The sequence below is a fragment of the Salminus brasiliensis genome, chromosome 3 (assembly GCF_030463535.1).
Source record: "Salminus brasiliensis chromosome 3, fSalBra1.hap2, whole genome shotgun sequence".
NCBI lineage: Eukaryota > Metazoa > Chordata > Actinopteri > Characiformes > Bryconidae > Salminus > Salminus brasiliensis.
In genome coordinates this window covers 47,731,300-47,803,388 of record NC_132880.1, presented here as the reverse complement: position 1 = coordinate 47,803,388, position 72,089 = coordinate 47,731,300, and the positions used below count along the sequence as shown (strand labels likewise).

General features: G+C 41.7%; 2 protein-coding genes across 3 annotated transcripts in view; both read left to right on the top strand.

Moving 5' to 3' along the window:
• kctd5a (potassium channel tetramerization domain containing 5a) overlaps positions 1-10,480 on the top strand; it is an 18,767-nt gene extending 8,287 nt beyond the window's left edge. Inside the window, exons 5-6 of the mRNA XM_072676421.1 lie at positions 3,168-3,293; positions 6,332-10,480. Of these exons, the coding sequence (XP_072532522.1) occupies positions 3,168-3,293; positions 6,332-6,361 (156 nt within the window). The 3' untranslated portion in view covers positions 6,362-10,480. The remainder of the gene's footprint in view (positions 1-3,167; positions 3,294-6,331) is intronic.
• Positions 10,481-20,459: 9,979 nt separating this feature from the next.
• Positions 20,460-51,281, top strand: usp31 (ubiquitin specific peptidase 31). 2 transcript variants are annotated; one of them, XM_072676419.1, is made up of 16 exons: positions 20,460-22,389; positions 23,360-23,491; positions 26,473-26,567; positions 26,667-26,759; positions 30,711-30,846; positions 37,312-37,459; positions 38,589-38,763; positions 40,170-40,281; positions 40,399-40,493; positions 40,739-40,816; positions 41,467-41,596; positions 42,008-42,127; positions 43,431-43,656; positions 44,436-44,594; positions 44,912-45,064; positions 45,562-51,281. In XM_072676419.1, the coding sequence occupies exons 1-16, from the start codon at positions 21,856-21,858 to the stop codon at positions 47,055-47,057; spliced, it is 3,882 nt and encodes a 1,293-aa protein (XP_072532520.1). In that variant the 5' UTR covers positions 20,460-21,855; the 3' UTR covers positions 47,058-51,281. The 2 variants fall into 2 exon arrangements, with proteins under 2 accessions (XP_072532520.1, XP_072532519.1); XM_072676418.1 differs by having other exon boundaries at positions 45,559-51,281.
• Positions 51,282-72,089: the final 20,808 nt, after the last annotated feature.

Here is a 72,089-nt window from a genome sequence, read left to right as displayed (position 1 = left end):
TTAATTTTCAAAATTCCGGGAGAAAAGTACCATGGTGTAAAAATAATATTTAGATATTAGATATAGATACTTTTCCTTGATTTAACAATTGAGCGTCACTATATATATATATATATATATATATATATATATATATATATATATATATATATATATATATATATAGACGCTTTGGTTAACTCAACGGATCGATTTATTTATAAAAAAAAAATAATAATAATAAAAACAAATATATAATTTTTTACAAATAAACAAATTTCTTTTATAAATTATTTATTTATAAACAAGAAAAATACAAATAATAACTATATATAATCTTATATTATTATTTTTCTTTTTTTTTATATAAATAAATTGCTCCCTCAGTAAATTGTACCCTCAATTTAATTAAAACGTCTCAATTGTCAATTGTTTTTATGGAGGGGACTGATTGTTATGACAAGTTAGATCAAATTAATGTTTATTTTATATATATATATATATGTGTGTGTGTGTGTGTATATGTTTTTGTTTTGTTGTTTTGTTTGTTTTGTTTATTATTATTATTATTATTTTATTAGTTGTATTGCTACTTTTAAGGCATATTTAAACTTTTTTTTTGGTAATTGTCTAAAAATAAATAAATAAATAAAAAAGGCATTGTGAAGTCGCTGGCAGGCCAGCTCTTCTCTAAAATCATCTGCGCTGTAAAGTAGCAGTGTATGGTGTTTCAGATCAGTTAAGCCTGACGTGGTAAATTGTAGGCTGCGGTTCTAGTTAGCTACGAAGACGCTGGCTTTGTTTTTAAAGTATAGGAGTCCGTTTTCCCCACGCAGGGAGGCTAGCTTATATATTGCCTTTTTTTCTTTGGGTGTGGTATTTCTCCTGGAAGCATGAAATGCATGTGAGGGAGACGGTAGCACTAGAGAGGAAGCGGCTGTTTGGAGTGGAAAGGTTGGGCGGGCATGTCTGAGCTGTTTTGTACATTAGGCTCTTCCTCTGGGATCACCACTGAGATGCGTGTGCACTTTCACCTGCCTGTGGGTAGACCGAAAATAAGGCCTTTATCTGCTGAGGTTCTCGCTTACTTTTCCATTCAGAGCCCTGTTACACACTTTTGCTTTATGTGACGTTTATTTTTGTATTTATATTTTTTTATATGCTAAAAAAAATGGCTTTTTAGAAAAAATATTGCTAAATAAGCCCAAGCTGAAGAGATTTACAGCAAATTTGGTGTTGCTTAATGGGAACCAACGCCACTTTTCCTGGGGTAGGCTAGGGTTTGATTCCTCAGCCAGGCAAACACACCACACTGCTCCAGTAAAAGTCCTTGGGTAAGACTCCTAACTCTGCAGTCTCCTCCACGTGGAAGAGCTCTGGATTAGACCATCAGACAAATGTCCTAAATGTGAGATGCAGGTCATGGTAGGATTTGGGTGACCTAAATAATTCGGTTAATGGTACGTATAGGGCTGGGCGATATGGTAAAAATACTGTAATCACAATATTTAAGGACATTATCACAATACATGTAATCACAGACTGAACACATCAGTATCAGATCCTCTTCTGTACAGAATACAGTAATTTATACTCAACATCTGCTGCTCTTCATCTAATGAACCCAGTCTAATTACACTGTTAGTAATGTTAGAAACCTGCAGCTGATCAGTGTTTATTAAGCATATTTAATATAGAACAGGATCCACAATATGCTTAGAAAAGCATTTAGTCCATAACGATAAGTAAATTTATCACAATACGAAAAAATATCGTCATATTGCCCAGCAGTTTTCTTGGCCGATTCCTATTTAATTATTTATTTATTTATTTATTTATTAGTTTTACATTTTTACGACTGGCCGATTCCCATTTTGGCCATTTTATATTTCTTTCTTTCTAAGAATTATAAATGACAGCATACAGAAACATATGTTCCACTTTACTCTAATATTAAGTATATATAAAATAAAAAAACAGCATGGTGAGCAGGATTAAGCTCAGCCATATGAAGCCTGAGTAAGACTGTCCATATATTTTATCTAAGGCATGCATCAGACTTTTAAAGCTGAAGCCTAAACAGTAGCGTTAACGGCTTCCGGTTGTGTTGTAATCAGCGGCTGAGGCTACTGCCCTTTCCTAAACACACCCAAAATTCACCCTCAACACACTCACCAGAGTTTCCACTCCATCCAGTTTAAACTTGTTCAGCTCCACCTGAAAAAAAAACCTCCGCCCATCATGTGTCAACCAATACAACGAGAGTTAAACTGAAGCGCCGCCGCTCGTACCAGCAGCGCAACACACACTATAACACACTCCCCAGCCCTAATTCTAGCCAGAAAGACATGGAAGAGGAAGTCCGAATGGGCTTGGTTTTAAAGCTCCACAGTTCTTAGGAGAGCCCATTATAGTGAATGTGCTGGTATAAAAAAAATATTTTATAAAAAAAATATTTATCATTTTCATTTCTTCTTCTATTTTTTTCTTTTTTTAATTAATTTTTTTATGATTATTTTTTATATATATAATGTATCCAATTTTCACCCATTTTCTCCCCAATTTGAACCGCCAATTACCCAACCCATACAAAACACCCCCTGACATCAGTAAGGGGTGACTAGCACACGCCCCCTCTCATTTTTCGAACTGCTGCCGATGCAACATTGCCGGGAAACCAACGCACCTTGTGGGAAGCACTGCAGATCCGGCTCCAACGCACCCATCTGCACCGCAGCGCAGCGATGTGGGGGGAGAGCACCATCTACCCACCCTGGAGAGAGCAAGGCCAGTCGTACTCTCTCAGGGCCCCGGCTGCCGATGGCTAACAGCATGACCGGGATTCGAACCCTGCGATCCTCTGATCATAATGACGGCGCCTTAGTCCGCTGGACCACCTGGGACCCTTTTTAGTCATATTTTTAATTATGTAGGATATGTAAACATGTTTATTGCTCTTTAAGAGGGTGTAATTGCATTAGAGTTGTTCGTCCAAAGCAAACAGATGTCATGGTGTTTTGTTTGTTCATATTTACATAGTCTCTCTCCCACTTTCTCTCTCTCTCTCTGTCCTTTTGTGTACTTTAACTGCTGCGTATCACCAGTATCATTAAGTCATCGTGTGGCCAGCACTCTCTAACCCTCTCCAGAAGTCTAACGCTCCTTTGTCTTTGTGCTCCTCCTTCCAGCTGGTCAGTATCGGCTCATCATATAACTATGGAAATGAAGACCAGGCAGAGTTCCTGTGTGTTGTCTCCAAGGAGCTGCATAATCAGTCATACGGCACGAGCAGTGAACCGAGTGAAAAGGCCAAGGTGAGCAACACCTGTGCTGCAGACACCTTCTGTGTGTAGTAGGAAGTGCAGGCATGAGCCGGGATTAAATTTTCATGGGGGTCCTGGGGTAATTCTCTCTTTCACGGGGGGCTCCTCTGCTTAACCCCGTCTGGGTCGACCATGTTGGTGTTTTTCTCGACCTCTGAGAAATTAACAGGTTGAATTACCTGCAGATTTTTGCTGAACTAGGATCGTTTTAGTCCCGTCTGGATCAGAGGTGCAACGACTAATCGATCAGATTAATTGGTAATTAATTTAATACCCATAGTGTCATAGTTGCCCGATTGTTTATCGTGCCAGGGAGCATGCCCACATATCTGCAGGTTCTGGTTCTGTCAGTGTGAGGAGTAGGAGTCTCAGACGGACTCAGGCTGAGTAGAGAGGTAATCATTCCACTCATCCTCTACATCACACATCATGACCATTTCAAAATAAAAGTCACTAATACAACCAAACAAACAGACCCTGCCAAAATAAAAGCCATTAATAAAAACGATCAAACAGACCCTGCCAAAATAAAAGCCATTAATAAAAACAATCAAACAGACCCTGTCACAATAAAAGTAAATAATAAAAGCAAACAGGCCCTGCCAAAATAAGTTACTAATAAAAAAGATCAAACAGACCCTGTCACAATAAAAATAAATAATAAAAGCAAACAGACCAGGCCAAAATAAAAGTCACTAATAAAAAACATCAAACAGACCCTGTCACAATAAAAATAAATAATAAAAGCAAACAGGCCCTGCCAAAATAAGTCACTTATAATAAAAAAAATAAGTCAAAATAAGTCACTAATACATACAAACAAATAGACCATGTCTAAATGAAAGTTCCTAATACAAACGAACACACAAACCTTGTCAAAACAAAGACAAATTGTGTTAAAATAAGTCACTAATATCAACGAACAAACGGACCGTGCTTAAAAGTCCCTAATTTTAAAAGGTTAAAACATAAGATTCAAAATAAGTCACTAATACAAACGGACCATGTCTAAATAGTAACTCTAATACTAACAAACAGACAGGTTCAGAATAAGTCACTAATACAAATGAACAAATGGACCGTGTCTAAATAAAAGCCCCTAATTTCAAAAGATTCAAACATAAGATTCAAAATAAGTCACTAATATAAACAAACAGACCGGTTCAAAAACTAACTAATACTAATACCAATGATTGAACAGGCTGCATCAAAATAAGTCAATAATACAAACAAACCAACGAATCATGCCAGACTAACATTCACTAATACCAACCAGCAAATGGACCGTGTCAAAATAAAAGTCAGTAAAACAAATTAACGACCAAAAACACATCTAAAGCAGACTCGGATTAAAGCAATAACACAAACTCCTTTTAAACAGAAAGCTGAAGTTGCTCCACAGCTCAGTGCTGGGGGGCTTTATACTCCTCTAGCCCACGCCTGACATTGGGCAGCATGGTGCCAATAGGTGCATGTTTATTTATCTGCTCCAGAGAGTCCTATTCTAGTGGCAGTACCTGTCTACAGGGACATGTGTGCATTTGCACATGTGTCAGCAATGAGTGCAACTTAAAGTAGCTTAATACATTCATCAGAAGGGGTGTCCACAAACATTTGGACATAGAGCGTGTGAATAAAACGCTAGCTTTATGGTTATCGGGCTCCTGGTGGGACGCATTCTGTTGATCCGCTGGACGAGGCGACGACTGCGGTGCTGCTGTAAGTGAGGAGACACCATTGCAGGTCGACTGTGAGGCTCCGAACACTCAGGAATTCAGACCTACTGTTGGAATAGTGTGCTCACTCTGCAGTGCATTTGTATTCCTGCATGCTTCGTCCGGAAGACGAGGACGGGATTGATGGTGGTGTACGTTAACCCTTTTAAAGCACCTCAGTAAAACGGTGAGGTCTCATCGGAGCTGTTAAGGTTCCTATAGATTCTGTAGCTCTCCCCGTTTGTCTCACGCTTGCTTTTCTGCTCTTTGCTCAAGCCCATTAGTCCCAGTCAGACTAGAATCACCCTCCGCTCGTCCAATCTTCTCCCCATCGTTATCTGACACAGGGCTGAGTTAATGATGGAAAGCCTCCTCAATATTTAACGACCTCCCCATCAGCAGCTTGTGCCTCGCAAGAACCTCTCTCTCCTGAAAACGTCCCTGCGCCGCTCCTCTCTCGAATTCAGTCCAGCGTTCCGGCTCATTTAGTGCATTATTAATGTGTAATATTGTTTAATGCTATGGGCAGAGGCGTTGTAGAGTTTATGCTCTTGGGTAGTTCCTCAGTGCACCAGGGCGAGCGCATAGCACAGAAAAATCAATATCAGCACAATATCAGTCATGCATTAACCTCATATCTCCAAAATGGCAACTTTATACCAATCAGCCAGAACATTAGTACCAGGTGAAGTTCAAAACGCTGGATTATATCCAGTGGCTGTAGTCAGATAGACCCGTCAGATCGGTCAGTGACCCAGCAAGCATTAGATTTTGAGACACTCTGACAAGAACATCTCTAAAATATCATGTCCTTTTCACCTACCAGGGGTCATGGACCCCTAAGGCCCCTCATTAGTGCGATCCATGGAGGTCTCACCTCCCAACCTGCAGGACTTTATTTATTTATTTATTCATTTATTTTAAAGTATCTGCTGCTAACGTTGGTCTCAACGCCAGAGACCACAGGACACCTTCAGAGGTCTTGTGGAGTCTCCATGCTTCGAACGGTCAGACCTGTTGTGGCGGCACAAGGGGGACGTGCTCATGTTGGGCAGGTGGTGCTAATGTTATGGCTGATGGGTGCATAGGTGAAGGAAGTCTATGTAAAAAGATTTATCTCCAAGTCTAACTCCAAATTTTGGAGCATCCAAAGAACATATGCCAGATTAACGTCGTATCAAAAAGTAAAAAAATAGCAGAAATGGAGATACAAGGTTTTCAAGCTGATTGATTGAGCTGGTATTTATATTTTTTCGTTTTTACTCAATTAATTTAATCATGATTAATTGAATTAAATGAATTTTGTTTCCACAGATCCTCCAAGAACAAGGCTCTCGGATGTGAAGCGGCTCTGCTTTCCATGGCTTGGTCCTGCCGGTGCTGAGCGTGATGACATGCAGGAGGTCTCAGTGGGAGATCTCCTCCTTTTTTGATTTGGGGTAAACGACACATGTTTGCGCCTGCGTGGCAAAGCTGGACTGTTTTTATTTCTTACGTTATGGAAGAAAACGGATGGGTTTGTTTTGGCAATACGAAAGGCAGGAATATCTAGGCTACGCGCTGAGCTGAGAGGGCCTCCTTCATATCTGGTCCGCAGTTTACTCAGGGTCTCATTGACTTACCGAAATTACGTTAATCATGAATCCTACAGTCCAATTTCTGTTCCCACAAATATATCAAGATACGTAAAGTAACGTCAACGTAGAACCGTAATGGAGAAGGGAGTAGAACTGTGTTTTTTGCTATGATTTTGTTTGTTTGTTTGTTTGTTTTTTGTTTGGGTTTTTTTCTAAGGGGAATTGTTACCAGATGCTACCATGGGATCTCATGAATGGTGTTGACCAGTGAAGGCTTTTTTTTTTAGTTTGTGTTTCTTGCATCTAAACAAACAAGGATCTTGTATTTCAGCATGTACCTAGAACCAGAGGTGATCAAATATAAAGTCCTCTTCCACCTGCATAGTGTTAGTCAGTTTTCCTACCAGAGACGAGAGAAGGTCCATATCAAGGTCACAGTACCAAACTTTATTTTTTATTATTATTATTATTATTTTTGTTTTATAAATCTTTTTAAGAAGCGTATTTATTTTTGAAAGTGGTCGTCTTGCTGCGGTGAGAAAGAAAGAACAAGACGGAAACGTCTAAAGGCTGCGCTGAACTTTGTCTTCCATCCTTGGGTTCATTCCAAATGGTTTGCAGTTAAACTGGAACTGTTTTATATAGAAGTGTGTGTGTGTGTGTGTGTGTGTGTGTGTATCGCGCTGTCACTCAAAACTCTTGTATCATCATCATCTTTTTGTTTTATACAGTTTTTCATGTTTTGACATATTGTGAATCTGGCAGTTGATCTTTATATCGTGTCAAAAGGTCCTGATAAACGGACCAATAGAAACTCTCCAAAATTACTTGGGATGAATTCTTTTCCATTGACTTCCATTGAAAGTTGAGAAGGTTTTTTCCTTCTCCTGTAAAGCTGCAGTTTTTTGTGACAGCGACGATATATATATATATATATATATATTATAGATAGATATACTTGGTAGTTTCAGAGAGGGGTTTTTACTGATGGACTAAGACTGGCGAGGGAGGACCTTAAGTTGTTGAGTCTTTTTTTTTTTTATTATTATTATTATTATTTTATATGTATAAATACTTTTGGCAGATATTGTGTTTTTCAGATGACTGGTCAATCAGATCAGGTCAATTTTTTTTTTTTGCTTCTGCCAGAAAACTAGAAAACTGCTTCATTAGTTAAATGACAGTGACTGTTATTAGGTGTTCTTGACTTTAATTTTTATAGTTTAGCAAAAGGAGAAGGACACTTGTTTTTGTTGCCATCGCGCGAAACAAGACAACACACTTACTCTAGGGAAGCATCGATGCCACCAGCTGGAGTTAGTTCTGACCCAGCGTGACCTTAATCATTGTAAATCATTCTCATTTCAACAGCTGAGAGTTCATTTGGACCCCGGCAGCTTGGTTCACTTAGAGCAGGGCTCCTGGAGGACCGCCCGCCCTGCACGCTTTAGTGTGTGCTCTGATCCCAATGGACCCAATCCAGCTAATCGGGTCATTAACTAGCCCTTCCTGCCTGAGGTGAAGGTGGTGTGTTGGAGCAGGAAACCACTACAATGTGCAGGACAGAGGGTCCTCCAGGACCAGGGTTGGGCTACGTTCACACTACCAGGCTGGCTAAATCTTTTTTATTATTATTTATTATATTTTTTTAAGGGACACAGATCCAAGTCTTTCAGGGCTATGTGGACAGGTCGCTTCTGATCTTTTCCAGAGGTCCTCTTTTTGTTCTGTTGGCATCTGAACACAGCAGAATGCAGCATACGTAGGCGTGTCGAGGGCAGGTTTACATTACGGACGGATGCAGGTCACACCTGGTCACTTTGTAGGTCTTGAGTATCGGGATATTACCTGGAGAAGGTCGAGCCACAATAATAATAATAAAAAAGGTTAGTTAAAGGTTAAACACATCCTAGACTTATTTACACCAGATACAAATCCCATCACACCAATCCGATCACTCAGACCACTTCAGGAGACGCATCTGAGCCACGATTCAGCAGTGTAAACGCACATCGGCCTCTCCAATGCCTCACCAATTCCAGCACGACCCCAACCCCTCCCAAAACAATAAAAAAAAAACGGAGGAAATTTGCATATTCCATTACACAGTAATCAGATTTCAGTCTGACCAACCCGGAGACGCGTTTGACTACCAAATGTAAACGCATGCAGCTAAGATCTTGTCCAGCTACTATTCCCATGGAGTGACCAGGTGTGAACAGAGGCTCACATTTATGAATGTGAACCATCAAGGTCGCCCAGTCCGATCTGAGCCCAGGCTTGTACCGAGGCTTGTAATGTGAACGTAGCCTCGGAGGACTGTAATCAGAAGTGTATTGACTGGATTTTGGGTTTCGGTTCGTTTGTACGTGTGATTTTACGCCCCATGTCTAGCGTATGGGGACGTCTTCAGACTGTAGCAGTACACAATCCAATTCTTTTTATTTTGAAGGTTTTTCTTCGCTACACAATCACTTTGCTTGGGTTCAGCTCTTTTGTAGTTGAGTATCTTCTGGAATGCACATGATCTGTTTATAAAACCTAATTTTTGACAATGTTGCCTTTAATTGATGACCAACAAAATGTCAGTTTCATTTTGAATGGCGGTCAGGGGACAAAAAAAAACCTAAAAAGCGTATCACTTTGAGGCTACGAGCATATCTTGTTGCCGTTGTATATAAACTAAAGAGCGGACTATACAGATGTTATCAGTGCATGCTATTTTCTCATAGGTCTTTCTTTCTCGCACACAAACACTCACACAAACACAAAGGGCTTTCAATAGTGGAATACAAGCTATAATAACTCGTGCGGAGGCCCGTCCGGCCTCTCTATATCGCCTGATCAAGGCTACGTTTACATGATGGTGTGTTTTTCGTTTTTGTTTTTTAACATTATTATTTTTTCCTCTTCTAATCGAAAACCTTTCGTGTTTACTTACCTTGACTATGTGGCACCACCGTGTTGTTTTGGCTGGTTTGGAAAACCTCTATGTTTACATTTTCCTCTTTAAGCGAATAACCTAGTTAGTTTCTGTCACCCTGGTGTCTTTTATTATTATTATTATTATTATTATTTTCCTCATTTTTTTCAACCCTCTTCAGTGGCGTGACGAGTCGCTTGCTCACTGAGTGTCTCAGTGTCATGTGAAATGTGCCTCCGCGGCGCATGGCGCCTCCAGGCCACGCTGACCACTCGAGAAAACCCTGGACCGCGTCGGGCATCACAGCGCTGTAAATGTTTATTATGTTATTTCTAATTTTTTTATTATTATAAACACTCCTTTTTACGTCTACCACATATATGTATACACACACACACACACACTGTTGCGCGCATGCAGCGAGTCTGACTGGCCTAGCATGTGCGCTCAGACCCACCTCTTCCACTGAAGAACACTATTTCAGTCCACAGTCACATTTCAGGTGCCCCCTTCTTCTTTCGCTCTGCTGTTTTCAGAGCGGAGGAGTACAGAGCTAATCCTTAATGGGCACAGATGTGTCTGTACTGAGGCTGCTGTGGACTGCCGTCTCGGTTTAAGATGCATAAATTTTTTTTTTGTTGTTGGTTTTCATTGGAGCGTGCAATCTGCAAAAACGTATTTAAAAAAAAAAAAGTAAACAAATACAAACAAACAAAAAAAAAAAAACACAAATCGAGCAGACGCAGACCGAAATGCCTTCTGCTCCACTTTGTCACTGCTGTTCCTATACTACTATCCTATCAAATGTTTTTGTATTTGTATTTTTTTATGCTTAAAATTTGTGTATACACATAGTATATTATTATATATATGTAACTGCAAGTTAACAACTGGGGGAAAATGTATATGACGGTAATGCTAGAACCAGGTCAACCTAAATAAAAACGTTGAATTCAAACATTGTATCTTTGCGCGTTTGTGGTTTTTAAAAAGCATTTTATTTAATTTTATTTAATTTTATTTAATTTTATTTTATGTAATTTAATTTAATTTAATTTAATTTTATTTTATGTAATTTAATTTAATTTTATTTTATTTAATTTTATTAAAAGTCTGCTATTCGGTGTAACCTTCCACTTAGCTTCGGTCTTAAAGCTGCATCATGTGAGAGCTAAAATCCTGTACGGTGCGAGTATAGGTCCAAAGTGTCCATGACCCTGGTTGTCCTTCCTTGGAGCACTTGGTGCTGATCACTGCCTGATGTTTTGGAGATTTGGATTCTGACTAGAGCTGGAAAATATGACGATATTTTATCGTATTATGATAAATTGTGTTATCGTGATGACAATAATAAACACTGTGTGTTGAGGGTGAATTTTGGGTGTGTTTAGGAAAGGGCAGTAGCCTCAGCCGCTGATTACAACACAACCGGAAGCCGTTAACGCTACTGTTTAGGCTTCAGCTTTAAAAGTCTGATGCATGCCTTAGATAAAATATATGGACAGTCTTACTCAGGCTTCATATGGCTGAGCTTAATCCTGCTCACCATGTATCAGAAATGCAAAACAGCAGAACTGCCTCAACATCAAACCTACGTCTTTGGCTTTTAGGTGTAAAGATGATAAGAAGATAATGTAGGGGTGAAAAGGTCATATTTCTAAATAATAATTCAGAATTCATTTGGAGTATAAATGGTAGGTTGTAGCTGTAATTATCAATAATTAATAATTAGTTCTGATCAGAGGAGGACGGGTCGGGTCCCCCTTGTGAGTCTTGGTTCCTCCCAAGGTTTCTTCCTCCAGCTCTGAGGGAGTTTTTTTTTTTTCCTTGCCACAGTGGTCTTTGGCTGCTCACTGGGGGTCTTAGGTTTTCATGTCTTTTTACTAATTACTGATTAGTTTGTGACAACAACAGATGTAAAAAGCTATACAAATAAATTTGATTTGATGAATTGATCAATTCCCTTACACAGATGACACGGTGCAGTGATCCAGTTTGAACAGCAGAGGGCGTGCTTAAACTGTTTTTATTTTTTTACAGCTCTAAGCTATTTTATATATATGAGTAATATATATATATATATATATATATTACTCATAACATTAGGTTATAAAGGATGGACTGCCACTAATGTCCAATGTGCCTGTGATGAATCTGAATGGCTTTCCCACCCCTTCCTCCCCCTCATTCATCAGTCCTTTTTCCTGGAGTCCAGCACAGTTTGGAGATCTTCCTGCTCAGATGGCTCTAATTCAGCTCAGCTGTTAACTACAGGTGTGTCTGAGCTGGAAAGTCACCAAACAGTGCTTGACTCCTGCCCTCCAGAACTGATGAGCCCGGCCTTACAGGTTTAAGGAGCGATTAGCATGAGTCAGGCTCCACGCCTGAAGACTTCCAGCACAAATCCTAGCGGCTTCTGCAGACGGCCGGCCGGCTCTGATGTCCTGCGTGAGTGAAAAACGAAACATCTCGTCTGTAGTCTGTCTTTAGTGTGGTCTACAGCTGTAAATCCAGCTGCTACACAATACACACGGTATGGACAAAAGTATTGGGACACCTGCTCATTTATTGTTTTTTCTGAAATCAAGGGTATTAAAAAGAGTTGACTGATGATGACAGTAACAGCCTCTACTGTCCAGGGAAGAAGGCTAGGCTTTCTACTAGCATTGCTGTGAGAAATTGATTGCGTTCAGCGACATAGACATTAGTGAGACCTAACTCTCCAACTCGACGTGGAAGGAAAATGCAGTGGGTCTGGATTTATGACGTAACCAGATTTTGCCCCAAACTCCTCCTCCTGGCCCTGAAGCCCCTTAAATACACCCCTGCTTCTCAGTTCAACTCAATAACGTCGCACCCACCTCCACCCTGTCCCATCCCTTTCCTCCATCACTCACCACACTAAGGTCGGGGAGGGGTCCGGCTTCACGCACAGACCACAAAAAAGCCAAAAGCCAAAAATATTCTCTGAGTCTAGCCAATAAGCACAGAAGATACTGAGTAGCTCATAGAAAGGCCTGCAGTCTGGGGAGATTTGCAAGGCTAGTGTACCCCAAATGATAAGCGCCCATTCTGTCTTTATATATTATTTTTATATATTGCAGATATCTGAAGAACACTTTGACCAAGCCAAGAACCATCAGTTCAACTAAAGAACCCTCGAGGAACACCCCCCCCCCCCCCCCCCTCGGTTTTGTAATGGTGCAATGATTCCTACATAGCAATTTAAAGTATTATTAATGGGAGAACTGGTGAGCTAACACCACATGGGAGGCCGAGGTTCAATTCCTGGTCTCTGTGACAATGCTACATTGGCCCACCTCACTCCATTAACCACATACGGCCCATTGGCTTCGGTAGATGAATTTCTGCAAGTAGGGCACTTGGCTGATGTTGAAATAGCATCCCACAGTTCATCCTTTGAGGAAAACGGATCTCCAGAGGCATACATTTGTTGCCTGATGATGCTCCATAAGATTCCAGTCAGATGAAGATGCTGGCCACTCAATCAGACAGCCTTTTTAAAAGCCCACTTTCATCAAGTACTCCTCCGTCTTCTTGGCAGCAGTTGTGCGGTAAAGTGCCAGAGGCCTACCAAGAAGCTGAGCTGCAGTCAACCTAAGACCTTCAGGAAGTCATGAGGGACCAACCAGCTCAAGGTATCCCGGCCATGAGACCAGCAGGAGGAGGTATCTCATTTCTGACCCGTCCATCAGGTCCATCAGCATTCATCTGGCACTCCTCAAAAAAAACCGTACGGCGTGGATGTTTGGGCCCATCGAGGTTTCCAAGGCGGAGGATTGTCTCACTATTTGGACAAAAGTATCGGGACACATTGCACCTACAGATGCTTTTATAACGCATAGGCATTATTAATATGGAGCTGGTCCCCCTTTGCTCTGAGCTCTACCAGCAGCAGCAGGTCTGGAGCTCTGCAGTTATTGAGTCAGTTGGAGGCTTTTCTGCACTCTGCTCTGAGCTCAGCACTCGGCCCTGACCCCGCTCTGTAACTTTACGTGGTCTGACAGACACTCGGTGGACACTGAGCTGCTCTTTGTGAGCTGTTCCTCCTAAACTCTTCCACTGTTCAATAATAACACCACTCACAGCTGATGGAGGAAGATCTAGGAGGGAAGGTCTAAATTTCACCAGCTGACTTGCTGTTGTTGGTGCAGCGGTGTCTCCTATTACATACAGAACCACGCTGGAGTTCAGGGAGCTCTTCAGAACCTCCCGTTCTTTCACTGATGTGTGTAAGAAAGGCAGACTGCAGGGCTAGGGGCTTGATTTTACCCACCTGAGACAATAGGACTAAATGAAATGCCTGAATTCACTCATTAAGAGCTGTGTCCCAATACTTTTGTCCATAGTGCATCTGTTTGAAATTTCACATGAAATTTCTGAAACTTCTCAGCGTCCTGAGAGGAGACAGATATGCAAGAACTAAAAAGAGGTAGATGTCTTCATGCTGTTTGATTGCACACAGCAGGCACTCCTGCAGAACATGGGAACCTTACCTCTGCAGGTGCTCCACTCCCTTAAGTCTTAAACATGCTGAGGCACGCTCTGGGCCTTTTGTAGTTTTTGTAAACAGCAGTGAGGGAATGCCCCCGCACTCCCAATGAGTTCCTGCATTTTTTTTTTTAGCTTTTGGGGCATAGCAACAAACCAGCCAATCCCTCCAGGCTCTGCACGAGGGGCTGGATATTCTATTGGCTGCGAGGAGTTTGTGTCTGAATTCACTCAGGCTGAGTTTGGCAGAGACACGGCGAGGCAGCATTGCTGACAGGAAGCTCCTCAAACAAGAGACCCCCACATCATCTTGGCCCGGTCAACTGCAGCTGCCCGAGACTCAGATTATGCTCTGCAAAGAGAAGAGAGGAGGATGCTGTGGATGATGGGTGGGGTTCTAGTGAGGGGCTTACTCTCCAGCTCTGTTCATACATAAATACATTAGAGGTCATTGTACTGTTTTTATTTTAACACATATTATTTTTTTAAAAACACATTTTTAACATTTAAATAATAATAATAATAAACATAATTAATTTAATTGTTTGGGAATATTATTATTATTATTATCTCCACTATTCTATTTTATTTTAATTCTGTTATTTTATTAGTTTTTTTTTTCTTCCGTGTGCGTTAGCATTAGCATTAGCATTAGCCTCCACTTGGTTCTGAATGGGTTCTTCAGTGCTGGTTTATAAACAGAGAAATGCGAGCGAGCGGTTCTGCGGTTCTCCCGCTGGTAAAACAGAGCGTTTCAGTGAGGGTTTTATAAAGGGTCAGATATTATGGTCTGTTTTCAGGTTCCACTGTAAAATAGCTCCACACTGCAGAACCTCAGCTCCTTTATTTACCTTCTGAGAACGTCCACACTGCTGCTGCTGCAGACAGCTGGGCTATAGTGTCCATTAATGACGACTCGAGGACAACAGATGGCGCTCTGATCACTGGGGTTAAAACTAAGACTCTGAACTGGATCGGGATTAAAATAGCCAGTACCCGATCCATTAAAAATGCCTTGTAAACATCCCTACTATTTAAAAAGGGAGGAGGTTTTCTTTCTGTAATGTAGAAATAAGAGTTATTTCACTTTCAGTATTCTTACTGGACCTCTCAGGTGATTGGGGGGGATCTCTGAAATGGTACGGTGGTCTATAAGCTGGTCCATGGAATATCTGAAGAATGAAGGTGCAGCTGTTGCATTCGGACGGTGCAGTGGTGTGCTCTGTTTGACCATGCTGTGAACATCCTGACCAAACAGGCTCCAGACATTCACTCATACAATATACAGCTCTATGTAATCTGTATTATTCACCCAGCATCCAGCTGTACTGCAGAATCAAAACATCTTAAAGGGCCCAATCCTGAGGTCAGCTTTTTGAAATGTGAGGGTTAATGTCTGTACTGTCTGACATTGAGGAAATCTCAAAATCAGACACACGTTACCATTTCAGGAGACAGATTTAAGCCCATTAATGCAGAAAGGCTTATTGCTCAGTAACTACAGGGACGTCTGTACACACTGGCGGGGCTATTACATTTACATTACATTTACATTTATGGCATTTAGCAGACGCTCTTATCCAGAGCGACTTACAAGGTTACTCGTATTACAGAGGTGGGTCAGTGTAGTGTTAGGAGTCTTGCCCAAGGACTCTTATTGGTGCAGCATAGTCACCCAGACCGGGAATCGAACCCCAGTCTCCCACATGGTGTGGTAGCTCAGTGGCAGGTAGTGGTGTTATCTGTTGCGCCACACCAACCACCATATTCTATGGTAACAGCTGAGGACGTCCCGCAGAAGGCCGCAACATATAAAAGGGAAACCCCACCAGGACCATAGACCATATATGTACATATACCAGAGACACTATATATATATATATATATATATATAAACACAATTTTCTTTATGGAGGGCTATTTAAAAGTTAAAAAAGGTCTGATGCCGATAAGTACCACCACTCCTAAACCGAGGTCATCTAGGGTCTTCACATTCTGCAATAGAGACCATACACACATTACCATTTCAGGAGACAGATTTAAGCCCATTAATGCAGAAAGGCATATTGCTCAGTAACTACAGGGACGTCTGTACAAACTGGCGGGGCTATTCTCTGGTAACAGCTGTTTGTAGTAACATGGAATGGCTGGCAGGGTTACGGCCGTCCTGTAGAAGACTGCAACATATAAAAGGGAAACTCCACCAGGACCATAGATCATATATGTATATATACCAGAGACTAATATATATATATATATATATATAACACAATTTCCTTTATGGAGGGTTATTTAAAAGTTTTAAAAAAGGGTCAGATGCCAAGTATAAGTATAAGATGCCGATAAGTATCACCACTCCTAAACCGAGGTCATCTAGGGTCTTCACATTCTGCAACAGAGACCATACAGAAGGAAAAGGAGAGAGGACAGACTTTCCTAGAGAGATTTAAAAAATAAAGGTGGTCAGATTGTCTGGGAGCCAAGATCCACCAACACTCCTGAGAAGAGACGACCCTGGATCCGAGCGAGCACCCTACCAGTTCCAATTTACCCCAGGTGCATCCCCTGATCCCTGCACCTCCCATCTGCCAGCCACACCCACTCCACCAACAGAGCCAGCAGAGGACACACACATCTACACAGGGTCGTAACAGCGGGCCGTAGGCTATTTAAGGGGTTAATAATCCAGGACCAGTTTATTTAGAGTTTAATTGAAAAAGGTGGGTATTAAAAAATCCACATTTTAAAAAGACAGTGTTATTAATATACGTGCTGAGAACATGCCTGAGACTCAAACACACACACACACACACACACACACACCCTATATATTCCTCACTGTACAGCAGTGTCTGGCTTGGGGAACATTGTGTTCCTCCAGCTAGCTCCGTGTTCCTCACCATTTGCATAAAAGCTGCCAATTTAATTTGCAGGGAAGTCCAGACTAGCGAGCATTTCAGCCCAAAACATGATCTAATGCACATTAGGCCCTGTTTTAACTCCACCGTGCTGGAGAATGCTTTTACTTGTGACAGGCTGGAAGGGGGAGGACGAGCGTGTGCCATTCTGCAGACTGGATGGGGGTTGCAGAGGGAGCGAAACCCTGAGGAATACAGCCATATTATCTCGGCTCGTGTTACACTACGCCTGGGCAAGTGACCTTGGCTCTCTAATTGATCCGGTTGTCTTTGACGCCATGCCACGCTGGATTGTACCCGGCTTCTGCTTCGTGTGCCACTGTAGTTGAACAGAACGGACTGTACAGTGCAGTTCATAAGTAACTGGACAGTGGGTTTTTCTGTTGTTTGGATGAGGGTTTCTAGGTTTGAGGCATTTGGTTGGATCTGAGGATTTAGGAAGCTTCTGCAGGCTTCTGCTGCTGTTGGCTGTTATACCATCAATTTAAACAAGCGAGTGAGATCCACTGGTGGCACTTCATGCACAATCCGCCAGGGTTCACCAGGGTTCACCAGTAAGACTCCCTGAAGCAGTTAAACATCATGAACCTATCGGCACCATGCTGCCTAATGCCAGGCGTGGGCTTGTAAAGGGGTATAAAGCCCCCCAGCATTGAGGATCATGCAGCAGTGGAAGAACTGTGTTCTCTGGAGTGATGGTTGGTGGAGCTCCATCCAGTTCTTTTGGAATGAGTTGGGGATGATGAGGTAAGGCTGAATGCAATCAACTCCTCACAGCAATCCTCTAGGATAATCTAGCAAAAAGCCTTCTTCCTGGACGGTAGAGACAGTTACTCCAACTAAAGCAGGATACACTCTTTTTAATACCCTTGATTTTAGAAGAAACAATGAACGAGCAGGTGTCCAAATACTTTTGTCCAGACCGTGTTATCCTCTTTGTAACGGAGTACATTAAGAATTTCAGTCCCAAACACAGTCAGTGTCACATGCTATAGCTTGGCAACTGCACAGACATGCAGCTTTGCAGCTAATTGTACTCCACAGGTGGTCTATATGTGTTCTCCTGATAATTCTAGCGCCCCCTACTGGCTCAGTTCAGTCTGTTTTGTTGATATTTACCACTGCATATATTTTTAAATCCAATTTTCTCCCTAATTTAATTCTCAATTAACCCACCACCTCACTCACTCACTGACTGACCAGGACTCCCTATCACATGCAATGCTCCCGACACTAGGAGGGTGCATCCTCTGATATGTTGCTATACATGTAAAGTCAACCGTCAGCCACCACCATTCTTCACAATGTGGCATCACCAAGCAGAAAACACGCTCGGAGGAAAGCGCCAGATCCCCAGCTCTGATACATCAGACGCCCGTGCCGGCCAGCATCCCAATGGGAGCGATAAGGGTAATGGCCTTAGCATGGCCAATTGTGCTCTCTCTGGCTCCGGCTGCTGATGGCAAGAGAGCGTTAATGACACTATTATTATATTACTATTATTATTTCCTTCTTTATACAGTAATCACATGGATACACAGCTCTGCAGCCCATTTTACTTCTCAGATGGAGTGTACTTGTACTCCTGGAATTACAACCCCCCCCTAATGACTCTGTTTTGGTCTGTTAATCTTATATTTATCGCTACATTAAATAAGCTTCTTACCCGCTGATCAAAATGCGAGAGATCCAGCCTGAAGTCCCGCAATCTCAAAACCAGCTTGAAACTAGTTAACGACATTAATTTTCCCTTCTTTATACAGTATTTACATGCATCAATTACTCAGACCGGGTATATCTCCTCAAAGGACTAGCGCCCCCTAATGGATCTGGCTGGGAAATCAAATAGAGCAGTTTTGGATCACTCTGTTTCTGATCAGCTCGCCAAAACTCCGAAATATCTACCAACGTGAAGAAGCACTTAAGCATTGGCCCGGTTCTACAGAGTACAGAACCACTGCCTTTACTAAAGAACCCTTCCATGAGCGTAGAAGAATCCACTGGCCTGTTTATGAACTCTGTAGCAGACTGTACCCAGTGGTGGGTAGTGGTTTGCGTCTTGCGGTAAACCCTCTGACGTCACGCCCTGCTGGTGGGCCCTTCTCTACATATCTACACCTACATCCTGAGTTCTGGGTTCCTGAGTGGCGCTCTTTCAGAGCTCTCTGGGGTTAGACAAACATCACCACTACTGGGTTTTTCCATGATCCACAGCAGGTTATTCGTCATGGCTAAACTCATCAGTGCATTTCTGCTTCTTAATAAAGTTGGAAACAGCTTAGATTTGGCTTAATGTTCTCAGATTTGTCAGCTTTGACTTCCAAAAGGTATCAAATTGAAGATTAATTTAATATATTATATTATAATAATATATATAATTTAATATAATATATATAATAAACAAAAAAGGAATGCACACTCATACACACAGCTTGTCTAGTCCCTGTAGAGAAGTACTGCCAATAGAATAGGACCCTCTGGAGCAGATAAATAAACATGACCCTATCTGCACCATGCTGCCTAATAATGCCAGGCGGGGCTAGAGGAGGGGTATAAAGCCCCCCCCCAACATTGAGGAGCTGTGGAGCAGTGGAAGAACTGTGTTCTCTAGAGTGATGGATGGTGGAGCTCCATCCAGTACTTTTGAGATGAGTTGGGGATGATGGAGGGTGGTGATCATCATCATCATCATCATCATCATCATCATCCAACATCCTGGTCTCACTAACACTCTTGTTGCTGTATGCAATCTACAAAACTCCTCACAGCAATCCTATATAAGGATAATCTAGCAGAAAGCCTTCTTCCCTGGGCGGTAGAGACAGTTACTCCAACTAAAGCAGGATCAGCTCTTTTTAGTACCCTTAATTTCAGAAGAAACGATGAACGATCAGGTGTCCCAATACTTTTGTCCAGACCGTGTTATCCTCTTTTTAACAGAGTACATTAGGAATTTCCATCCCATTTATTTTTGGCAAAAATGGTTCCTTAAGGAACCCAAACTGGTTCTTTTTTATGGCATCGCTTAGAGAACATCTTGCAGCACCTTCATTTTTATATAGTATAGAGTTAAACACACACACACTAGTGAACTAGGGGCAGTGGGTACACACACACACAGAGCGGTGGGCAGCCAACTCCAGCGCCCGGGGAGCAGAGAGGGTAAAGGGCCTTGCTCAAGGGCCCAACAGTGGCAGCTTCCCGAGCCCGGGAATCGAACCCACAACCCTGTTATCAATAGCCCGGTGCTCTACCTGCTGAGCACCACTACCCCTAATATCCTAATATATACCCCTATCACATATTCATATATAAATATATAAATATTGCATATGCTGTGTATTCATAACAGTGGGACACACACAGAGAGAGAGAGAGAGAGAGAGGGAGGAGGGTAGAGAGACATCCACTCAGCCTTCAGAGAGACTCCACTACCTGCTCGAATGTGCTGCTGCTGCTGCTGCTGAGCTCTGACGTCAGCTGCCCCAACGCCCTGCAGTGTCAGTGATTTTTAGAGCGAGCGCTCGGAGCACGCGCGCGTCTATACACTCACAAATCTCGGGGTTTTGGGGGTTAAACGCCTCTTTTGGGACACAAAACACGCCTGAAGAGAACCGGATCGGAACTGCGGGAACATGGCGGGGTTGTGCTCGGATGCTCGGCTCTCTTTGCGGCTGTGGGGAATTGCCAACATGGGTCTCCCCTGACTGCCTCCTCCTGCTCGTGCTGCTCCTGCTGCTGCTGGTGCTGCTCGTGCTGCTCTTATCAGTGGCTACCGCTACCCTCCAGCTCTCCTCCAACAACCTCTAAGGCTGATCCCGCACAAAACACGGGCACGGATCTCCTCGACTGCGTGTGTGTGTGTGTGTGTGTGTGTGTGTGTGTGTGTGTGTGTGTGTGGTTTTAGCGTGTTTGGCTCGTGCATTTACGATGCCGGGGTGGAGCTGCGGTTCAATTATGCATGCAGTGCCTAGCTTAGCTACTAGCGTTGAGCAGAGGCTGCTGGCAAGCTGGATGATCATCCGTGTCTTTATTTTTATCTGATTATGATTTTTTCCTAATAAAAGTCCAGTAAATTGGGCCGTTTGAGCAGTTTTAACCCATGTTTGTTTGTTGTCTTGTGTTGACGGCTGCCTGTGCAGATACAGCTAGCTAGCAGTGAACAGCCCTGTAGTGTTTAATTTAACAGAGCATTAATTTACAGATATTATCAGCGATCTATCTACATTATAAACCCATTTCCGACCCTATGTCAAGCTTAGGTTTGCCTAAACTGACCTAAAAAGTGCCGGAGTAGCTCCGTTTTCTGGGTGGTTTGGGTAGAAGTTGGGTAGCTGGCTGGCTGGCTACCTAGTTAGCTAGCAAGCGAGCTAGCTGTGTATGCTAGCTGCAGCTAACGACAACCTGCACGTTTTGTCGTTTTTATAAGCTGCTGATTTGCTTGTTTGAGGTGGCAAAAGCTGGCTATCTATCCACAGATGTGGACGGCGTGGTGTTTAGCTTCATTTTCCGATGAAATACTGTACAAAAGTCACGGACTTAGCTGGTTAGCTTAGCATACGCGTTGGCAAACGTACTACAGTGCAATGCAGCTCCTCGGATCTTCTAAGCAGCTACAAGAGGAGCAGGTTTCTGAGTACTCTGCCTCGAGAATAGCTCACCCACCGATTCTGGGGCCATCAATGGCCCTTCATGGCTAGGATGGGCGAGCATGGCACCTTCTGAGCTTTGTGAGTCGTCCTTGGAGAACGTTGCACTAATCAGCAGCTGTTGGAGGTGGTAGAAGTTCTCCAGGTGTTCTCCAGGTGTTTACCAGGTGTTCTTCAGGTGTTCTCCAGGTACTGCTACTACTACTTCTCCTTCTTCTTCTTCTTCTTCTTCTTCTCCTCGCCCCTAAAAGAAGCTGTCATGTCGACCAAAGCCTCAAGCAAGGAGAAGAAGTCAGGCCTGAGCAAGAAGCTCTTCCGAAGAGGCTCAGTGCGCTCAGTGGGGAGTTTTATGAGCAGAGTCTTGAAGACCCTCACCACCCTCTCCCACTTTGGATCAGAGCTTCATGCTGCAGAGGGCGAGAAGGATGATGGAGGCTTCACTGCCTTCAAGAGCGACGGTAAGGGCTCGGTGGCCTCGGATGAGAGCGACTGTGGAGGTTTCCTGTCCCGGGACAAAGTGCCAGGTGTGTCCGGCCTGAAGAACCACGGGAACACCTGCTTCATGAACGCCATCCTGCAGTGCCTGAGCAACACCGACCTGTTCGCCGAGTACCTGGCCTTGGAGCAGTTTCGTGGAGACGGGACCACCGAGGAGGAGAAGCCCAAGACCAACGGGGTCCATCTGCAGAGGAAAGGTGCTCAGAGCCGGGGGGATGTGACCGAACATCTGGCTGGACTGGTTCGAGCCCTGTGGACCTTTGAGTACACTCCGCACCACAGTAGAGAATTCAAAGTAAGTCGGCATGAGGGCATGAGTGCCAGTAATCTGGGTAGATGTACCACTCGGGTGAGTGAAGGCCCAAATGTGGTCCTGGAGGATCCAGCTAATCAGCTTTGACTTTTGAAGGTGGTGTGCTAGAGCAGGAACCAGGACCAGGGTTGGGGCCCATTGAGTGAAGGTGAAGGAGCCTGTGAGGAGCAACCAGGCCCACCTTGAGTGTATTTAGTGTGATGCTTAGTCATTTAAGGACTTTCTCTTTGCCTGCATGCTTGTGGGAGACCCGACCTGACCTGACCCATCCCATAACCAAATTCAGGTTGGCCAACTATGTAATATGCAAATAAGGCATTACTAGGTGCATTCTTGACTGGGACCCAGTCAGCCCATTTTTAGTGGCTCCCTGCTCTTAAAGACTCAAGGAAAGCTTTGGAAAGCTTTGGTTTTTACTCCAAACCAAATCAAACACCCCATTCATGCAGTCAAAGACTTCTGTAGGCTGTAATTTGGATTAATTAGATCAGATGGGATGGATTAGGGCTGGATCCATAATCGGTGAGAAGATAGCTGTCCAGGAGCAGGGCTGGAAACTGCTGAACAGTGGTGACCTCCTGCCCTGGTCCTGGAGGACCTCCTGCCCTGCTCCCAGCACACCTGATCCAGCTAGTCCTAATTAAGTTAGACCGGGAAACTACTCAAATGTACAGGGCAGGGGGTTCTCCAGGGCCAGGGTTGGGAACCACTGTCTCTGTGTGGTCCCACTTTATGTGGTGTAAGCATTTTATTATGATGAACTTTATGATGTTTATTTACATAAAAATGACCAAATTTATGTTAAATTACCATTTGGAGGAGAATGATTTTTTTTAATATATGGAAAAGAATCAAATAATCTTCACAACTGGGGTACATCTTTTAATCTTGAACTTACCCCCTGATGATTTTTTTATTTATTAATTAATGAATTTTTGTTTTTATTTAATAGAATGCGGTGTCGAAGCGCGCTATGCAGTACAGAGGAAACGCTCAGCACGATGCTCAAGAGTTTCTCCTCTGGCTCCTGGACCGTGTGCATGAAGACCTCAACGCCGTTGGCCACAGCAGGGCTTCTATAAAGGTAAGCTGTGCCTTTTAATTGTGGGGCCTGTAAAGGTGACCTGAGGTTTCTGTGAAATGTGAGGGGTTGCATTATTGCCCTGACTTGGCAGTGAAACCTGCTGCACTATTAGCTCTACTGAATTACTGAAGGTTTATTTAGTACCCGTTTGATACTGAGCCATCTTTATTGACGTTGACAGTGTCTGAGTTAATGATCCGGCTGCTACGATTGTCTGTCATTGACGTGCTGAAGAAAATGTGCCGTTTTGATGTTTCTGGTTTTTAGGATTCATTTGGTTGGCCTAAAAACAGCTCTCTGCAAATATCTGACGGAGAGCTAGAGTAAATCTAAAAGCTTTGAGATCAGAACTCTTCAGAAAGTTCAGAAAGTGGTGGAGGTTCTCCATCACTGTGTTCATCATTAGAACATCTCCAAAGTTCTCTCTCATGGAGTCTAGTATTATTTAGAGTTCTCCTCAGATCAACACCTGGTTTGGTGGTAAATCAGGGCTTAATGATGGTAAATCAGGTGAGCTGCTGCTGCTGCTGCTGCTGCTGATGGAGGTGAACACATCCTCCACGCTGTGCTGGCTGGACTGGGGGGCGTCCAGGAGAACCCTGGAGGAACCGAGCTCTGTTCTGCAGACTAGCTCATAAGCTCTAGCTCACAGCTGATTGCATATTGCACCATCAGAAAAGTAATTTGCAAGACTGTAGTGATGGATGTTTAATATACACTACATGTCCAAATGTTTGTGGACACCCCTTCTAACAAATGCTTTCAGCTACTTTAAGTTCCACCCATTGCACACCAAATGCACACATACACACAGCTTGTCTAGTCCCTGTAGAGAAGTACTGCCTGTAGAATAGGACTTGCTGGAGCAGATAAGCATGAACCTACTGGCACCATGCTGCCTAATGCCAGGTGTGGGGGGTAGAGGGGTATAAAGCCGCCCAGCATTGAGCTGTGGAGCAGTGGAAGAACTGTGCTCTCTGGAATGATGGTGATGGAGCTCTGTCCAGTACTTTTAGGATGAGTTGAGGATGATGAGGTGGGGTAGTGGTGATGATCATCTTGTCGGCGAATGCAGTCAGATCCTCACAGCAATGCTTCTCCAAAATCTAAAGAAGTCTAAGTCTTCTTCTCTGGACAGTAGAGACAGTTACTCCAACAAAAGCAGGATCAGCTCTTTTTAATATCCTTGATTTCAGAAGAAACCATAATTGAGCAGGTGTCCCAATACTTTTAAGAACTTAAGAATACACAGGGCATTAGGGTAGTGATTGAGAGGTGGAGGGGGAAAAATTAGCCAAGTCAATGTGCTATGTAGATATTTAAAGACATTTCCACACTAATAGTTAATTACTAATAGAGTGAATTATATAATTACAGGGCTGAAAGGAGCTATCATGAATTTCAGATGAGTCATCAATACTGTTGGACTAAATCTAGAGACTAAGACACACTACCTGTATTGTATAAAGATGGCTTGGATTTGGATTCCCATTGATTTCTCATCTTAGCTCGAGATCTTAATCGGCTGAGTAGCTGGCAGAAGAGCCTGCCTGAAAGTCGGGCTGATTTAAGGGCCAGACGTCTCTGGAACGACACCCATAAAACAAGGCTTCTTATCAGCCATCAATCTGAGTGCTCCCACAGACCAATCAGTGCCAGGGGACAAAAACAAGGTCTCACCGTAGATAACGGGCCCTGGTTTAGGTCCTGTCCTGCTAGCTGTTGCAAGCGCACTGGTGTGTTCACCGTTCTCACACTGCCAGCTGTCTGGGATGTCCTGATCAGGGTCAGGCACCTAAGAGACCCTCATGGTCTCAGGCTGGCTGATTCATCTCGGCGGAGAGAAGCTGCGCTGGCGGTTTAGTGCATCACGCTGGAGTGCCAGGAACCTCTCTGGCCTTTAAACAATCCCATCTGTCATGATGGCATGTCATCGATGTGCTGCAGAAAAAAGGGCTGATTTAATTTGATTGGCCTAAAAACAAATGTGTCGCAAACAACCAGAGTAAATACACTATGGCCAAATGTTTGTGGACACTGCTTCTAATGAAGGCATTTAGCTACTTTAACTTGCACTCATTGCTGACACAGATGTGCACATGTGTACACACACACAGCTAGTCTATCCTCTGTAGAAAAGTACATAGTCAATAGAATAGGACCATGCTGCCTAATGCCAGGTGTGAGCTAGAGGGGTGTAAAGCCCCCAGCGTTAAGCTGAGGAGCAGTGGAGGAGCAGTGTTCTCTGGACTGATGGGTGGTGGCGCTCCATCCAGTACTTTTGGTATAATGGTTAGTGATAACACTCTTACCGCTGAATGCAATCAAATCCTCACAGCAGTGCTCCACCAAAAGCTAGCCTTCTTCCCTGGTCAGTAGAGACCGTTACTCTTGTAATACTGTGTCTGAATTCTCGGAAGAAACGATGAATGAGCAGGTGTCCCAATACTTTTGTCCATGCAGTGCATGAAAGCTTTCCTCCTTGCACACCTCCCATCTAATGCTGTACTTTAAAATCAGCTGGCGAGAGCTACCTGTAGGTCCAGTCATTACATTTTAGGATTGTTGGAGACCTCTTTACTCATCTTGTGCTCCGACAGATGACAGCGGACCCCCTCCCCTCCCCAGACTCCTCCTCCTTCTTTCTGAAGGCCTCAGAGAGCTCTCTGGATCTGGCCATGATGGTGATCTTCTTCACCCCTCACTTCAACAACCATCAAGATCAGACCAGACTAAACGTCTGAGGTTTAAATAAGACTCCAGACTCCTCCAGAATCATCCTCTCCAACCATGTTCTGATCATCTGCAGCTGATGTTCTGCAGCTGCTCCTAATTCTACACATTTAAAGTAGTAATAAATGTAAGGGGGGGTCAAATATTTCTTCAGTGGTGTGTTTTTACTCATATTACCTTTTTAAGAATGTTAAAAAAAGACAAAGGCTTTCCCACATGACTCATCTCTCCTGTTTGCTTTGCCACAGCCCCCCATAGAGGAAGACGACGGAGCGTTAGAAGGACCCTCACTCCCGTTGTCAGCCGGCTCCTTTGTCCAGGAGCTTTTCCAGGCGCAGTACAGGTAGGTATAAGCAGCGTTCCCCTGCTCAGCAATATCACTTTCAGTTCCTGGGCTCTGTTGCAGTGGCTCATTCTTCTCTTTGTCTTCTCCTGTACGCAGATCCTCGCTCACCTGCCCGCACTGTCAAAAGCAGAGCAACACTTTTGATCCTTTCCTCTGCATCTCTCTCCCCATCCCGTTGCCTCACACTCGGTAAGTGAGCAGCAGTCATGCTGGTCCTGGTCCTGTACGGCTGTGCAGGACAGTTAGGCCTTATTGCTCTTCAGGAGAGTGGTGTGCAATATGAGAAGGCCTGCCCTTGAGGTACTCTCGCTTTGTACCGTGTTCTGAGGTGTAATAAAGCACCGCATGCGCTGGAGGTCTCGACGCTAACCTTGTTTTCCTTTCATTTGTTCTGTGCTGGTTGTGTGAGTCAGATAAACACATTGGGTTGCTGCACAGAGTTGGCAGGAGCAGACTGCAGGAATTCCTCTCTGAGCCATGGCCGCTGTGTTCGTGTGGTAGGATGTGCACAGACCAGTTTGCCTATTACCAGATCAGTTAACACATTTGTGATGTTAAAATAGTGTCTTGCTTTGGCTTATGGTGATATAGTAAAAATCTAAAATCTCTATCACGATATTTAAAGGCCGTTTAACCATGCACTACATTTATCACGATGCTTGTCGTCACAGACTAAATACAGACATCAGTAGCGGCAGTTTCTTAAAAACTGCTATTCAGAGACTCTCCAGACTTTTATTCAACATCTAAAGGTAAAAAAGGTAAAGGTGCATGTATCTGTCTCTCTGTTATGTACAGCGAAATGTGTCTTCCGCATTTTATGCGCCCATCTGTGGTAGTGAACACACACACACACACACTAGTGAACTAGGGGCAGCCAACTCCAGCGCCCGGGGAGCAGAGAAAGTGAAGGGCCTTGCTCAACGGCCCAACAGTGGCAGCTTGCCGAGCCCAGGCATCGAACCCACAACCCTGTTATCCATAGCCCGGAGCTCTAACTGCTGAGCCACACCTGCCTCTGCTGCACTTCATTTAATTAAACCAGTCTAATTACACTGTTAGTAATGTAAACTTTAATGAAGCTGTCAACCCAGCTTATTAAGCACTATTAACAGTATCCTCTATATGCTCAGAAAAGCTTGCTGTGTATCACGATACAAAAAAAAAACAAAAAAACAAATGATAAGATAAAATATCATCATATTGCCCAGCCTTGAACTATAGCAATACACACAGGGCTGCATATTGGGCCTCATTCACACGTTTCTTCCTTGTAATCTTCTTGAGAAACGTCCAGACAGAGGTCAGTCTAGGTCAGATTTGTGGTGTTTAAAAGTTGAGAATTGTTTACAGCTCTGCTCTTATAATGATGGATCCCTTTGTCCTCCTAAAACGACAAATCCCAAATACTAAAACACTGGAGGATATCAGAATCTTCATGAAAACTGTGCTCGTGGGTTTTAAGAGGAAATGTCTTCTTAGGGACGGTTGGTGAATAAGGCCTGATGATCTTGGAATCATGGATGTATTCTTGATTTTACTAGAATTTGACTAGGATGTGTGTGTTGAGGTGAGGCTAGGCTGCTGCACTCAATGGACAAAAGTATTGGGACACCTGCTCATTTATAGTTTCGTCTGAAATCAAATGTATTTTAAAAAAGAGAGTTTATCCTGCTTTTTAGAGCAAAATTCAAATCATGTTCAATGTTACAACACAATAACGCAGGTGTAAAGGTGAGTGAAAAACTTGGTGATGCAAAGTCAAGTCAAATTTATTAGTATAGCTTTTTACAACTGTTGTCGTCACAAAGCAGCTTTATATAATTAGTAATTAGTAAAAGACAGAAAGAAAAGACATACAGTCCCTTGTATAATTTATAAAATTACATTTTATAATTTGTAAAAACACACACATAGATAAATAGACAGACAGTAAAAAGTATAAAAAATAAATTGCTGCTGTCTAAAAAAGAAAAGCATGTATCTCCATTTTTGTCCATGGTTATAACCCTGTAGCTGCTTCTGTACACTGTATAAATAATTCTGGATGAATGGACCAATAGAAATGCTCTAAATTACTTAGAATAAGTTCTTATTTATTTTCCATTGACTTCCATTCAAAGTTAAGACCAGTTTTACCCTCTCCTGGACAGCAGCGATATATCCATTAACTTACACTCTGCTGCACTGTTTTATGACAATTTTGACAGGTTTAATTGATAATCTGTAAAATATGGAGCTGCTTTCCATTACTCATTACATAAAGACACTGGAGAAGTAAAATGTAGTCTGAGTGGGATGAAGTCTTTGGTGGGTGCTGTGTGACTGAGCTGAGCTGTTGGTCGCAGTTCCAGCAAGTAAATTAGTGCAGAGTGAGTTTGTTTGGGGTGGAGGTGTGATAAGAAATCTTGTTAACAGCTTTGTTGGAGTAACTGTCTCTACTGTGCAGGGAGGAGGGCTTTCTACTAGATTTTGCAGGAGCATTGCTGTGAGGATTTGATTGCATTTAGCGACAAGAGTAGTGGTAGGTCAGTGAGGTCAGGATGTGGGATGATCATCCCAAACGTACTGGACGGAGCTCCAGCATCCGTCATTCCAGAGAACACAGCTCTTCCACTGCTCCACAGCTCCTCAATGCTGGTGGGGGCTTTATACCCCTCTATAGCCCACGCCTGGCATTATTAGGCAGCATGGAGCCAATAGGCTCATGTTTATTATCTGCTCCAGAGAGTCCTATTCTATTGGCAGTACTTCTTGGTGTAGCGTAGCATAGTCACCCAGACCAGGAATTGAACCCTAGTCTCCCACATGGTGTGGCAGCTCATTGGCAGGTAGTGATGTTATCTGTTGCGCCACACCAACCCCTAGTAGCTGATTGCATTCATTAGAAGGGGTGTCCACAGACATTTGGACATGTTGTGTACCTGTATTTGATTGATGTTACTGGATTTATAATCTCTAATGATTGAGTAATAAGTATTTTACTAGTATTAGACAAATTGGGTTGCCTCACAGAGTTGGCGTGGGCTGCGAGAATTCCTCTCCTGCATAGGCTGAGCAGTGTTGGGATGCGGTAGGATGTGCACAGACCAGTTTTGCTGTAAACAGATCAGTTAGCACATTTTGATGTAGGCCACAGCACTGACAAACAGGTTTTTTAGAGTTGAAGACAGATCTCAGCCGTTGTGTAATTGCTGACTGAACTGCTGAACTTTTTTCGTCATGCTAAACCATTCATCTGTAGCCTCGCGTCTTATCGTCTTCTGCTGCAGATGTTTGGTGGTTCACGGTAGTTTCCACTTGCAGTTGAGTCTTGTTTAGCATGGGCTTTGCTAAACTGTCCATTGAAAACACTGCCACCACTGCATGTGGTTTATTACTTCTTCTTCTTCTTCTCAGCCGAGGTGCTGAATGACGTCCCTCTTTCTTCTCCATCCTGAGGACTGTCACTGTCTTTTTGTGCTAATTTAGGCATTAGTGTGAGTTTATGCCTCCAGAGGCTCGGAGACACTATTTTAAGCTTCCACTATTGCGACTGATCTCAGAAGGCTCTCTGTTCAAGCCTCTTTCCTTTTTTTTTAAGCACCATCAATTTATTACTGCACATAAATGATTAAAGATGCCATATTCTATGTATTAGGAGAACGACAGCGGTGATTTAGTGCAGATTCCACCCTCCAGACCAAAGTGCATCAGGGGTGATTATCCATTATGTCTGAACGTTCAGCACCAGATAAGAACTGCTCATGTGGCGGACTTCGCATCTCTGTTTAAATGAAATAGGATTTTCATAAGTTTGCTGTCATGCAAAAAATCATTTTTTTGGCATAAAATGAATCTTCTGTTCTTTACTTTGTGTCAAAATGTACAAGTGTTGAGTTTCTTGATGAATTGACCAATAGAAATGCTCTACTTGTCTTAAGTCCCTTATAAACTAGCACCTCACGTCCCACGGAACGTCCCACCTGCTGGTCATAGGGTCCTAACAGTAATTTTAGTCACATATCAGCCAGTCAGCAGTCTAGATTTTGGAGTTCACGTGCCTCGTAGCTCACTAATGGTGATTTGATGGGCAAAATAAACGTACAGTGGCTGTATGAAGGTCTGCATTTACTGACTGTATTGCTCTGTGTCTTTCAGGCCCCTGTATGTGACCGTGGTCTATCAGGGCAAGTACTCCCACTGCATGAGGATCGGAGTGGCTGTGCCCCTCAACAGCACTGTTTCCAGACTGAGAGAAGCCGTTTCACGAGAGACCAAGATCCCTCCAGACCAGGTGCTCATTTAGAGGCCTTTAGACAGCCCTATCCTGCACATTTAAAAGAGCAAACTGCAGACTGCCTGTTTTTGAAATGGAAATTTAATTGGTGTGTTTGGGCAAAGGCCTCCGTTCTGGTAACTGGCTTACTGAGCTAAGTCACGCTGCCTGAACATGGCTGTGCTCTGTGTTATTTGCGGCTTTCCAACCTAATAGCTGTGTGTATGCAATAAATCCTATACGCAATTTTGGTTATTTTTGGCTCGGGAACTGCTAAAATCATTCCCCAATTCAAGTTCAATTCAAGATGACTCAAGGTAGTCATTAATGGTTAATTAATTATGGTATAAATGTCGTAAATTTGGATTTTTTCATTACATGGAGAAGCTGAGTTGTAGAGAAACTTACATGAGGTGCACTTTTACTGGTGCAGCGTCCACTTACCGGACCAACCGGGAATCCAGGGGGGAAATCTGCTCTGCTTCTGCGCTGGAAGCTCAAAAAATAAGGGGGTCTCAGACGATGAGGTTTGGCCTGGGAGAAGGGGGCGGTCTACCAAATGAGTAGGTTAGTCTGGCTCCGCCTCTAGTCTCTACTGCGCCGACTTTGGTAGCAAATTTGACAACATGGCAGACAGTTATGGCTTTATTTCTATAGAATGGAAGGGAATGGAACCACGGTGTCCATGTTTCCTACAGTGATTGGATGGCCAACGTGGATGTAGTTTTAAGCACATTTGCTTGCTTAGAAAAAACATGGAAACAACCTCTGTTGATTACAGAATGGCTTTAAAGTGATGTTTATCCCCTGGACTTGACTTCACCATATGCATCCCAACATATTGCATATTCAGGACGGCTTCTTGATTGACAGCCTCTGCGTCAAACGTAATAGCCCAGTTCTGACCCTGGATAAAAATAGCAGCACACTAACTCACCCTTACACGTACGAGGGGAACTGTGCAAGAGTGCAAGAGAAGAGAACACCCGTTTAAAATAAATTAGAGATGGCTTTCCCTCTACGAATGTACAATGTTCGAACTCGTCTATGTATTACTGGTAAAGCCAGAAACCACACTAAAGACGCATACATTAGAAGAGAGGAATGCTTAGCAACCAAGTTAACAGATCGGTAACAGGGGCCTATTGATAGTAAAAGTTAGCCTTCAAATATATACTGAGGAATTTGCTGAAAAAGTGCAACCTTGAGCAAAAACACTATATTTAATGAATTGGCTAAATCATACGGGTATGGAAAAATTAAAATGATAACATTAAATGCTACTGAAATGTTTGTTAAAATAGCTTAAATAAAATATATACAGATCTTTGCACTCAGTACTAATATATATATATATATATATATATATATATATATATATATATATATATATATATATATATATATATATATATATATTAGTACTGTGTGTGTGTGTGTGTGTATATATATATGTGTGTGTGTATGTGTGTGTATATATATATATATATATATATATGTGTGTGTGTGTGTGTAAATCTTAAATCAGGATCTTTTAAGTGTATATATATGTGCTCTAAATATTTTGTTAGTATTAAACAAATGTTTTTTTAACTTTTGGAGGTCTGGAAGGCCTCCTTAAATTTGCCTTTAAAGGAACTTGCATATTAGATAATACAATAATATGGTTTATACCTAAATAAACAACCTCCACTCTCTCTGTAATGAGACCCCATGGGACCTAGAGCTCTAAGTAAGGAGATCTTCTGATACTCTGACCCTAAACCTGAAAATCCGAAGTCAGATTTGAGAAATTCTCCCTGTTTGTTCTTGTGAAAACCTCCCTTGACTCATGTGGACGGATAGTTTTGGTGTTTGAAATGGGTTTACTTGAGTCTCTGCTTCGCAAAAGCTGTGGAGTGTATGGCTTAAATTGTGTATATAAATGCAGAGAGGCTGAGGATGAGTGTCCATTGGTCGGTTTCACACAAATCCACCAATTACAAACAAGAAACAGATGACGGACACTTGACTCCACCAGTTAGACTCTTTGAAAAACAAGAATCTCGACCCATCTTCACAGCCACATAACTCTGGATGTGAGTCACGTATGGTCTGGCTAAGGGTTGCAATGGAAAGGACAGGCTCTACAGATTTGGGACATGAACCGATGTGTTATCGCAAAGATATTAATAGAAACATCGAGGAACATCACATTTGATTTGCCGGTGCGTTTGTAGACCTCAGAGGGTCAAAATTTACCCTATTAGGATGTAAAATAAATATAGTTAAACCATAACTGAGCTTAAATATAAGTAACATCACTTTAAATGACATTAAAACAACAAACTTCATATTTCATCTATAAATAGATTAATTAACATGATGTATTTTATCATCATATACACTATATGGACAAAAGTATTGAGACACCTGCCCATTCACTGGTCATTGTTTCTTCTGAAATCGAGTTTCGTATTTTAAAAAAGAGTTTCTCCTGCTTTTGCTGGAGTAACTGACTCTACTGTTCAGAGAACTAGATTTTCGAGGAGAATTGCTATGAGAATTTGATTACATGCAATGATAAGAGCACTAGTGAGGTCAGGATGTTGGATAATCACCACCCCACCTCATCCCAAAAGTACTGGATGGAGCTCCACCATCCATCATTCCAGAGATCCACAGTTCTTCCACTGCTTCACAGCTCAATGCTACCCCATGCCTGGCATTATTAGGCAGCATAGTATCAATAGGTTCATGTATATTTTCTCTATTCTATTGGCAGTACGTCTCTACGGGACTAGACAAGCTGTGTGTGTATATGTGCATTTGAATGTGTCAGCAATTAAGTAGCCAAATGCATTCATTTGAAGGGGTGTCCACAAACATTTGGACATGTAGTGTATGTACAATACCACGTTACGTGATGTTAATGCATTTTTTATCTTTATTGGAGCTACACCATGAGGACAAAATCCTCTAATAGGCCTTTTTGACAATGTTCCCTCAAACGGAACCGCTGTCTCCTTAACATGTCCAATATTACAGATGTTCTACACCTCCTTCATGGTTTAATACCTTTTATTTCTTGACGTTTGGGAATATATGATGTAGCATATCTGTCGCTGGCATGCTTAGCCAACCGGTATCCTGCTCGAAGTGAATTTTGTGGCGGTGAAGGTGCATCATCTGAAGCTTCGAAAATCAGTTCTGAAACTGACAAAAACCGAAAAACCACTGCGATCATCTGCTACCCTGGGACCCGCCACCTCTGCAGACTTCTCCGGTTCGGCTGCTCCTGTGGCTCATTTTCTAAGCGTGTGTTATTAAAAGTATTTTTCTCTCCTGATATCTCAGAAGTCTCTCCTGCAGCTGGAATGTACAAAAACGATGGTGAGACCTGAGAAGACAGGATTATTTTTGGGGGCCTTGATATTACATCGATATTTCTGGAAACAAGAAAGCTGAACAGTTGCAGCTGAAGTCTGGGTACACTCTCTCTCTCATGTACAACAAATCATGAACTTCAGTGGGCAGATCTTCTGAGAGCTACTTGCATGTTAAAACACTACAGTGGATAGATCGCTGATGGTGCAATCACAGAACAGCAGAAGCGCTAATGATACCTCCATTGCCATTATAACACAGCATCAGCCATGTAACTTGGGGTCACTGCTCTACTGCAGCTCTACTGTTTGGTGTGGGATGAAGTAGAAATACCGCAGCAGTGTTGTGTTTATATGCAGGTAACATTTCAGTGCAGTTGTCGTCACAAAGCAGCTTTACACAATCAGTAATAAGAAATAATAACGTAAAAGAATAAATAACGTAAAAAGACAATTTAAGACCCCCAGTGAGCAGCAGATGTGCCCTTGACAGATAGGAGCCACTGTAGATGAAGATAACTCTGTTTTTAACTGTACCTAATGTTATGGCTAAAGTGTTATTTATTAATATAGACAATAATAAGGAAATTAGGAGATTTTAACAGTTGGTGTGCAATGTAGAGATGACTGTTAAGCAAGGCTGTAGAATATCCAGCGGTTGTGAGAGGCTTTTTACGGTCAGTGTCACAAACCAGCTTTACATAATCAATCATTATTAAAAAGACCAGAAATTAACAACATAAGAAGACATGAAAACCTAAGACCTCCAGTGAGCAGCCAAAGACCACTGTGGCAAGGAGAACCTCCCTCAGAGCTGGAGGAAGAAACCTTGGGGGGGATAAATGATTGATGGAAGTTACCAAACCATCTATACTGTTGAACTGCTCTGATCATAATATAATAATCATGGTGTAGAATAACTTAATATAGTCATAGCAGTGATGGTCAGAGTAATGATGATTAATAGAGGTGATATTAATAGTGCAGATAGTTAAGAGTCTATTTAGGTTTTAATTTGGTCGTTAGGCAGGTAGCAGTGGTAGGAGGGTCAGGTAATAATCAGGTAAACAATATTTGAAATACAGTTTAGAAATTGATGGGACAAACGCCTACAAATTTCTGCATTTAAAAAATAAATAAATAAAATTATTTATTTATATATATATATTATATATAGTTTTGTTCTTATAGACATGACTGGACCGGCCTGGGGTGTTGTTGGTGTGGGCTGACCTCTATAGCTTGCCCTATGTGCAGTGTGTTATTATTTAAGCAGCAACAGTGTTTGCAATTCGGTTTATTTGATAAGAGTGAGAAATGAACATCTATGAGATTTTAGCAAAAATTCACTGGACTTTCAGCAAACTGACCACCAAAATGATTTGCCATTAAATGTTACTATTTTATTTAATTATTGATTTTCATTATTGTTTGACACTGGGGAGGGGGGTTGTTTTTATTAAGCTCATGTGTTACCAGTTTGAGTTTGTTGCCTTGCTTTTCACTAGTGTCTCCTATTATCAGCTGTGTTTCAGTGTAGGGGATGCTCCGCACTCCACTGAGAGGAGGGCTCTCAGTTCTAGATATTTTCGACACTGTAGAACCTCACTGCACTTCTCAATAAAATTGACCAACAATCTGGGATCACTTAAGGTGATTAAACCAAACACAAGGTGAATTGATTCTGTTGTGTTAAGTTGACTCAGTGACTTATGCTGTGCCAAAGAAATATGGGGACCTATTTGCATACCGGGTGTACTGTGCCCCCCACCCACTATCAGTATGTAGTCGTTTCACTTAGGCTACTCGACATCACTGCGGTCACGCCCACAGTGATTAAAAAGGACATTAGCGTTAGCATTCAGAGTGAATGTCGTTTCACAAAACGGGAAAAGCTGGAGGGTGGAAGCTCACTGATGTGAGTGGTGACGTCAGTGGGGTGGGGTGGGGATAAATGCAAACCCCCTTGGGAAGAGGGAAAGCAAGCAAGCCTGGATGAGCCAGTCTACTGAATGAGCCTGAAAACAGTCCGAAGCCCATTCACTCGACTCTGCGCTCTCGGATATGAGGCTTAATCCTCTAAACGTCTCAGTTAGCTGGACGCTCCTGGCTACACATCGCTGTCTGTGGGCCGTTGGTTCTTCGGTCATTTGGAGGATCGCTGCCGAGTCCAGCTGCCTTTAACTTGAGTAGATAAACTCGGCCATGTTGCAGAATGTTTTGCCACTCAGTCTGACCCTCTATACATGTAGGATAGTCGGCTTTCCTTTTTTTAATCAAGTAGATGGTCCATGCAGCCAAAGGGAAAGGGTCACCATATTTATTTGGCACAGCTTAAGTCACAGAGTTAACTTAACTCAACAGCATCAGTTCACCTTAACTCAAAATATGCCATGAAGTGTGTATCTCAACAATAATGTGTGTGTGTGTGTGTGTGTGTGTGTGTGTGTGTGTTTGGCTTAATCAGCTTAAGTGATCCCAGATTGTTGTTTTATTTAAGTTAGGTCAATTTTATTGAGAAGTGCAGTGAGGTTCTACAGTGTGGAAAAGAACGTCTAGAAAGTATTTAACAAGGATCTTGGGTGAACTTGGCCTTCGAGTGAGAATAACTGGGGTTACAGTGTCCTGTGTGCTTAAAAATATAAATACAGAAAGAGCCTCAGTGGAGCGCAGAGCATCGTTAACAGCTTCTTCTGTCTGCTTATGTTTTGGTCAGCCAGAGGAATACCCGCAGCTTGCCCAGCATGGGACAGTAAGATGCAGCACTGGCAGAGAGAGGCAGGAGGGACTTAATAACCTTGTGTTTTTTTCACACACCAGCAAATTGCTTTTTATTGTGTAAATTCTGTGTATTTTCAGTGAGTCCAGAATAGAAAGTGCTTTTGTTCTAATTTTTACCTAAATCGCATCTCGTCTCTTTCTGCAGTGGTGAGGGCAGTTAGGTGGCTTCTGCAAATACCTGCATGGATATCAATGTATTGTGGTAGTCCTGGTTTTATGGTTGCAGGTAGAATGACCACAATAGGACTGGTTAGTGCTCAAAGTGCTTATGCAGAACATCTGCAGACCAGTGTACAGCCTTGCTCTGTCGTGACCACTGTTGTCTGTCTTTCCGCAGTTCGTCCTGACGGAAATGTACTATGACGGTTTTCACCGTTCCTTCTGTGACGACGACGACGATCTCGAGATCATTCAAGAAAGCGACTCCATTTTTGCCTTTGAGACCCCCGAGACGTTCAGATTAGAAAACATTCGATCCAAAAGAGGTATTTCCTTTTATTTTTATTCATTATTATTTTTTTGTTAGAAAAATACATTTGATTTAACCCCTTAAAGCCTGAACCATTAAATACTTGCTTTTTAAAACCTTCTGAGGAAGTGTTTACATTTAATAAAACTTTACTTATGACTTTTATTTTCTTTTGATAAATTCTGATTATTTTCTTTGCTCACAGTGAATTATTTTTAGTCATTTCAAACTGAGGAATGTTCAACAGGGAACAGAAAACATGTATCTGCTGTTATTTATGAAATTAATTATTATTTATGTAATGTATTTGAATATATTATTAGATGTGTTAAAAACAGAACAACCCAGGTTACTTTTCATGTAATTGTAACCGACAAATTTGTTTCTTCCATCTAGTGCCATATAGCGCCCCCCTGAGGTGGTTAACAAGGTAGTGGGCTACATCCTGTAGTGTTATCTAAGCAGTACAGTGTTGATGTAAGCATATTCAGTGTTTCCGCACACAACCAAAAACGCCAACACCTCGTCGAAATCGAGTCAAAATAAGATCTTAAAGCTGGAATTACTATAAAATACTTTTTAATTTTCAATCAAAAGGAGAGAAATAGAAAGAATAGAGTGAGTCTCATTCTACACCTGCGAGAGGAAGTGCTATTCGAGAAAGAGAGAAGAAGTAAGGGCGAATTGGGCAAACAAGACTACAGCTACTACAGTAAGACTTCTAAACCACAGCAGTTCTCAAAGTACCTTGCAAAACCAGGGCAGTGCTTATGAGTGCTTATAAGTACCATAAGTACCACATCTGTGTGCGCACACATTTCGTTACACTTATATAATTTATCTGCATTATTTATTTATTATTTAATATTTTTTATGTATTAAATATATATATATATGTTTTATTTTTATTTAAAATATTGATTAATATTTAGTTAAGATGATAATTAATTATTTATTACACTGATGTTGCAGAGGTCTCAAAAAATTATTAAAAATGATACTTTTGGCTTTAAAGGGTTAAATTGAAGTGCAGATTAGTACCGCTGGCTAAATTGAAAAGTAATGAAATGTTGAAAAGTTTATTACTCAAACATGTCGACTTGCTTCATTTGGTGCATCAGTCAAAGCCATTTTATCATTTATAGGGAGCCTTCTCGCCAACCTCAATCAGAACAATCTGAAGTATGGTAGCGAGAGTGCGCGCACACCGTCCTTCATGCAAGGAGCTGTGAATCCGGCATCGCCCAATAAAAACACGGGAGCTGACAAGATGATCCTGCTGATCTGCAATAGAGCCTGCACCGGCCACCAAGGACGGAGGTAGCCACTTAAAACACCAAGCCATTTTCAAGGGACCGTTCTGTGCTGCCCCAGTCATTGAACCCCATTCACCAGTATGAGCCTGGTGCTCTTTCATGTACTGTAGGCTTCTAGTGTGCTTCTGAAATGCAGTCCTTAGAGGAATACATTCAGAGAATCATACATAGTCATGTAACAAGTCAAAACATGGGGAAAAAAAGGATATTTGAAGTATAAGTGGAAGTCTCTGATTGTCTATGGAGCTGTAGCTGTAGTTCCTCAATAGCTCAGTCTGAAAGTCTGCATTAAATGAAGAAACCAAGGACAGGGAACGGAAGTAAACAATAGAGCCTGCACCGGCCACCAAGGACGGAGGTAGCCTCTCAAAATGCTAAGCGAGTTTAAAGGGACCATTCTGAGCTGCACCACTCATTGAACCTCATTCATCAACATGTTTCTAAGAATTCATGGTGTGTTTTTTAAAGCGCAGAATTGTTCCCAGCTCTGCTCTTATGATGATTGATCCCGCCGTCCTTGTAAAACTGAACAAATCCCACGCAAGTAGAACAGTAGAAATTAAGAATGGTTGGTAAATAAGGCCCAGTGTTCAGAGTTGTCTTTGCCCTCTGAACAAGATTCAAGATTCAAGAGTTTGTCTTGTGCACAGCAGAAACAAGCAGTTACACTGTTTAATGAAATTCTTACTTTGCAGTTCCCCCATTCTTATAAATATCAATATACAAAGAGAGAAACAGAATAAGTATAATAAAATAATTAAACATATATTATACATTATATATTAAACATAATATTAAAGAAATACAAATTAAACATATATATATGTATATATATAATATATAATGTGTTTAATTTTATATATTAATTATATATATAAATATATATATATATATATATTCTTTTTCTCTTTTATATATGTGAATATATATATATATATATATATATATTCACATATATAAAAGAGAAAAAGAATAAGTATAATAATAATAATAACAATAACAATAAAGAATATATAATAATAATAAATATATATGATATATATAAATGATTATTATAAATATATAATTATTATTATTATATATTAAATTATTATTATTATACTTATTCTTTTTCTCTTATATATGTGATTATATATACAAATATATTATAATTAAACACATATATATTCACATATATAAAAGAGAAAAACAATAAGTATAATAATAATAACAATAGTAATAAAAAATAATATACAATAATATATATGATTTTTTATTTTATATTTTTTATTTATTATTATTTTTATTTTACATATCTTTTTCTCATATATATATGAGAGAAAAAGATATGTAAAATAAAAATAATAATAATAAATAAAAAATATAATTATGAACGTGATTGAAATGTCAGAGCTGTTTCTTTTGTCCAAGGTTTGGCCTTCCGTTCGTGCTGTACATGGAGCGCACTGTGACCTGGGACGTGCTTCAGAAGGCAATTCTGGAGAAGATGCATCACCTGCTGAGACAAGGGGTTTACATCCAGGTGAATGTTGGTGCCTGTGGCCTGCAGCATACGAAACACAGCATGCAGTGCTTGACCTTTAACATTTAAATGACACTTCAGGTTGTAAAACATTCAAATCTGGTTGGTTTATTGTAGGTGGGACCCTTTAGTCTACGAGTGGTTGGTGTAGTTGGCATCACATACTTGTTGCCCCAGGAGGAACATCCGCTGTGTCATCCCACTGTGGAAAGGTTGGTCTTTGAGCAAATTTTTAAAGGAATATATTGCCTGCCTTTTTCGAGCCTTGTTGAGTTCTTTATGGGACCAAAGGGCTCAACGACCTCTTAACACTGCATGCATCTGTCAGACTGTCAGATTTAGCATGCATAAACTTGCTTGTTTCTCCCCATTGTTTACAACGTACAGATTCCACACAGTTGGGCAGGATTGTGAAAGAACCGTATTTTAGTTGAATAAACTAATCTGTCTTTTGCAGAGCGTACAAATCCTGCGGGCAAGGGGGCCCTCCTCATGTCAAGATTGTGGTGGAGTGGGACAAAGAGACCAAGGATTAGTGAGTGCAGCCTGAATAGCAATCACTTTGAGCCTGGTGCTCTTTGATGTACTGTAGGCTTCTGAAATGTAGGCAGTCCTAGGAGGAATAGAGTCATAAATTATATTCTAAAAGTGCAAAATATGGAAGAAAGACCTTCAGTGGTGTAAAGAGAAGGGTATTTGAAGTATAAGTGGAAGTCTCAGACTCTCTATGGAGCTGCAGTTGTAGAAATTCCTCAATAGCACCGTCTAAAAGTCTGCATTAAACGAAGAAACCTAATAAAACATGTTTGACAGTGAAACAGTTGGTATGTTTCGAGTGTTAAAGATGATAAAGTTGTATTTAGTGTCAGGCTGCTTCACCCCAAGTGTGTGAAGGAGCTGTATCGCATCCCATACATACATACTGGACCACATACACACACATTTAACCTCCACACACGTTCAGGGAATGGAGTTCCCTCAGTGTTGCATGTGCAAATATCTGTAAATAATCTGTAAATAATATTGTTTTTCTCAGAGTTTTTGACTTTTATTATTCATATTATTATTATATTAATCTACTGTTTGCATCTGAATGTTGTGCTATCCCTTTGCTGCTGTGGCACTGTGATTTTCCCCACTGTGGACATAATAAAGGATTCTCTTATCTTATGGCTTCCCCCACAGTCTGTTTGGCCACACTGAGGAAGAGTACATTCCTGACGCTGAGAGCGTGTACCTGCACCGCGAGCAGCACCATCAGCCCCAGGCCTGTACCCTCGCTCAGTGCTTCCAGCTCTACACCAAAGAGGAACAGGTAAGGGTTGGGCCTTGTTGTCCGTTCAACATTCCACTTCCATATCCCTGCAAAAAAAATCAGATCTAGCCTTTCCCTGAATTCCCTCAAGCACAGATCTCTAAATGCTGGGCTAACCAGATTTCTGCTGCCCATGCTATTTTGTAAATTGCTACCTTCTACAGGCATGTCTTTAACCCTGGAGTGGGGCCACACGCAGTATAAATATGTCCTGTGGTAAGCTGCCGAGCTGGCAGTCGCCGTTGGTAGTGTGGTTTGAAGCTGTTCGCTCTTAAAGAGGAACAAGGGCATGGTTGAGTGTTCAACTGAGCTCCGCGAATCACATCCCATGAAGCTGATTGAGAAGTGTTGCAGTGTAAGCATGTGCATTCAGCTGTTTATGCCTGCTTCCTATGTTGTGTGGCGCTCCAGCTGGCCCCAGATGATGCCTGGCGCTGTCCCCACTGCAAGCAGCTGCAGCAAGGCCGCATCAAGCTCAGCCTGTGGACCCTACCCGATATTCTCATCCTGCACCTCAAGAGGTTCAGACAGGTACAGTCTTTTTCTGATGTTACTCAACAAGGTCTGAACCAGGGTTTGTGGGCTGCATCTCCCTATACTTGAAGTAAATGAATGGACGGATTGATTTGGTTCCACTTTACTACTGATATTACAGCATCACTACCAGCAGCACCAGCTTCAAGCTCAGAACTCCAGACTAGCTCCAATTCGCCAAATGAACGAGATCATCCTGCAGCAATTACATCACTGACATTACACTATATGATATACACTAAACCTACAGGAGCTTTTATGATGTCCCATTCTAAACCCATAGGCTGTATTAATATGGAGCTGGTCCTCCTTTGCTCTAAGCTCTACCAGCAGCAGCAGGTCTGGAGCTCTGCTGCAGTTATTGAGTCAGTTGGAGGCTTTTCTGTACTCTGCTCTGAGCTCAGCACTCGGCCCTGACCCCGCTCTGTAACTTTACCTGGTCTGACAGACGCTCGGTGGACACTGAGCTGCTCTCTGTGAGCTGTTCCTCCTAAACTCTTCCACTGTTCAATAATAACACCACTCACAGCTGATGGAGGAAGATCTAGGAGGGAAGGTCTAAAGTTCACCAGCTGACTTGTAGTTGTTGGTGCAGCGGTGTCTCCTATTACATACAGAACCACGCTGGAGTTCAGTGAGCTCTTCAGAACCTCCCGTTCTTTCACTAATGTGTGGAAGAAAGGCAGACTGCAGGGCTAGGGGCTTGATTTTATACACCTGTGGTTACAGGACTTAATTAAACCCCTGAATTCAATGATTGAGAGGTGTGTCCCTATACTTTTGTCCATGTGCTCCCACCGCTCATTTAATGTTTTTCCTCTTCTGTTGTTTAGTGGTTGATGATGACCTGCCTCAACTGCCTGTAATTGGTCCAAATGTCTAAAGTGTTTTCATACTGTAAACAAACCCAGCTATGGGTCAGTTTGATCAGACCGTAGTCCGAGGCACCTTTCCCTGCTGCAGTTTTGGTTCGGACCAAACTGAGTTAGATGTAAGAGCACGAAGGTTTAAGATTTGCAGTAGCTCTAGCTAAGGGCACACATTTGACGTAGGTACATAAAGATGTGATATGGCCAGACTGCTCTGGTGTTGTTAGAATGAGTATATTAGGATGGTCGCCCAGCACAGTGGCCCAATTTATTGCAATATGTTTGCCCCTCCCCACTCATGGCTCATCTAAAAAAAGCAAACACGGCAGTAGAGATCAGTTCATTTTTGTGTGATGCTTACTGACTGTCCTCTACCTGCTTTTATTTATAACTGCTAATACCAGCGTTCTCATGGTGCTAACATTCTGTAGGAAGGAGACAGAAGGGTGAAGATGCAGAACATGGTGCGGTTTCCGCTACTTGGCATGGATATGGCCCCCCACATGGTGAAGAGGAGTCAAAGCAGCTGGAGCCTCCCCTCGCATTGGTCCCCCTGGAGACGACCTTATGGCCTTGGCCGCAATCCGGAAGACTATCTTTATGACCTGTATGCTGTATGCAATCATCATGGCAACATGCATGGAGGACACTACACAGGTATCTGCATGATTGAGGTTGCACTCAGTTGTGCAGGTGGTGCAAATGCATCATCTATTGTTGCTGTTATGCAAAAACCTTGTGTCTCCAAACTTTACAGATTTACAGGAGTAGGAATATATCCTCTTAACTTTCGGTGGAGTCATGTTTGGTGCATTTCTATTAGTCCATTCATCACGAATTCTGATATAAGATATAAGGAACAGCTGCCAGATTCACAATGCCAAATGTTTGTGGACACCCTTTCTAAAGAATGCATTCAGCTCTTTTATTTTAGAGAAGAGCTGTCAATGGATTAGGACTGATAAACATGAACCTATTGGCACCATGCTGCCTAATGCCAGGTGTGGGCTATAGAGGGGTATAAAGCCCCCCAGCATTGAGGAGCTGTGGAGCAGTGGAAGAACTGTGTTCTCTGGAATGATGGATGGTGCACCAGCAAACACGTTTTTTGGATGAGTTGGGGATGATGATGATGATGATGAGGAGGAGGAGAGGTGGTAATCATCCAACATCCTGATCTCACTCCCTTGCTCTTGCCACTGAATGCAATCAAATCCTCACAGCAGTTCTAGTAGAAAGTCTTCTTCCCTGGACAGTAGAGACAGTTACTCCAACAAAAGCTGATTTTTTTTTGTTTTTATTATTATTATTTTTTTTTAATACCCTTGATTTTGGAAGAAGCAATGAATGAGCGGGTGTCCCAATACTTGTGTCCATATAGTTTACATTTGGCAGTTAGCGTAATATCAGTGTTCTGTCATTTCTTCCTCTCGCAGCATACTGTAAGAACTCCATTGACGGACAGTGGTACTGCTTTGATGACAGCGAAGTCCAACCCGTAGCTGATGAGGACGTGTGCCAGCAGACAGCCTACATTCTGTTTTACCAGAGGAGGACGATGATTCCCTCATGGTCTGCCAACAGCTCTGTGGCGGGTGAGTCACCACGCCCTGTTCTCATCCATGAGCTGGACGGATGGCGGATGAGCTGAATGGCTGTGATTTGAGCTGACTTGCATGGTGTTCCAGCCCTGGGATAACACTTAATCTGAGTGTGACTCTCTCTAGCCTGCCTGTGGCACAAACACATAAATATTTTCCAGCCAGTGACACCATAGCGACAGACTCAATTCCAGGCTTTTGCCTCCTCAGCAATTTCTTGTTTTCTCAATCTGAGCAAGCTAAATGGTTTCTCTAAATCTGCCTTTTTTGAGTTTTCGGACTGTCGTGACCTATTGCTGTGTTCTGGTCAGGTTCCACTAGTTCCTCATTGTGCGAGCACTGGGTTAACCGCCTCTCTGGCAGCAGGCCACCCAGTCTGGCCTCGGGGGCCTCTTCGCGACGCACTTCCTTGGCTTCTCTGGCCGAGTCAATGGAGTTCCCTGGGGATCGCAGCGAGGACGACGGTGAGGAGCATGTTTGGGCTCTTAACACCTGGATTGATTCTTGCTCTGTGTTTTGTAGATCACAGATATTCTAATTTCTGCACAATCTCTGACTTTTTTTTAGTACTTCTGGGTCATTTCTGTTGGTTATAGCTGATATGAGTAATGGATACGGTTGAGATTAAGCCGTAGTTAAACATAGTATTTTATACTAATTAGTATTTTATTATATGTATTTATTCAAAAGTAGTGGAAGCAGTGTAAAACAGTCAGAGGTTTGTGAAAGAAAATATATGGCTTTTAACCTCTAACTCTAAATGCAATCTTGATCTTGTGTGTTCTTGAGTATTCTGCAATTGCCTCTTGATGACTCTCTTTACTTTCCCTCCTCTAGCTCTTTAGCACTAACGCAGGATCTTTCGCCTTGTTCAGTTAAGCCAAAAATGCATGCTGCTGCTCTTTCCATTCAGTCTGGTATCAGCGCATTAGTTTAAATCTCTGTCCTTTTCGTTAAGGAGGATTCTCCACCCGGCCCTTTGTGAGGAGCATTCAACGTCAGAGCTTGTCTTCCAGATCCTCCATAGCCAGTCCGCTGGCCCTCAGTGAGAACGGGTCGAAGCCCTCCTGGCCGCTGTCTGCCAAACTCCAGATGAGATCCAACTCGCCGTCCCGCTTCTCTTTAGACTCCCGCTCCTCGCCGCCCCTGGAGAGGATCGGAGAGGCCTGCGACGACAAAGTGTCCACGTCGTGCTTTGGCAGCTACAGCAGGCACGAGCGCCACCCTGGCAACAAGGCTCCCCTGGCCATGATGGAAGGCAACGGCAGCGACGACGGCAGCAGTAAAAGGATTGTGGACGAGGCCTACTGCAGAGTTCCCACGCCCGCAGACCGGAAGAGCTCCAAAGGAGAGCCCTTGGACAACAACAATCAGATCAATGCTGTGGACCAGAACTTGCATGGCACTCCTTCAAAAGAGCAGAGGCACAAGAGCTCAGGAGGGTCTACACCCAAGGCAGAGGGCTCCGGGGCGAAGAAGAGCTCAACCAAGACGAAGGGGGACCAAGAGAAGCCCTCGAAGAAACGCCTGAGTGTTTCTTCTGCACAGAAGTCTCCTTCTTCTCAAGCGTCTTCCAGCCCTCAAGGCAAGGGTGCCAAAGTGACCAATTTGAAAGAAAAGAGTGACCCCATCAAGAGCACCAAAGGGGTCGCTTCGGGAACCCCGTCCAAGAAGAAGGAGTCTTCTCAGGCTCAGGAGACGTCGCCGTCTTCAGGAGCCGGAAAGGCAAAGCAGCGTCTGACCTCCACTCCGCAGTCTTCGGCCTCCCCGTCGCCAACCGCGAAGAAGAGCTCCACGGCAGCGGATAAAAGCTCGGCCTCCGGCAAGAAGAAGCCCACCGAGCGGAGCTCAGGCTCGCCCCATTCTAGCCCCCTTGCGGACAAGCCCAAGCCTAGCGGTACGCCCCGGAGTTCCCAGCCCAGAGGTGCCGAGGGAGGCCGTATAGAGAGGAGGCCTGTGAGGAGCTCCAGCAGCAGCTCGTCAGTCACCAGCCTGCGCTCCCCCAGTGTGTCGTCCAAGGACGTCCGACGCAGCAGCAAGTCCGAAGATAAAGGCCTCTCTTTCTTCAAGAGCGCCCTGAGACAGAAGGAGACGCGTCGCTCGGCCGACCTGGGCAAGACCTCCATCCTCGCCAAGAAGGTTGGCGAGAGGACAGCAAGGTCCAGCAGCCAGACTAAACTGGGCGCAGACGAGGGCGAGGGCGAGGGGAACGCCTCTCAGCAGGTCTCGCCCGCCTCGCACTCCAGCAAGGCTGCCAGCGAAGACAAGGAGTCGCCCAAAAACTCCGCCCCTGTCAAACGCTCTCTCTTACCTGTAGGCAAGTCTAAGTCTTCCAATTCTGAGACGAGTGTCAAGTCTCCCATTAACGGGAAAAGGCCTCTCGAAAAGATGCCCTCTTCTAAAAAGCTTTCTTCCAGCATGCAATCCTCTGCACACCCAACACAGACGCCTCAATGATATTTGAATAGCAGTTTCATTATTTTCTGTAATGCAGCTATTTTTTGATGTGCCTAAGATGAAAGTATATATATATAAAGTATATATAAATTATATAGGATATACCTTTTACTTTTCTCAAAGAAAATATGTACATGATCTAAAGCGCCTTTCTGGCCTGCCATGGAACCAAAATCGTTGCCTCTGGCAAGGTGTGGTATACGAATATACTACTGTTCACAGCTCTGAATAGGAATGTCTAACTTTAGCACTTTGTATATATATATCTCTGTTTTCTGTTTGGAGTAATGCTCACGCGTCAAGAGAGAGACTGTGTGTAATGTATGGTTTTTAACTCTGTTACTGTTCAGTCAGCTGGGTCTTAATATTCCTTGGAATACTCCCAACAAAATTGCTCCACTTCTACACTTGGTGCTATTCAAAGGGCAATGGAGTAGAAGCTTGACGCGGTAACCTCGCCAGGATGCCAACCTACAACCTAGTCACCGTGCAGGAAGTCAGCAGTGTAACTTCTTCTCATAGGCACCTATCAGAACCTGCTGTGGTACCCCATCAGTTCTCCCTTTACACTATGGAGTAGTTCATAATAATTCCAGTAGCATAACTGCCCTTAGAAGTGTACGCAGCGTCGCCAACAGTAGACCAATAGCGTTCTGTGAATGAGAGATCCTTTGAATGGAAATTAGACAATCCTAAATCTTTTTATTTTATTAATTTTTAAGTTTACTCTAATGAGCTGCTGTGTGTGTATGCTTAGCTATCCATTTGTAGACAGAATATAAAAGTCTGCATGATTTTTTTTTTTTTTTTTTTTTTTGTAATAATTTCTATTTTTGAATTTTTTGTAACGAGAATGCACAGTTGTACTTGAACCGTTTTTTTTTTTTTGTTTTTTTTTTTCTTTCCATGCCTGCCAAATTTGATGCCAACATCCATTAGCTTTAGCTTAGCGTGTGTCGAACCAGGGTCGAGCCCGTTTGTGTCCGTTTGTATCTCCAATGTTAATCTGTGGATTACCAGTGCAATAGTTTTCAGAACTTTGTAGATGGAACAAATGATTTTCTTCTGTACTCAAGAACTAGAACACGTCTTACACAAGTTGATGTAGACCATTTTAAAAGGCTTCAGCGTTTTCGCAACGGTGTGTTTATTTTTTTTAAACGATAAATACTGTATGTATGCAATAGAAACAAGAATTTAATCATTTAATCGTTCAAAGTGTATCCTAAAGGCATCTTCTGGAATGCTGTGCCATCGAACAAATGATGGGACCCCTCCCGAAAAGCACTGACTTCTATGGCAAGATCTACGAGCTGTTCAGATCTCGCTCTTCGGTTGATCGTAAATGTAGTGACCTTTAACGTTCGCTTCTTCCTTTTGTTGTTTTAAAGGAAATGCTGAGCTAGTTTTACTTTAAACGAAATTGCAATCGTCTAAAACCTAAAGGTCTCTAAAGACGACCTTGCCTTGGATAATGCTGTCAGGATGTTGACCGTAACTAATGGGTTTGTCGCCATGGATTTCAGCCCTTAGTTGTAAGCTCTCAGGCAGCCAAATCAGACCTTATTTGTGTTTTTAAACCACAAATTGACCAATTTTAAAGAAAATCACGTCCATGCAGGTCTTTACAAGGTACTTTGGGCCGCGTTCATATTTTAATTCAGGGACGTCTGCATTTTCTGTGCTGATGGACTTGATTGTAGCTCTATGATTACGTTAAAATCGGTGCTTTGATTACATAACTCGAACACGGAGAGCTGCTGTCCGTCTACACCTAGCCTTAGGCCAAGCAGTGCAGGCATAGGGGGTTTCTAAAGAAACCCTGACTTCTGTTCCTGTCAAATTCACCCTCATTCACCCCTCCCAAATGCTGTAGATGCTGTCACAGTTCAGATGAGTGCACTAATACTACTTTTTTATGTTTAAGACGTTGCCAATATACACATTTTAAATCCTCCTCTTGCAATTATTCTTTGTTCCCCAAATTTATCTTTCCTTTGCTCTTCTGGTTTAATTTCTACACTACAAAATGTGATGGATAGGCAATTTTGTGATGACCTCTTCTCATCCCTGCATTTGCGCTAAACATGTAATGTAAACAATACCTAATCGAAGTATTTATGTGCCACAAAGGCCTGAGGCCAGTGTGATGTACCCTATGGTACTATTGGTGCACTTCCCTGATATTACACAATAGTCTAGTCGTGGTTGTGGCTTTGTTTTTGCAAGGGGGACCCGTTTTTATCTGTGCCCTGAAACTACCGTTTTTGAATAATTACGGCAAGCAGTATTGCATGACGACACTGATGCATGCACATATCTATGCAAGCAGATGTTGCTGAGAAGAAGAAGAAGAAAAAAAGTGTAGTTACCCATATTTCTGTGTTTCTCAACGTCCGCAGTGGAACGCATGGATTGTTTCCTCTTATTGCTTTTTTGCACAGTTGTGTTGTCTTTTTTTTTTTTCTTTGTTCCTTTAAAAAGATTGTAATGGAAGAGCATTAGATATTAGCCTATGTCCTTTATCAGAGATCCAGAAAGCAACATTCGACAAGCAGCTGTACTGTATCGTACTTTGTCGGTTTTCCGGTCCTTTTTCCACTCATAAGCTTTCAAAGGGAATTTTTTCACCCTTTATTCCATTTTGTTTCATATTTCTAACCTAAAGTCATGTTGACTCCACCTACATATATATATTGCGCACAGTAGCGATCAGCCGCAGACTTCATTCCTTCACTCGAATTCATTACATTCACGCAGCTTCCATCAGTCATGTTCGCCTGTCAACAGTGAATGTTTAGGTTATGCGTAGTATAAAAAGCCCTCAAGCCGTTTGCCATACCCAGTACCCAACATATGGCAGCATATCGAGAATACCCAGATATAGTCATGTGGAAAAATGAGGACATTTATCTTTTTAAAATTGATTTATTTATTTTATTTTAAATCATCTGGTCATGTGACCAACACTGAGAGATGGAGGTGATCTAACTAAACTCCCACATCTGAAGAAATGTCTTTAATCATCATTTATAAAATTGAATTAATAGAAATTGAATTCCAATAGAGGATTTAATTCCTCCAACATTTATTACTCCTTCAAATGTGTAGAATTAGACTTGCAGAAGATCAGAACCTGGTTGGAGAGGATGATTCTGGAGGAGTCTGGAGTCTTATTTAAACCTAGATGTTTAGTCTGGTCTGCTCTCGATTGAAGTTGAAGTGAGGGGTGAAGAAGATCACCATCATGGCCAGATCCAGAGAGCTCCCTGAGGCCTTCAGAAAGAAGGCTGTAGATGCAGAGGAGTCACAGGGAAGGAGTTCAGAACAGTTTTAGAAATCAGCCGCTGTTCCACTGTCCACTACATCCTTTAAAGCAACTGCCAACATGACCAGGTCAGGACGTCCTAGCAAGTTCAGCCCGAGAGCAAAGCAGACCACGAGCTGAGTAAAGACGTCTCCAATATTCCAACATTACGCTTTTACGATGATCTCCATCTCTTACTGTTGTTCAAATGAAGATCAGATGTCCAGATTTTCTCACATGGCTGTATGTGGTGGTTGTTCCACTTCAAGAAAGTGCTCTGGCCCTTTTGTTTTTGAAGAAGTCTTAGATTGTATGGATGAGAGACATTTGAACTCTATATCTCTCTCGCTCTCTCTCTCTCAAGTGCAAATATAACAGGGTTGTAAGCCTTAGGTTAGAACAGATGCATTTATTGTTAAGGTAAATGATGACGAGTCTTATGGGTTTTATTGTATGAAGTTCGTACTCTTGGTTTACACACTGGACTTGAGTTGCTTTAGCACAGGAAAAAGCCCCCAGCACCGTCCCGGTGTACTCAACACTACTATTAAGCTGGTGCCCGTTAGGCTGTGAGTAACTTTAACTTTCGGCTGGTTTTGATCTTGTTTTCTTTTACAATATTTCCTGTACAGACTTCACGGTTGACCAAAACGTTCGAATATTTGGAATATATGGAAACATACCATGTTAATGTTCTGTTGCATGAGACTGCGTCGATGGCTTTAATTTATTTGTATGTTTTGTTAAATGTGTATGCACTTTTCATAAAACTTTGTTTTTCATAATTTTTTTTGTTTTTTTTAAAGAATGCATTTCTTTGAGAAAACCATTTATATTCATAGCATTGGTTCACCAATGTAAGACAGAAGTTGAGATGTAATTAAAAGATAGACCTGCATTAGAGGTCTGAGTTCAGATTGGTCTCTGCCTGTCCGCCTTGGTATCCTTTCATCTTGATTTCACTCAGCAGGGTGTGCAAATACACTCCCCCGCCACTTTATCAGAGAGACCACTTTGGCTTTGTAGGACCACCTTGCTGGCTTTGGATCAAATCAAATGAAAGAAACATTAGCACCCCTGACCGGTGAGGTGAAAAACACTGGCATCTTCATCTACAGTGGCGTCGGCCAAGGGGTGGATCTATTAGGCAGTTCTTGAAATGGGAGAAGTGTAAGAGTAAGAATCTGAGATACTTTGACGAGAACCGAACTGTGATGTTCTAGACGACTGGGGCAGGACATCTCCAAAACATCAGGCAGGTCTTGTGGGGGTGTTCCTGGTATGCAGCGGTCAGTACTTACCAAAGGTGCTCTAAGGAAGGACAGTTGGGGAACTGGTGACAAGGCCATTGGCACCTAAGGCTCAATGATGGTCTTGGTGCCAGATATGACAGGACACCTTGGGAGGTCTTGAAGAGGTCATGCATCTGTTGGGGCTCAATATTAGGGGGGTGGTGATAATGTTATGCTTATTAACATTAAAATTATTAATATTATATTAATATTATTTATTATTATTTTCATATTAATATATATAGATAGATGGATATTTTGTTGAATATACAGGGGAAATAAAATCCTCCATATGTCATTTGGGTTGATATCTTTGTTTCATGCATCTGTGATTCAGTATATGATCAGTTTACCTACAAAATGCTGATCTGCTAAAACTAAAATATTGATTTAGATGATATATATATATATATATATATATATATATATATATATATATATATATACCCACCCACTAATTTGCACATCATTGCAAACTTCACGTTACACCTTCTAAACCATATGTTCATCTCTACACTGTACACCAATATGTGCCCATGTGAAATAATTAGGACACCCTATTAAAACCTTTGTTTTTAATCCATATGAGCCCAGACCCAGTTTTGAATATTGATTTAGACCAGTTTGTCTCAGTTAAATTAGTTGAGCAGCTCAAACTGTTTTTTTTTTTTTTTTTATAGAGATAGAGATCACATGCTATTTCTGTACATCATTTAAGGTCTTATTTAAACCTCAGATGTTTAGTCTGGTCTGCTCTTCATGGTTGAAGTGAGACGTGAAGATGATCACCATCATGGCCGGAGTTTAAAAAGATCAGTTGTTCCACTGCCCATGAAAATAAACTTTGGGTATATTTGATTTGGTTTGATTTGATTGTATAACTAGCAGTGTAATGCTTTGACAACTGTCCTCATAAAGGGGGGTGGGGCAAGATGAAAAATGGAGTGCGATATATGTATAGAGAAGAAATCAAGTGCAGTGGAGGGTAATGATGAGGATATGGTGGGATTTGAGGTTGTGAGTGCAGTGCTGTGCAATGATCTGGATGTAGTGTATGAATGAATAAATACAGAGATACACCATTAACACAAAACATTAACGCCTGATATTAGTGACTAATACTGAGTAGGTCCCCTTTGCTGCCACCACAACAGATCTGACCTGTGGTATCTGGCACCAAGACGCTAGCAGTTATGAGGTGGGGCCTCACTGTGCATCAATGAGCCACAGGTGACCATGACCCTGTTGCCAGTTGGAGCACTTTTGGTAAGTACTGACCACTGCATACCAGAATGAGAGCAGACCAGAAGACCAGCCTGATGTTCTGGAGATGTTCTGACCCAGTCATTGTCTAGAACATCGAAGTTTGGTTCTTGTCAAAGTGCCTCAGATTCTTACACTTGCTAATTTTTCCTGCTTTCAACGCTTTTAACACCTTCATCACCTTCAAGAACTGACTGTTCACTTGCTGCCTAATATGTAGATCCATCTCTTGACGGATGCCGTTGTCAGTTGTGTTCTAATGATATGGCTGTAAGTGTTAATATGAACGTTTATGGGTGTAGAATGTCCTCTGCTTCGTAAATAGACCACAGTAGAGTCCTGATTGAGGAACTGGATGGCGTGTGGGAAGAAGCTCCTCCTCATCCTCGGTGTGTTGGCCCTTCAGGAAGCGAAAGCAACAGACTGCAACAGAGAGAAGAGCTCATTGTCTGGATGGTTGAGGTCCTTCACAGACCTTCTTGGCCTTCGTCCTCCATCACTGGCTGTACATGTCTGCAGGTCAGTCCGGGAGCTCGGTCCAGATGATGCACATCTGTCCTGCTTGATGCTGTTTCTAAACCAGGCTGTGATGATATCCGTGTGAAGATGCTTTTAAAGGTGCAGGTGAAGACGTTCTTAAGCCCATGTATGTCGAGGCCTGTATAGTTTGCATAGTTGGCTTTCCTCAGAGTTGGTAGTTCCCGACGTTAGGCCTGGAGACCCCATAATCCCCATACTCTGCTTTCACTACTCCCAGCACTCCAGGAGATTGAGATTAGCTAATGCAAAGATCTCCAAACCATGCGAAGTGTGGGGTCTCCAGGTTTGGGATTGGGAACCCCTGTCCTGAGCCTTAGGCAGTGATCAAGATATGACCATGGTGCTTCTCTTGGCTGGATATTAGTGGGCGACAGACAACACACAAGCCCAGATCTTTCCTCATCCTCATCCCACCTAGTGCAGTATCACAGTAACTGATACCAAAAGATATTATGGAGTAAAACAGCTTAGTCTGAAGACCAGTAAAACTCATTAAGCTGGCTGTTCTTGGCCTAAATTGCAGCGTTATTTAATATAGGGTTATCTGGGCCCGGTCTCCAAACCTTTATTGGGTTTTTACAGTTTACGTGAAGCCTGTCCTGGTTTAGGAAGCCAGGGTTAGAGCTCAGGGTCTGCAATACTACTACATTGGCCCTAGATCTGGGGTCGTGCTCAGGATACTATGGGAAACCTCATGGAGAAATTGCATCATCATAGCAGATATAAGGGCTATGCCAGCATGCAGCACTGCCATGCTTTTCTTAATACCTTACTGTAAGGCTCTTACTGTAAAAACAGCCTGGGTCTGCACTGCTACAGTGACCCTGGAGCGCAGAGGTTAAAGGGCCTTGCTCAAGGGGGCCCAGCAGTGGCATCTTAGTGGACCCGGGTATCGAACTTACAACCCTGTGATATATATGACCCAGCTTCTAACTTGTAGAAAGTTACATTATGTGTCCAAATTTGTGAACACCTTTGCCAATGAATGCTGACAAAGATGTGCAAATGCACAGACAACTGGTGTAGGCCCTGTAGAGAAGTACTGCCAATACAATAGGACCTTCTGGAGCAGATAAACATGAACCTGTTGGCACCATGCTGCCTAATGCCAGGCGTGGGCTAGAGGGGTATAAAGCCCCCCCCCAGTACTGAGCTGTGGAGCAGTGGAACTGTGCTTTCTGGTGTGATATATGGTGCTCCATCCCTTACCTTGGGGGAATGAGTTGGGGAGTTGAGGATCATCCAACATCCTAATCTCACTTTCTTGCCTAACGCTCTTGTCGCTGAATGCAATCATATCCTCACAGCAATGCTTCTGGGTGGCAGAGACAGTTACTCCAACAAAAGCAGGATCAACTCTTTTTTTTAATACCCTTTTTATTTCAGAAGAGACAGTGAATGAGCAGGTGTCCAAATACTTTTGTCCAAGTAGTGGAGATTGAATTGTTTGCCAAATTGCACTGCTTAGTGGTGTCTCTAATAAAGCTCCACTTTGCCATTATTATATGTATTATCATATCTTAGCTTTCAGTGAAACAAGCTGCATTAGCTCAGATTAACCACGAGATGGTGCTGTTTGCCTGTTTGACTGCTTCCTCCAGACTGTTGTCTGTCAGTCACCTTCATGCAAAACTGTCCCTCCAACAATGTAAGCATCTGCTCAGTCCATACCTCGTCCTAAAATACGACTGAAAGTGCAGGACTCACTCTCAGGGACGAGTAGCCATTCAAAGGCGCTACAGGGTTTGTTGTGACGGGGTTGAAGGGGTTGAGCCAAATATTTTTACATGAAATTTTGATAACTAAGATTTTACGCAGTAACAGGGTTGAAACATTGAGCTTCACAAGTTTGATCTCAAAGTAAAAATGGGAATATTTAGGGGAGAGGGAATAAGGGGATAACCTTACTTCTACATGAATCAGTGCAGTCAAACAGACTTTGATGATGTCACTTCCTTAAAATGATGCTGTGAAGATCAAAGCATTGTTTTTACAGGGGAAGAAATGACAGTGTTACGGGGTTGAATGAGGGACCGGAGAGACGACAGAAAATGCAATGCTGCAATACTTAAATTATAGTATATAATTTATGAAAAATGTGAAAAATAATTATTATAATATTAATAATATTAAACTTTTAATAGTCTAATAGACTTTTAATAGTCTTTAATAGACACTAATTAAATGTAATGTCAATCGACAGGGACAGGGACATGCCAAAATGCTAATATCTGTCAAGAAACACAAACTTTAAATATTCATTTTATTTATTTTATTTTATTTATTTTATTTTATCTGCATGCTAATGCATGTTGATCTATCACATAATGTAGTTCAGCTACATCTGAGTGAATTTCCTAATTGATCATATTGATCATATGTCTTAGGGACTCGAAGGACACCGTAGCTTGAGAATCGTCCGCAGACAAAGAAAAGCAAGACAAACATGGCGATGTTGTGACAACATTATGACAACCTATTGTTTCAGCGCCCACAGCTTTGTCTGCGTGGAGCTCTCTGCGTTGTCACAACACCGAAATGTAATTCCTCAGAAAGCAGCGAAGACCTTATCCGACCACACTCCGAGAGATTGGGACAGAATTACCCCAGAATTACCCCAGAATTACCACAGAATTACCCCAGAATTACCCCAGAATTACCTCAATTACCCCAGAATTACCCCAGAAGTACCTCAATTACCCCAGAATTACCCCAGAATTACCCCAGAAGTACCTCAATTACCTCGGAATTACCCCAGAATTACCCCAGAAGTACCTCAATTACCTCAGAATTACCCCAGAATTACCTTTAAAATTACCCCAGAATTACCCCAGAATTACCTCAATTACCTCAGAATTACCCCAGAATTACCTTTAAAATTACCCCAGAATTACCCCAGACTTACCTCAATTACCCCAGAAGTACCTCAATTACCTCAGAATTACCCCAGAATTGCCTTTAGAATTACCCCAGAATGACCTCAATTACCCCAGAATTACCCCAGAATTACCCCAGAATTACCTCAATTACCCCAGAATTACCCCAGAAGTACCTCAATTACCCCAGGATTACCCCAGAAGTACCTCAATTACCCAGGGAATTACCCCAGAATGACCTCAGAATTACCCCAGAATGACCTCAGAATGACCCCAGAATGACCTCAGGAACCCATGCACACTTAATCTCATCCCAGTAGGGATCGTGTTGAACACGGGACTCTTGCTTATAGTTCTGCTGAGTTGCCAGACATGAGGAGACAAAACACAATGTGGCAACGTTACTTAATAATGAGACAACATATAAACAGCGCCACCTATGGTAACATTGTGGATACGACTCCTGACGCTGACTTTACAAACATTTGTTGAAGGCCTTATCCCATCGTGGCATCTCCAACCTCAAGAGGCGACTGGAATATTTATCTCCTGCTTTTAGCTGAGCTTCACTCGGTTTCCCCCACGTAGCTCTGCAGCGCAGCCCGGCTGCCAGCGGACCCAACACTCCTCCATAAGCTGCATTTGCAATTCTCTCTCTTCCTCTTTCTTCTGCGCTTTAAAGATATAAGGGCCTGCTCCCCTTTCTCGCCTTGCAAAGCTTTCTGACAGCAGTGTGTGTGTGTGTGTGTGTGTGTGTGTGTGTGTGTGTTTGTGAGAAACCTGGGAGTTATTAGCAGTGTTCTTTTAGGAGAAGTGTCCTAGTGGTGGAAAGTGCAAATGCATTCCTGCATATTTTTCATCTCCATTATCCCATCTCGGCTCCCAGGAGGTTAGGAATGGCTTTGCTTTACCGCTAAACAGCGCTTATATTATGACAGTGTGACGGACAGCAAGTGGCACCTGGGACTTTTATTTTGTTTTAGGAGACATTTACATTTACATTTATGGCATTTAGCTGACGCTCTTATCCAGAGCGACTTACAAGGGTACTCATATTACAGAGGTGGGCCAATGTAGTGTTAGGAGTCTTGCCCAGGGACTCTTATTGGTGTAGCGCAGCATAGTTACCCAGACCGGGAATCGAACCCTGGTCTCCCACATGGTGTTGTTGTAAACGTAGATGGTGGTGTTATCTGTTGCGCCACACCAACCACTAGACAACCGGAGACACGTCCCCGGCACCGTTTTGTCCCGGTGCTTTGCACTGTTGCAGTCTTATTTCTTTTAACAGCTGATTTAATTACAAGATATTCCAAACCAGGACATTTACAATACGACCTGCTCAGGCTTTGAGAATAGCTGTGATGGTACAGATATGGGGGTTTAATGGAAATTTCACAATAAAAGTCCCACAAAACAATGGAATTAAGCAAAGCAAAACGCAAATCAGCTTAATAATCAACCTGATCCATGCATATTATTTGATTGGGAATATAATATCATAACAGCTGTTTCCTTCTATGTATGGACTATCCCAGTCTTTTCAATGCACAATTTTGCACTTTGCACTTTGCATGTATATTCATAGCAGTGTTATGTCCCAATAGAATCAGAATCAGAATCAGAATCTCTTTATTTATAAGTATGTTACACATACAAGGATTTTGTCTTGGTGAGAGCAACAAAACACAGAACACAGATTATTTACAGTATTAAACTAAAGGAAAATTACACTAAACAATAAATAGGATAGAGGATAAATGAAAAAAGTAAAGTAACAAGTACTAAAGGTAACAAGAGCTGAAGAAGCTGAGAGATGTGAAACAGATTTAGTTGAAAAATATTATATATAGAAAGTTACAGATGACCTGAATATTTACAGAAAGAGAGAGAACATCTGTACAGGTGTGCAAATAGCTGTTCAGTCCGGTTTGGTACAGTTCAGTTGTATGTTTTGAGGGTTACAGTGGGAGGTGTCCACTGTGATTGAGGAGCGCTACAGCTCTGGGGAAGAAGCTGTTAGCATGGCGTGTTGTGCTGGTTTTGATGGGCCGCAGTCTTCTACCCGAGGGGAGTGTCTGGAAGAGGAGGTGTCCAGGATGTGAGGGGTCAGATGTAATCTTGCCAGCCCGCTTCCACACCCTGCTGGTGTAGATCTGCTGAAGTGATGGCAGGTTACATCCGATGATCCTCTCTGCTGTCCTGATGATGCGCTGGAGTTTGGCTCTTTCTTGTGAGGTGGAGGAACCAAACCAGATGGTTATGGAGGCTGTGAGAATCAATGAGACTCGATGATCGCTGTGTAGAACTGGATCATCAGGGTCTGTGGCAGGTTGAATTTCTTGAGCTGTCTCAAGAAGAACATTCGTTGTTGAGCTTTCTGGATGATGGAGATGGTGTTTTTCTCCCATTTCAAGTCTCTGGAGATGGTGGTGCCCAGGAACCTGAGTGATTCGTTATTTGCCATTTAAATAACCCTTGTATCCACCAAAAAATGACAATACAGATTCTCTGAGGTTTGCCATGTTATCATAGTACCAAACTATGTGCTAATAGCTAATATTTAATAGTCACACATTTGCATTTCGTAACAGCCCAGTTACACTCCATGTTGTGTAATGGTATACTATATTTTCTGTAGTTTTACAGTGGCGCTAATACTATAAGGTTTGGCAGGTTACTACACAAAATATCAGCTAGTGAAGCGTTGCTATGCTACTTTTTTTTCCGATTATTTCCAGACTTGACTTAAGTAGCCCCTTTTCTTTCTCTGTCGCATTGCATTATGGGATAATGGTGTCTATCAGAACCACTCTCAAACCCTGCAGTCCAAAGCCCAGTCTCTGCTACGTCTTAGAAGGCTGTTCCAAGGTGAAGGGCCCTTCGTATGCAGCCTAGAACTATTCTGACGTATCTGACGTATCCTTCCAAGCCCTCGGTAACATACAGCACCATGAAAGTCTCCATAGTTTGTTTTAATAAACAAACTATGCCCCCTACCACACATTTCTAGAGACACTTTTATAGGTTCCTATGACCTCCTCTTTCACACAGACCACTCAGGTGAGTGTCCTCCAGCCTCTGTCAGATCACGTTCTCATCGCAAACAAACCTTCTGCGTTAGTTTGGCACCGGGCCGAGACCACCTCCTCGCTCGAGTGTGATTACTGCCGAGTGGGAGTCCAGGCACCGAAGGCCTTACCTGGCTTTGGTGGAGTGGCTGTAGGCTTACAGGCTTGCAGAAGGTCAAGATGGGTTTACGCGAGTGTGTGAGTGTGTTTACATTTGTGAATGAGGAAAGAGGTGTGGTAAAGAAGAGGTGGACGGGGGTCAGAATCAGAAGCAGTAAAATACCTCTCATTGTTTCTCCTCTCGTCTGAGTAAAGGCTGGGAAAATAAACAACCCATCAAATTATGCTTATTTACCTTTGAGGTGCAAATTTTCGGCAGTTACTTGGGGCTTGTAGTCAAGGGCGCGAGAGCGTTGAAACAATGAAATAAAAAAGGGAAAAGACAGTGTGAGGAATACTGATCAGCTGGGTTCGTCCCTCGTGTGTAAGTTGCCCTCGAGCTCGGACTGCAGGAAAAGAGGGAAAGACAACGCAAGGCTCTCATTAGCAAGGCGGGCTGGTGGGGGGGCATCACAAGCAGATAACGTTGTCTCCATAATTGTATAAGAGTGGGGGCACGGCGAGGAGCCTTGGAAGGCGTTACAGCTCAGGCTTTTTGTTATTAATCATCCAGTAATGTGTGTGTGTGTGTGTGTGTGTGTGTGTATACGTATACATGTGTTTGCAAGTGTGTTCTGCCTTCTAACCAGTCCTGCGCCTCTGGGCCTGGGCCTGGGCCTGTACAAACACTCCACGGTGGGTGTGATAGCCTTGCAAAACCACGAGGACGCCATTTTTACAGTCCATCCCTTCTCGCTGTTCGCCCACGGTAGAGCCGGGGGTTACTTTTCTAATTCACCTGTGTGTTTTTTTATTTATCTCCTTTTGTCCCCATAACCCCCCACCCCTCAATCCACCCCCGCCACACATAGGCCTTCACACACATACACACACATACACACACACACACACACAAATGCACCTCCTTTGACTCGGCCCCAGAGAGTGCAAGGGAACTTCGTAAGAAAATCGATAGTAATTGATTCTTCTTTCCAAGGCAGGAGTTAGAGAGGCCACTCTTCAGTGCGCGAGAGCTGTTGTGAGAGAGAGAGAGAGAGAGAGAGGGAGAGGGAGAGGGAGGCTGAAAGACTGAGAGAACTGAAAGAGCTTAATATGCTTGTTGCGAAGCCTGTGAAAGGTTACCAGCGTGCTGCATTTTTCAGCAGATTATCAGTCAGAGCAAGTGTCTGTTTACAGCCGAGTGAAGATGAGCAGCAAATACAGAAGCTCTGCTTTGATGCGCCGGCTTTGGAGCTGTATGATGAGCATGTTTTATGCTCTTTATATTTCTCCTGATTTAGCCCCGGCTCCTCCTGTCGCACCACCGTCCAGCAGTTAACCACCTCCAATCAAACTGAACTTCATCCATTCACATCCAGCAACAACAATCAAGTTCAATTTCGTCAAGGTTTAGTTTGAGATTTGCACAACAAGTCAACATTCGTGCAGTAAAGATGCTTGAGATGAGGCTGAGGTAATTACTCTACAGCAGGATAGACTAAATATATAAAACTAAACGTACTACATATATAAAACTAAACGTACTAAATATATAAAACTACACGTACTACATATATAAAACCAAACGTACTAAATATATAAAACTACACGTACTACATATATAAAACTAAATGTACTACATATATAAAACTACACGTACTACATATATAAAACTAAACGTACTAAATATATAAAACTACACGTACTACATATATAAAACTAAACGTACTACATATATAAAACTAAACGTACTAAATATATAAAACTACACGTACTACATATATAAAACTACACGTACTAAATATATAAAACTAAACGTACTAAATATATAAAACTACACATACTAAATATATAAAACTAAACATACTAAATATAAATATATAAAACTAAACATACTAAATATATAAAACTAAACATACTAAATATAAATATATAAAACTAAACATACTAAATATATAAAACTAAATGTACTACATATATGAAACTAAATGTACTACATATATAAAACTAAACATATGAAATATAAAACTAAACATACTAAATATATTAAACTAAATGTACTACATATATAAAACTAAACATATGAAATGTAAAAGGTAACAAGAGCTGAAGAAGCTGAGAGATGTGAAACAGATTTAGTTGAAAAATATTATATATAGAAAGTTACAGATGACCTGAATATTTACAGAAAGAGAGAGAACATCTGTACAGGTGTGCAAATAGCTGTTTAGTCCGGTTTGGTACAGTTCAGTTGTAAGTTTAGAGGTTTACAGTGGGGGGTGTCCACTGGGGTTGAGGAGCGCTACAGCTCTGGGGAAGAAGCTGTTAGCATGGTGTGTTGTGCTGGTTTTGATGGGCCGCAGTCTTCTACCCGAGGGGAGTGTCTGGAAGAGGAGGTGTCCAGGATGTGAGGGGTCAGATGTAATCTTGCCAGCCCGCTTCCACACCCTGCTGGTGTAGATCTGCTGAAGTGATGGCAGGTTACATCCTATGATCCTCTCTGCTGTCCTGATGATGCGCTGGAGTTTGGTTCTTTCTTGTGAGGTGGAGGAACCAAACCAGATGGTTATGGAGGCTGTGAGAATCAATGAGACTCGATGATCGCTGTGTAGAACTGGATCATCAGGGTCTGTGGCAGGTTGAATTTCTTGAGCTTTCTCAAGAAGAACATTCGTTGTTGAGCTTTCTGGATGATGGAGATGGTGTTTTTCTCCCATTTCAAGTCTCTGGAGATGGTGGTGCCCAGGAACTTGAGTGATTCGTTATTTGCCATTTAAATAACCCTTGTATCCACCAAAAAATGACAATACAGATTCTCTGAGGTTTGCCATGTTATCGTAGTACCAAACTATGTGCTAATAGCTAATATTTAATAGTCACACATTTGCATTTCGTAACAGCCCAGTTACACTCCATGTTGTGTAATGGTATACTATATTTTCTGTAGTTTTACAGTGGCGCTAATACTATAAGGTTTGGCAGGTTACTACACAAAATATCAGCTAGTGAAGCGTTGCTATGCTACTTTTTTTTCCGATTATTTCCAGACTTGACTTAAGTAGCCCCTTAAAACTAAACATACTACATATATAAAACTAAATGTACTAAATATATAAAACTAAACGTACTACATATATAAAACTAAACGTACTAAATATATAAAACTAAACGTACTACATATATAAAACTACACATACTAAATATATAAAACTAAACATACTAAATATAAATATATAAAACTAAACATACTAAATATAAATATATAAAACTAAACGTACTAAATATATAAAACTAAACATACTAAATATATAAAACTAAATGTACTACATATATAAAACTAAATGTACCACATATATAAAACTAAACATATGAAATATAAAACTAAACATACTACATATATGAAACTAAATGTACTACATATATAAAACTAAACATATGAAATATAAAACTAAACATACTAAATATATAAAACTATATGTACTACATATATAAAACTAAACATACTAAATATATAAAACTAAATGTACTAAATATATAAAACTAAATGTACTACATATAAAAAACTAAACATATGAAATATAAAACTAAACATACTAAATATATAAAACTAAATGTACTACATATATAAAACTAAACATACTAAATATATAAAACTAAATGTACTACATATATAAAACTAAACATATGAAATATAAAACTAAACATACTAAATATATCAAACTAAACATACTAAATATATAAAACTAAACATACTAAATATATTAAACTAAATGTACTACATATATAAAACTAAACATATGAAATATAAAACTAAACATACTAAATATATCAAACTAAACATACTAAATATATAAAACTAAATGTACGACATATATAAAACTAAACATATGAAATATAAAACTAAACATACTAAATATATCAAACTAAACATACTAAATATATCAAACTAAATGTACTACATATATAAAACTAAACATACTAAATATATAAAACTAAATGTAATAAATATATAAACTAAATATATGAAATATATAAAACTAAACATACTAAATATATGAAACAAAATTTTCCAAACTAAACATACTAAAAATGTAAAACTAAATACACAGAACTACATATATGAAATATATAAAACTAAATATACTAAATATATAGAACTAAACACACTAAATACACAAAACTAAATATACTAAATATATAACACTAAACATACTAAATATACTAAACGTACAATACTAAATATATTAAATAAATAACACTAAATATACAAAACTAAATGTACAGAACTAAACACACTAAATATGCAGAACTAAGCATATGAAATATATAAAACTAAATATGCAGAGCTAAATATAATAAATATAAAATGAAACATTAAATATACAGAATTAAACATACCATGTGTACAGAAATATACTCATATAGTACATAAATATACTACATATACAGAACTACACATACTAAATATACAAAACTAAATATACAGAGCTAAATACACTAAACATACAAATGGAACATTAAATATACAGAACTAAACATACTAAATATACAGAACTAAACATACAGAACTAAATATACAGAACTAAACATACAGAACTAAATATACTAAATATATAAAACTAAATTTACAGAACTAAACATACTAAATATACAAAACTAAACATACGGAACTAAATATACAAAACTAAATATACAGAACTAAACACACTAAATATACAGAACTAAACACACTAAATATGTAGTACTAAATATACTGATTATACAGAACAAAATATACAAAAATAAACTAATACAGAACTAAATGTACAAAATGTAAATATGGTAAATATGTAATACTAAACATACTAAATACACAAAACACAATATTCTAAACAATATGATACCCTATATATTAAATATACATAACTAAACATACTGAATATGTACAAAATATACAGAACTTAATATAATAAATAGAACTAAATAAAGTTTACTAATACAGAATATATAGCACATAAATACACTAAATATACAGAATACATAATGAAATATACTAAATATACAGAAATATGCTAAGACAGAATGTAAATATACTAAAAAATAACTATACAGAAATATACTAATATAAAACATTAATTTACTAAATATACAAAAATATACTGATATAGAACTACATAACAAGATGGTCCCAGAACACTGCTATGTACAAATTGTGAAATCATCAATGTATTATGTATAAAAATGAAATCTGACTCATTATTATATTATTATATTATATTCATTATTGTAAGGGAAGATATGCCACTGTTTGTCTTCTTGTTAGTCTGACATGATGACATTTTAGGCTCTTTAGGAATTGGATCACGTTCAGATTTGACTTGAATGCATGAAAAGCCATCTGAGAACATATTCAGGATGCACTGTGATCGGATTACGAGCGGATCACTCAAACCGCAATTTGGAGACTGTATAGTCTTTCCATGAACATGCCTTTTCAGTTATTGAAATTCAGGTGGATTTCAGTAGTCAGATTTCACTTTACTCCAGGAAAAGGCGTGTAAACCAGGGGTACAAGGAATGGAATGGGAGAATCAGACCATTTTCCCTCCAAACAACCAATCACTAATAATAATATAACTAATATAACTTATATAACTTTGGCCAATCTGCAGGTGCTGCTTGCTTTTAATGCAGACAGTCTGGCTCACAAATACATTTATATGGATGCACCTAAATAAAATGGGAATGGTTGGTGATATTAACTATTAAAAATTAAATATTATTAACTATTATTAATTAAATATTAAATATTTGTGGCACATTAGTATAAGATAAGATAATCCTTTATTAGTCCCGCAGTGGGGAAATTCTCAGTGTCACAGCAGAAAGGGATAGAAAAATGTAGATAAATAATTTACACTATATACACAATATAAATAAGAATAAAAAAAGCAATAACAAGAGAGGGGGAACACTTTTCAAGATGGGTGGTGACCATGGCCATGACCATTTTGGATCCAACTTTAGTTTTTTCAATGGGAAGAGGGTCATGTGACACATCAAACTTATGGAGAATTCCACAAGAAAAACAATGGTGTGCTTGGTTTTAGCATAACTTTATTCTTTCATGAGTTATTTACAAGTTTCTGACCACTTATAAAATGTGTTCAAAGTGCTGCCCATTGTGTTGGATTGTCAATGCAACCCTCTTCTCCCACTCTTCACACACTGATAGCAACACCGCAGAAGAAATGCTAGCACAGGCTTCCAGTGGTGGCTCAGCAGTTAGAGCGCCGGGATATCGATAACAGGGTTGTGGGTTCGATTCCCGGGCTCGGCAAGCTCCCACTGTTGGGCCCTTGAGCAAGGCCCTTTACCCTCTCTGCTCCCCGGGTGCTGGAGTTGGCTGCCCACCGCTCTGGGTGTGTGTGTGTATTCACTGCCCCTAACACGTGTGTGTGTGTGTGAGTGTGTGTTCACTACCAGATGGGTTAAATGCAGAGGACACATTTCGCTGTACAGTGTACAGTGTACACTGTACGTGCACCTTTACCGGATCCGTAGTTTCAGGTGCTGCACATCTCGTATTTTCACAGCAAAGACAGTTGCCTTCAGATGACCCCAAAGATAAAAGTCTAAGGGGGTCAGATTGGGAGACCTTGGGGGCCATTCAACTGGCCCACGATGACCAATCCACTTTTCAGGAAACTGTTCATCTAGGAATGCTCTGACCTGACACCCATAATGTGGTGGTGCACCATCTTGCTGGAAAAACTCCGGGAACGTGCCAGTTTCAGTGCATAAAGAGGGAAACACATCATCATGTAGCAATTTCAAATATCCAGTGGCCTTATAATCAGATTCTGATCAGATCAAATTTAAATAGAATACAAAAGTTTAATAATAATAATAAAAATAAAAATAATGTGATGGACTGGAGATAGAATCTGAACCAGAAGTGGTTCTTGCACTGCTCAACGAACCACCATTAATAATTGTATGTAGTCCAAGTCTATTCTTGAGCTTTTAACAAAAGGACAAAAGTATTGGGACGCCTGCTTATCCATTGTTTTTTCTGAAATCAAGGGTATTAAAATGAGTTCATCCTGCTTTTGTTGAAGTAACTGTCTCTACTGTCCAGGCAAAGTTCTGGAGGAGCATTGCTATGAGGATTTGATTGCATTCAGCAATAAAAGCATTAGTAAGGTCAGGATGTTGGACGATCACCACTCCAACTCATTCCCAACTCCCCCAAATCATCCCAAAAGTATTGGACAGAGCTCCACTATCCATCATTCCCGAGCAACACAGTTCTTCCACTGGTCCACAGCTCAATGCTGAGAGGCTTTTCACCACTCAAGCCCATGTCTGGCATTAGGCAGCATGGTGCCAATGGGTTTATATGCATCTGCTCCTATTTCTATTCTATTGGCAATTCTTCTCTACAGAGACTAGACAAGCTTTGTGTGTGCATTTGCACATCTGTGTCAGCAATGGGTGCAACTTAAAGTAGCTGAATGCATTCATTAGAAGGGGTGTCCACAGACAGATATAGTGGACATATATAGTATAGACCCAGGGGGCTGGCTCTTAATGTAAGCAAATGTCAGGCCAGTTTTATCACATGGGCCTCAATCCATGGCAAGTTTATCCATAGATTCCTCCCAAAAGGAATAGCAAAGTGAAATGCCACTCTTAATTACAACAGATCTCAGACTTTCCTCCAGTCCCTCCTGAAGCTGATTAAAATACCATGTATTTTGCAGAAGCCCAGCTTTTCCACCCCTCATTCGGCCGCCTGTTGACCTCCCTTCCCTAAGGCTCTCAGGATGGCGCGCTGAGCAGAATGGCCTCAGACACCCATCGTCCGAAGCACGTCTACAGATGAAGAGGGTCTGGATCCCTCTCTCCACACTCGGCCGCGGTGGGGTTAGCTGGGCTGACAGCTCCGAGATTGATGCCGCCGATCCTCTCGGCTCACTGCGGTCTGCCAGGCGGAAAACTGTTGGACAACAGAGGCGGTCAACCAAGACCCCTTGCTGAGGGGTGCAGGATGCTGGCTTTCCCCGCTGGACTGGGCGGACCCCCTGGCTTAGAAGTGCTCATCAGCGCTGTGGGGTACTGCTCCATTTCTTAAAGCCTTTTTTCCACGCTGCTTGTGTCAGGGCAGGCTCGAGAAGACGATAATACACACGGAAGAGGAAAGGATGGCTTTCTTGATTAGGTTCTGAGAGATCCTGCAGTTCTGGAGATGCATAGGTATAATTTCCTTTGGTGACCACCCCCCCCCCCCCCCCCTCTGCCCATCCCACAGATCCTATCTGTGGAGACAAATACAGAGATTAACTGGCGCAGAAACAAAGGCACAGTGTTTGACCGTGATCTCTATCTGAGCAATCCAAACCCCTGGCTTGATTTTAATATAGATCTGCAGGCTCGTGCAGTTCACACAAACCATTAAGCAGAACTCGGATGGCGGGACGCCACATGTTTATCATGCACCTTTCTGGATGGCTTATTGCGAGATAGTGTTACACAATCGATGGTTGACTGCATCTAAATAGCGTTATCCGTTTTAACGATTTCCACTAGCCCTTAAAGTCCGTATTCCAATTTCAAGAGGCAAGGGCAGACCTTCTCTCTTCATCCGCAGATGGAACTTTTTGGAGCCGTATCTTTAGGTCTTCGGTCTCCCTGCAGACGGCAGCGCTGATCAGATCTGGGGGGGGGTTCCTGCGTCTGTGTATTAGCGGCTCTTTTGATCAATAATCAAATGAAGCTGTGTGCTTTACTGCCACTCAGGCTGTGTTCAGCACTGGACTACCTCCCCCCCTGCTCATTAGATCAGGCCGGCCTTGGCTGAAGATCAAATGTCAGCAACGGCTCGGAGAGAGGGATGTGATGGTCCTGTCAAATACGTGTGCGTTTGAGTGTGAGGTGGACCTGCTTTTGATCAGCCGCCTGTAATAACCCGGTTTGTACGGATGCGGAATGCTGCAGGAGGCCGACCCGACGTGCATTCATTTAGCATGACAGTAGACGTCTGTCGGCCTGACAGACTGTTGTGAAGCCTGAGCTCAAATCATAGAAAGCGTGCACACCTGCCAATTAGGTGTGATTGGCTTTCGATACGTGTCAGTTACTTTGACGACAGGTTTAATACCACGTCAGGATAGCAGATGTTCGGCTCCGTGGTAAATATGCTCTCTGACTACATTTGGCTATCAGCTCCGAATCTGAAAATAAAAAAAAAATTAACCGGTTAGTTGTAATACACTATATTGACAAAGGTATTGGGACGCCTGCTCATTCATTAAACATTGTTGGAGTAACGGCCTCTGCTGTCCAGGGATTAAGGCTTTTTACTAAATTTTGGAGGCGCATTGCTGTGAGGATTCGATTCTGCAACAAAGGTAATAGTGAGGTCAGGATGTTGGATGATGATGATGATGATCACCACCCCACCTCATCCCTCATCCCCATCTCCCTGACTCATCCCAAATGTACTGGATGGAGCTCCACCATCCATCATTCCAGAGAACACAGTTCTTCCACTGTTCCACAGCTCCTCAATGCTGGGGGGCTTTATACCCCTCTAGCCCACGCCTGGCATTAGGCAGCATGGTGCCAATAGGGTCATGATGTTTATCCGCTCTAGAGAGTCCTATTCTATTGGCAGTACTTCTCTACAGGGACTAGACAAGCTGTGTGTGTGTGCATTTGCACATCTTTGTCAGTAAGCTGAATGCATTCATTAGAAGGGGTGTCCACAAAACATTTGGACATATAGTAGGACCTGTAGCTGGTCTGGATCAGCTAGCTAGGCTGTTGGTTTGGGTAAAAAAGGGTCAGATTTGGCTTGTTTACCACCCTGTTACTTAACATCACCACCCTGTTACTTTACATGAAACACACAGCATGCACAGCGCAGGAGCATGATATAGCTTAGCTTAGCTTAGCTTAGCAGTTTTGCTGTCGTCTTAGCTGTTAGACTAGCATCTGCCTAATACTTGATTGCTTTACCGACCTCCTCACAGGCCACAGGGGTCACCTGCTTACCTGCACCCTTCTCTGGTGAGCCCATCTCCAGTTGGCCCTACTCCTCTGCTGTCCAATGAAAACCAAGTATCTCCATTTTTGTTCATTTTCTCCAAGCTTTGAACCCTGTAGCTGCTTCTGTACACAGTGTAAATAATTCCGGATCATGGACCAATAGAAATGCTCTAAATGACTCTAAACAGACTTTTACTTTACATTGACTTCCATTCAAAGTTCAGACCATTTTTACCATCTCCTCTAAAGTCGCCATTTTGGAGATACATGTTTTTCACTGGACAGCGGCACTATTCTCCTAAATTAGCCGTTGCTTTTAGGCTCAAAATGCCTTCTCTAGTGGGCGGGTTGAGGGGTGCAAATATGATGTCAGGACTGTGATGTAACAGTTTTGGGGTTTTGGAATTGGCTCGTTTCCAGCTCTGTTTTGGTTACGTTGGATTTTCTTTAAAAGGAGGAACAGCAGTGTTTAAGGGTTGGGGTTTGTTACTTCCATCTTCTGAACTCTCATTATTCCTTTACCAAGTTGATTAATACAGTTGAATATTTTAGGACACTGTGATGAGGTCAGAAGTCTGCCGGTTACCATCACCAAGCCGGTTACAGGGACATTTGGACATTCCTTGCTGTTAATCACTAAAGAGACTAAATACTTCCAAAGGAACGGCAGCCAGAGCAGCCAGACCTCCTCTTGTGCTGGTCAGAAGGGCCCATGACCGTGCAGGGTTAGGGGGAGCTGCGTTGACGGTCACCTGGGGAAAGAAAGCACAATACGTCCATTGTATTAATTAAGAAGCTGAGAGAAGCTGAAAATTTGTAACTCCTCCCTGTACTTTGTCTTTAGCCTGGGGCGGGGCTTTAGGCATAAAAAAGGGGGTCACTGAGGATAAAGGAAGAAGAGGGTTTCGTTTTGACTGACTGTAGAGGAGTCAACGGTCTGCTCAGGGTTACAGTAACTCCTAAACAACCCAAAAAGGACTGCTAGTTTTTGTCAGATGATATTGAATCTAGTAGAAAAAAACTTATTTCCTGGACCATAGAGGCAGTTACTCCAACAAAAGCAGGACCAACATTTTTTAAATACCCTTGATTCCAGAAGACACAAGGAATAAAGAGGTGTCCCAATACTTTTGTCCATATAGTGTATTACTAGATTGTATATACTTACTCCAACAAAAGCAGGATATTTTATGATACCATTGATTCCAGAAGACACAATGAATGAACAGGTGTCCCAATACTTTTGTCCATATAGTGTATTTCTACATTGTGTATAGTTAGAGGAAATACATTGCTATTCCCTTCCCTATGTTTATAATTATTACCTCTTCATACTCTGATCAACCATAACATTAGGACCACCTGCCTAGTATTGAGTAGGTTCCCCCTGAGGTCCTGTAGATATTGCATGTTTGTATTGTTTTGGTCATTTGTTTTCCTTTTCGCTTGCTTTCAATTTTTTCTCAGTAACTCGGTAGCACTTGGTGGTCTCTGTGCGGTGTACCCCGGCCTCCTTCCTAACCTTTTGCCACATGTAAATCCGCAAGCTCCCCTGGATTCCACCATATTCCAAAACATGAACTTTCACAGACACCTCTACACTCATACAGTCAACTGTGTCCTAAAACAGGCGACTGTATTAACTGGTATAGGAATAGTTCAGTTCTACAGTACACGGAAAATGACCTCCTCATCCCATTTATTCCAATTTGCAGCCCTGCTGGTTTTAATGGGAGACAGCAGTAAGGTGCAGCATCTCCCCATTCATTGAGTTCACTGGTTCTCAGTTGTTTCACTACAGCTAAGCTTGTGCTTATCAGGCATAGGCAGCAGATGATAGAATGAGCTGAGGATGATAGAATGGAGAAACGCAGGACTATTCCTTTATTACTAGTTTGGCGCTATGTGCATTACGAGTTATGAGCATGCAGTTCAGACTAGCCCGTTGCATTGGGGTAACACTGTGGGCTCCTGATTGCCTTGTTTTGGGCAGATAATGTATTTTACTTTGTCTCATGTGATAAATGAGGTAATTACACTACATGCATTGATTTAGTGTAGCAAACAACAAATAATACACAGCCTCCATTTGGTGTCTTCTTCCCAAACTCCAAAAAAGCCAACCCTTCACCCCCCTTTTCTTCACTCAGGCGCATATAGAATGGTTTATTGTGCAGCATTTACAATGGAAAAAAGCATAGATCCCTTTTATCATGATGCATCGCTCCTCAAGTGCTAATACGGGGCCATGGAGCCAGATGCCCTCATAAGCCACCTCGCCATTATTTATTTATGGATGAATATGTTCAGACGGTGTTAATACTTCTAAGAGCTTAGGAGCGGGAGCTAATGGCTGTGTGGATCCTTTGTTCTCTATTTTTTATTATAAACTGTCAGCAGGATTTAGGTAAGAGCGCATCATAGTTCTCAATCCTCTTTAGCTATTAGTCTAATTTTATAGTCATTTAGGAAGGGAGACATTTATTACTTAGAATGGTGACAAACATGCAGGCTTCTGTATTGCATTATATATACGGAGGGTTATGTTGACT

Coding starts and splice junctions, on each gene's coding strand:
- usp31 (XM_072676418.1), top strand. CDS start 21,856: ATGTCGACCAAAGCCTCAAGCAAGGAGAAGAAGTCAGGCCTGAGCAAG. Junction 26,760..30,710: donor ATCCCGTTGCCTCACACTCG/GTAAGTGAGCAG, acceptor TGTGTCTTTCAG/GCCCCTGTATGTGACCGTGG. Junction 44,595..44,911: donor TGCCAACAGCTCTGTGGCGG/GTGAGTCACCAC, acceptor TGTTCTGGTCAG/GTTCCACTAGTTCCTCATTG.